The sequence below is a fragment of the Ricinus communis genome, chromosome 5, assembly GCF_019578655.1.
Source record: "Ricinus communis isolate WT05 ecotype wild-type chromosome 5, ASM1957865v1, whole genome shotgun sequence".
Classification (NCBI taxonomy): Eukaryota; Viridiplantae; Streptophyta; class Magnoliopsida; order Malpighiales; family Euphorbiaceae; genus Ricinus; species Ricinus communis.
This window is the reverse complement of record NC_063260.1, coordinates 3,231,089-3,295,249: the sequence shown is the minus strand read 5'-3', so window position 1 is coordinate 3,295,249 and position 64,161 is coordinate 3,231,089. Positions and strand designations below refer to the sequence as shown.

Below are 64,161 nucleotides of genomic sequence, written 5' to 3'. Positions count from 1 at the left end.
AAAATATAGAGTTAATTATTTATAATCTATAATATAAATAAAAGTATGAAAGATGAAAAAATTTCTCAACTAACTAACTAAGATACATATAAAATTAATTAATAATACTAATTTTATTTTAATCAAAATAACATTAATTAATGATTAATCTAATTCAATTATAATCCTATAATAATATTATAAATATTTAAAATCTTATAATAAGTTTATGAATTACCATATATATCCCTATTATGGAGTTAAAATAATTCAATACTAATTTTTATAAAAATTAAAAATAACAAACTATGAAAAGAAAAATATAATACTTTCAATTTTATTTTATTAATATCTTAATTTATGTGTTTATTATTATTATAATACTATATTAGTTTAGAATTATTTACTATTTAATATTATATTTTATGATATATTAATTTATTAAAAAATTAATATTATAATTTTTATAATAATAATATACCCGTATTGACCGGCAATACCAATTTAATAGAAAGACAAATAAAGAGTATTCATGACTATATACTTCTTATATGTTAATCTGCCTTTTTTACTTTCTTACTTTTTTTTTCTTAATTGTTTCCTTTAAATTATTGGTTTTGTATCTCTAATTTTATTTATATATATCCATTGTTTGTAAATATAATTTCTAATGTAAGAGAAAGAAAAGTTAAATATTTATATTGTAGGAAATATTTTATATCCTTATTTTGAGATAATACATTTAGAGAAGATATTTAAATTATTAAACTACATTTATTTTTAAATCGTTAAAATGTTCAAATAGGTCAAATAATTTTTTGTGAAAATTTAAAGTAATACATTATGTTCAAATTTAAGAGCAAATTTTTGGAGCAACGTTGATATTTTGTTAATTCAATTGATTTTCAGTTTTTCCTGGTTTGTATAACTATAATCTCAAGTCAAAAGTGAAAGTTAACATTCTGTTATAGAGAAAGAGAATAAAGAAAGTAGAGTGAGAAAATACTTATGAAATAATGAAATCCAGCCTACATTTATTCATTCATTTTCTAGTATATATATATAACAACTTTTATAACTAACTTGATGAGCTGGAAGCTATCTACCAATTATAATTTAGCTAGTTAAGCTAATTACTACACTAACCAACTACTTAGCCACATCATCTTTACACTCCACCTCAAGATGAACATATATATCGATTATGCTTATCTTGGATAGTAAAGCATGAAATTGCCCTGGATTAAGAGTTTTTGTGAATATGTCGGCAGGCTGCTATTGCGTCTTGATGTATTCAGATTTGATTACTCCTTCAAGATTCTTCTCTCTTATAAAATGGTAATCAAGTTCTATATATTTAGTTCTTTTGTGAAATACAGGATTATTTGTGATGTGTATAGCAGAAATATTGTCACAGAAGAACTTCATAGGTTGTGGATGTAATACTCCAAAGGCTTGTAACATAAATAGAATCCAAATGACTTCACAAGCTGTTGAAGCCATTGATATGTATGCCTTTGTAAAACTTCTTGAGATAGTACTCTATTTCTTAGCTTTCCAACTGACTAAAGAATTTCCCAACAAAAACACAAAAACCTGTCAATGACTTTTTGGTTTCAATGCAACGCATCCAATCATTGTCTGAATATGCTATTAATTGCAACTCAAAATATACTAACATGAAAATCCTTTGTTCAGGAGATCTCTTCAAATACTTCAGAACTTTAAAAGTTCCAATTAGATGAGCCTCTATAGGTTTGTCCATGAATTGTGAGAATATGCACAACATAAGATATGTCTAGCCTTGTGAGTGTTAGATACATCAGCTTTCCAACCAACTGTCTATACTGAGTTGGATCTTTGAGAAAATTAACTTCACTATATGTCAACTTGTGATTAACATCAATTGAAATATTACTAGGCTTCACCCATACATGTCCATACTCCTTTAGCAAATCTAAAACATATTTTCTCTAGCAAATGGAAATACCAGTAAATGCCTTGCTATTTCAAGACCAATAAAATACTTCAAAGAACCCAAATCCTTCAATTTGAAGCTTACACTCAAAGTGACCTTTCAAATCCTTTATTGTTGACTTACTTGAATTAGCAATTATGATGTCATCGACATAAACTACTAAAGCAACCAATCCATTATTGACCTATTTAGTAAAAAGTGAATAATCTGTCTTATATTGAATAAATCCATTCTTCAACAAGCAATCTGTAAATTTTATATTCCATTATCGAGATGCTTGCTTTAATCCATAAAGTGACTTCTAGAGCTTGCAAACAAGTTTCTTTCGAGCTGAATAAACAGAAGAATTGTGTCCAGATGCTATATTAATTTCACAGCAAGCATTTTTAACAGCGGTATTATCATTGCTAACAGATTCACCTGCAATCTCCCTCTGAATCTGATAGCCCTAAGGCAATTCCATATAAACATCCTCCTCTAAGTCACCATTTAAGAACACATTATTAATATTTAGTTGAGATAAAAACCAACATTTCGCAGCTGCAAGAGCAAGGAACAACCTGACAGTTGTGTGTTTAGCCATTGGGCTAAATGTCTCTTGATAATCAAAGCTAGCCCATTGATTATAACTCTTGGCTACTAACCTGGTCTTATATCTCTCAATACTACCATCTGAATTGAATTTAACCTTATACTTCCACTTTAATCTAATTGCATGCTTACCAACAAGCAGAGAAACAATCTTCCAAGTTTGATTCTGTTCCAAAGCATCTAATTCTTCTTTCATAGGCTCTTACCAATGACCATATTGAATAGCTTGAGAAAAAGTTTGAGGTTCAAGGGTAGCAAATATAGAAACAACAAAGGATTTATAACTGGGGTTAAGTTTATCATAGGAAATATATTTTTGAATGGGATGAGAAGTAGAACATGCAAAAATAGTGCTATAATTAGTGTGGGTGGGCAAAGAGTGATGATAATCCTTTAAATATGCATGAATATTATGAGTTCTAGTACTTTTCCTAGGAACTGAAATCATTTGAGTTTCTGTTTGAGGTGAGGGATGCAAAGTAGGATGAGAAACATCATGAGAAGATGTAGATAATTGAGCATGAGAAATGGGTGTGTCATGAAAATGCATATCTGGATAATGAGAAGGATCATTTGATACTGTGACATGAGGTACTGAAGGATCATAAAAAAGAATAGAAGAATAAAACTAAGGAAGAATAAGAGAAGGATTAGAATTTGAATGAGAAGAAGAAGTAGAGGACTAAAAGAGAAACACCTGTTCAAAGAAGTTGACATCTCTAGAAATAAGAGTTGTCTTAAAGTCAAGATCAAACAACTTGTATCCCTTAACACCAACTAGATACCCCAGAAAAATACACTGTTTAGCGCTTAAATCAAACTTTCTTTTAGATGGTTGAGTATCTGAGGCAAAGTATAAGAGCCAAACACCTTTAAATGACTATAATTTGGTATTCTACGGAACAATTTTTCATAAAGTGTTTGATTTTGAAGTAAAGGGGGTAGGAAGTCTATTAATGAGATAATAAGTTGTTAACACAGTGTCCCTCCAAAACTTAATAGGTAAGGAAGCCTGAAACAACAAGGCTCTAGCAATATTAACTAAATGTTGGTGCTTTCGCTCCAGAACACCATTCTGTTGTGGAGTATAGACACAACTAATTTAGTATAAAATACCCTTACTTGCATAGAAAGAGGGCAATTTTAATTCAAGACTATTGTCAAAATGAATGACCTTAATGCTGATATGAAACTGATTAAGAACAAAATGATAGAATTGTTAGACCAACTATGAAGCTTCAGATTTAAACTTCATTGAGAATACCAAGTAACTCTAGTAAAGTCATCAACTAAAGTAAGAAAATAGTGATTTCCATTTAGATTAACAATAGACTAGGGACCCCAAATATCCACATGTATCAAGTCAAAACTTGATGTACTTTTATTGATATGTATTGGAAAAAAAAAGATCGTTTTTGCTTAGCTCTTGGACAAACAAAGTGAGGTGTCCATGAAATAGTATCACAATTTGTAAGAACATTCTTTAACAACTGCAAACTACTAATAGAAGGATGTCATAGTCTTAAATAGCAGTATTGGCAGTAATAGTACATGTAGTTTTATTGTTGGCAGGAATAAGAGATTTAGAATGAAGAAAATTGTGGTCAATAGCTGTAGTTTAAAAATAAATTTAGAAAAAATAGTTTATAAAAAATAAAGAATTTAATTCAAATTATTTTTTTAATATCCAACAGTAATTCCAGATACACCTTCAATGAATTATTAATAATAATTTATTAAAAAAGACTCGCATGTATGACTAATAAATATAGGATATTGGAAGAAGTAGGTGTTGTTAGGAAATAATGGTAAAATAATGTATCGTAATTAAAATATAAAAAAATGATAAAAAAATAAAAATATTAAAATTTAGAAATGTTTATTGTACTAACAAAAATTATACATCTCTTAAAAAGAAAAAGATAATGAAGAGAAAGAAAAAAAATTGAAATGATTTAAGAGAATTATCGATCGTTACACCTAAATTAATAAATAAATTTTAACATTCTCTCATTTGAAGTAAAACTTATTCTCACAGGTCATTTTTAGAGATTCTTCTCATACCATTTATATAAAGATCTACACAGAATAAAGTATGGTCAAAACGTCTACTAGATTCTTTTTGGTATACTTCTTTACATAGCAACGCTTTCTTCTCTCACTATTTCTTGGATAAAATGATATTGAACTCTTACTTATTTAGTATTATAATGAAAAAGTGGATTTTTTACAATATGTAATGTATTCTAACCGTTACAAAATAAAGAAATCTTTTCTTATTTGTGCATAACTTCTTCCAATAATCTCTTAATATAGATTCATTTCTTGCAAGTTATTACTGCTGTAGATAAAATCTCTTGCTGTATGTATGTACATTTAGTCCGCATTAAATTTTCTCTTATCATTATTTTCTAAACAAAAAAAAAAATCAGAGTTAAGGGTACACAAACTCCAATTCTTATAATATAATGCAACATTTGAAGTATTTTTATGAATATCAGAATTTACTCAATAATATGTATTGACTAACTGCTTTTGGTGCTCATACAATATATGGTATTATACATATTTTAGCAAAAGTTATACTTCTTATATTTGACGCATATCATACTTAAGATATTCTATTTTTATTTTATTTATTGATAGAAGACATTATCTAGGAATATTTTAAAATTAGCTGGAAATAAAGCTGAAATTAGCTTATAATTTTCATATTAAAATGTCCCAAGATTTTATTCAAGTAGTTATTTTAGTATTATTTATGTTTCGATAAATTTATATTTTTAAATTTATATTTGCCGGTTTGAGTTTTTTTCTAAAATTTTATAGTTAATTATATTTATAATTTTTGAACTTGACTACGATGGGGCTTGTTAGCAACATCTTGACCATGTCCGATAAAAAAATAATGAATTTGATGGTCAAAGTTTTTTATTCATTTGTTATTCACGTTCTTAATAATTCCTAGTCTTATGGGTGCCCTATTCTTTAGGGTTAGTTGTTTCTTTTGAATTCCATGCATTCCATACAACGTGCCATGAAATGTGTTTTATTCTGTTTTGCTTCTGTACGTGTAAAAGGCTATAAATGCCTGATGTTCATCTTAAAAATGATTACTGATTTTTCCCTTCATTTCAAGTGTTATTTATTTTTAGTCTCTACATTTGGTATTAGAGCTTCGCAAGGGGCCTGATTGTGTGTGAAAAGTGTGTGAGTCTAAAAAATATGTCAGAAAAGTTTGTGCAACCCGCTATTCCAAAGTTCGATGGCCATTATGATTATTGGTCGATGACGATGGAAAACTTTCTGAGAAGCAAAGAGTTGTGGAGTCTCGTAGACGAAGGAATACCGACGTCGGCAATTGGAACCGCACCAACGAGTGAAGCACAGAAGAAAAGCGTGGAGGAAGCCAAGCTCAAGGATTTGAAGGTTAAGAATTTTTTGTTCCAGGCTATTGACAGGGAAATTCTGGAGACAATTCTTGACAAAGGGACGTCGAAGGCAATTTGGGTTTCAATGCGAGAGAAGTACCAAGGATCCACAAAGGTGAAGAGGGCACAACTTCAAGCTCTGAGAAGAGAGTTTGAGCTGCTTGCTATGAAAGAAGGAGAAAAGGTGGACAACTTTTTGGGAAGAACCCTCAGTGTGGTGAACAAGATGAAAACAAATGGCGAAAACATGGACCAAAGTACGGTAGTCAATAAGATACTTAGATCATTGACTTCTAAATTCAATTATATTGTATGCTCAATAGAGGAGTCAAATGATTTAAGCATCTTAACCATTTATAAACTCCATGAAAGTCTTCTTGTTCATGAACAAAGGATGTAGGGACAACAAGTGGAAGAACAGGTGTTGAAAGTTGCTCATGAGGACAGGTCAGGAAGAGGAAGAGGAGGAAGAGCCTTCTTTAGAGGGGGAAGAGGAAGAGGACGTGGAAGACAATCCTTAAACAAAGCAATTATTGAATGCTTCAAATGTCATAAGCTGGGACACTTTCAATATGAATGTCCTGAATGGGAAAAGAAGGCAAACTATGCAGAGATGGAAGAAGAAGAGGAACTCTTATTGATGTCACATATGGATCTACACCAAACCATGCAAGAGAAGGTCTGGTTCTTGGATGCAGGATGTAGCAACCACATGAAAAGAAACAAAGGTTGGTTCTCTAATTTAGAAGAAGGTCTTTGTCAAACTGTGAAATTAGGGAATGATATGACAATGGATATGGTAGCAAAAGGAAGTGTGAGAATGCAAATTAATGGTGTTACTCAAGTAATTTCATATGTTTATTTTGTTCCTGAGCTTAAGAATAATCTACTTAGCTTAAGATAGCTTCAAGAAAAGGATTGGCAATTTTGATTCAGAATGGAACATGCAAAGTATTTCACTCTAGGAAGGGTCTAATCATGCAAACTAGTATGAGTGGAAATAAAATATTTTATGTGTTAGCTACTGCAGCACCAAAGGACACCATGTGCTTACAAACTGAGCTAGAGAAAGAAAAGGAAGTTCACCTGTGGCACTGCCGGTTTGGGCACCTTAATCACAAGGGGTTCAATACATTGTCACAAAAGCACTTGGTAGCTGGCTTACCAAATCTGAAGTTCCCAAAGAAGACCTGCACCACTTACTTAATTGGAAAATAGAACAGAAGATCAATACCAAAGAAAAGCCTATGGAGAGCCTCAAAGCAACTCCAACTCGTGCATGCTGACATTTGTGGTCCTCTCAAGCCTTCCTCAAACAGCAATAAGAGGTATATCTTAAGCTTTATAGATGATTTTTCACATAAAGCTTGGGTTTATTTCTTACATGAGAAATCAGAAGCATTCCAAAACTTCAAGAATTATAAGATTAGTGTTGAAAAAGAAGTTGGTGAACACATTGCTTGCTTGAGAACAGATATAGGTGGTGAATTCACTTCACATGAATTTGAAGAATTCTGCAGAACTCAAGGCATTAGAAGGCAATTGACAGCGGCTTATACTCCTCAACAAAATAGAGTTGCTGAGAGAAAAAATAGGACGATCATGAATGTTGTGAGGGCTATATTAAACGAAAGGCAAGTTCTGAAGGTATTTTGGCCAGAAGCTGTGAAATGGTGTGTGCACGTGCAGAATCGAAGCCCAACTTCAGCAATCGAAAACATAACTCCCGAAGAAGCATGGAGCAATGTGAGGCCTACGGTGGAATATTTTCGAGTCTTCGGGTGTGTGGCTCATGTTCATATACCAGATCAAAGAAGAAACAAGCTCGATGATAAGAGTAAGATGTGTGTTTTCTTAGGTATCAATGATGAATCAAAAGCTTACAAATTATTTGATCTTGTTTCCAAGAAAATCATTGTAAGCAGAGATGTGGTGTTTGAAGAAGAGAGAAGCTGGGATTGGGGTAGAACCGATGAAGAAAGAAAAAATTGATGTGTTAGTATGTGAGCAAGAAGAAGAAGAAGCTGTGGAAGAAGAAGAAACTGAGCAAGAAGAAAATGAAGATGTTGGTGGCAGCTCAAGTGAAACCATATCACCTACAAGTGAAGAAAGTGAGGAAAGCAACACTGATCAAGAAAGTCCAGTTCAAGGAAGGGCAACAAGAGCTAGAAAACAACCAATATGGATGCAAGATTATGTGACAAGGGCTAATCTGTTTGAAGAAGAAAATATCATGATGTTAATGGCTGAAAAAGAAAATGATCCATTTTCTTTCGAAGAAGCACACAGAAGCATGAAGTGGAGAGAAGCTATAAAAGTTGAGATAAAGGCTATAGAGAAGAATAACACTTGGGAGCTAACTGAGCTACCAAAAGGAGTCAAGCCAATTGGAGTTAAATAGGTGTTTAAAACGAAGCTCAACGAAAGTGGAGAAATAGACAAGCACAAAGCAAGATTGGTGGCAAAAGGATATGAACAACGATATGGCATAGACTACACAGAAGCTTTTGCGCCAGTGGCTAGACTTGATACGGTACGTCTAATTCTTGCACTTGCAGCTCAATGTGAATGGAAAATATTTCAACTTGACGTAAAGAGTGCATTCCTTCATGGAGAGCTTGAAGAAGAAGTGTTCATTGAGCAGCCAGAAGGTTTTATCAAGAAGGGAAAAGAAGACGAGGTGTACAGATTGAAGAAGACATTGTATGGCCTTAAAGAGACACCAAGGGCTTAGTACAACAAAATTGAAGCATATTTTACCCGAGAAGGATTCGAAAAATGTTCCAGCAAGCACACCTTATTTACCAAGAAAGAAGGAGGTAACATACTTATTGTTAGTCTTTATGTAGATGATCTCATCTTTACTGGGAACAATAAGAGTATGTATTTTTTTAATTCAAAAGTTCAATGATGATAGAATTTGATATGTTTGATTTGGGAAATATGAGATACTTTCTGGGGATTGAAGTTCTACAAAATGAAGTTGGAATATTTATCTGTCAGAGAAGATATGCTCGAGAAATCCTTGAAAGATTTGGAATGGGAAACAACAACTCAGTGAAGAATCCTATTATTCCCGGAACAAGATTGTCAAAAGATGAGGCCGGAGATGAAGTAGATGCTACCATGTTCAAACAAGCAGTTGGAAGCCTCATGTACCTCACAGCCACTTGACTCGATCTGATGTATAGAGTAAGCTTGATTAGTAGGTTCATGGCAAATCCAAAGTCATCCCATTGGCTTGCAACAAAAAGAATTTTGAGGTACTAAAAGGAACCACTGAGTTTGGCATATTCTACAAAAAAGGAGGAAGAAATATAGGTCTCATATCCTATACAGATAGCAACTATGCTGGAGACTTGGACGATCAGAAGAGTACTTCGGGCTTTGTCTTCATTATGGGATCTGGAGCAACTTCATGGGCTTCGAAAAAGCAACCAGTAGTGAGCCTATCATCTACAAAAGCTGAATATATTGTTGCTGCACTTTGTGCTTGTCAATGTATTTGGCTTAGGAGAATCTTGGAGCAACTTAGAGCTGAAGAAAGAGGAAGCACAGAGATTCATTGTGACAATAACTCTACAATTCAGTTGTCCAAAAACTCTGTCTTCCATGGACGAAGCAAGCATATTGGAGTGAGATTTCATTTTCTCAGGGACTTGGTAAATGATAGAGTTGTGAAGCTGAGTTTTTTTAGTTCCGAGGAATAAATTGCAGACATAATGACAAAGCCTCTCAGATTGGAGCAATTTGTGAAGCTTCGTGGAATGCTTGGAGTAATTGATGCAGCTAAAGTTTAAGCTCAATGCAGATGCATTAGCTTAAGGGAGGGAATGATGGTTAAAGTTTTTTATTCATTTGTTATTCACGTTCTTAATAATTCCTAGTCTTATGGGTGCCCTATTCTTTAGGGTTAGTTGTTTCTTTTGAATTCCATGCATTCCATGCAACGTGCCATGAAATGTGTTTTATTTTGTTTTGCTTCTGTACGTGTAAAAGACTATAAATGCCTGATGTTCATCTTAAAAATGATTACTGATTTTTCTCTCATTTCAAGTGTTATTTATTTTTAGTCTCTACAGAATTTACTTCGACAAAAACCAGATTGATTGGTTTGATATTTTTTCTTCTTTTTAGTTTTGAATCAATTTTATTTACCTTTAATATTGAGTACAAAATCAAATTGGCTTAATCCAACTAAGGTCAGCCAGGCGCCGTCACCTATCCACAAAGCTGACAAACGCAAGAAGCGTAGCCTTCCCCAGCTACAACGCACCCATCTCATCTTATTCCACCAACCAAAATATCTCAAGCATTCTTCCATCAATAGGGGAATTTGCTTCTACTAGACTTCATTATTTTGGTCAATTTTCTGGTAATAATTTATTTATTAATCAAATATCAAATCATTTCCTCTTAATTTTATTTAATAACTGCATATAAAATTAAGTAAAAACATACATATAATTATTTATACTAATACTTATATATATATATAAATTTAAAATATTTATCGTTTGAAAGTATTCAAATCGTAATAACTAATTAAAATTGTTGTTTTTATAGAATTAAAATTATTATCTAATTATAAACTAATTTATTAGTTAATATAATATTAAAATATAATTAATATGTTATTTTTTAAAATAAAATTAACATTATTATATAATTAAAAATTATTTATTAGTAAATATAATATTAAATTAATATAATATTTTATAAAATTAAATTAAAAATTTAATTAAAAATATAATTTTAAATTAATAAATTAAAAGATTATAAATTATATATAAATTTAAATTTTTTATATTAAAAATAAATATATGTATCAAAATAAATATTTTATATATCAAAAATTAAGTATATATAATATAATTTTAAAAAATATAAATTCTAAAAATTTAGATTTATAAATAATATAGAAACTGCATAAACAAACAAGTCTGGGTAAAATTTTGGTCCATCATCATTCCAAGCCAAGTAAGCTCGTCATCACATGCGCACGCCCTGATTGATTGTTTAGCTTGACTGTCCCTAGGTGCCGGATCCACGTCAGCTTTTGGACCAAAATCTATATAAAAAACGTGTTTGATAATATAAGAGTAAATAAAGTTTAGTTTGAAAATAAATAAATAAATATACTATATTTTAATCTTAATTATATTTTAAGTTTGATATTATTTCTTCTTACATTTAGAACTAAAATAAATTTTAGACTATAACTCACAAAATTAACTCGATAAAAAATAATATGTGAATTTATTATTAATATTTTAATTAAGTTAGTTTTTAAAATTCCCTTTAAAAAGAAATATTGATCTGTGGGAAAAGCAAAATACAAAAAGTTATGTGAGGTTATTCAAAAAGAAAAAAAAAAAAAGTAATGTGAGGCCTATTTTGTATCTATTTATTTACAGTGGAAGCAGCACTTCTGTATACACACAAGTCATTTCGATTTCAATGGCAGACTCAAATCCCCAAAATGCCCCTGAATCCCGAATCGACGGCAATATTCTCGCCGCCAAATCCCTCGCCCGATACGGCGTAACCCACATGTTCGGTGTCGTCGGAATCCCCGTAACTTCGCTGGCAAACCGTGCCGTATCTCTCGGAATCCGTTTCGTGGCCTTCCACAACGAACAATCCGCTGGTTACGCAGCCTCCGCCTACGGTTACCTCACAGGCAAACCCGGATTACTTCTAACGGTATCCGGCCCGGGTTGTGTCCATGGGCTAGCGGGTTTATCTAACGCCATGGTTAATACTTGGCCGATGGTAATGATTTCTGGGTCATGTGATCAAAACGATGTTGGAAAAGGAGATTTTCAGGAACTTGATCAAATAGAAGCAGTGAAACCATTTGTGAAATTTTCTGTTAAAGTTAAAGATATTAAAGAAATACCTAATTGTGTTTTTCAGGTTCTTGATCGGGCTGTTTCAGGCCGGCCCGGTGGTTGTTATTTAGATATTCCATCTGATGTTTTGCATCAGACTGTTGATGAATCAGAAGCTGAAAGTTTGTTGAGTGATGCTTTCAAGCCGAAATCGATAGTAAATGAGTTTAACACTAAGAGTTCAGATTTTGAAAGAGCGGCCGAGTTGCTTCGAACAGCGGAAAGGCCTTTGATTGTGTTTGGTAAAGGGGCTGCTTATGCACGAGCCGAGAGTGAATTGAAGAAATTAGTGGAGTTAACAGGAATCCCTTTTTTGCCAACTCCGATGGGTAAAGGGATATTGCCTGATAATCATGAACTTGCAGCAAGTGCAGCTAGATCACTTGCTATTGGTAAATGTGATGTTGCACTTGTTGTTGGTGCTAGACTTAATTGGTTATTGCATTTTGGCCAGCCTCCTAAGTGGTCTAAGGATGTTAAGTTTATATTAGTTGATGTTTGTGAAGATGAGATTAAGTTGAGGAAACCACATTTGGGTTTAGTTGGAGATGCTAAAAAGGTGTTGGAAATTATCAACAAGGAGATTAAAGATGATCCTTTTTGTTTGGCCAAGAATCATCCTTGGGTTGAGGCCATTTCGAGCAAAGTAAAGGAGAATGTATCAAGAATGGAGAGTCAGTTGGCCAAGAATGTTGTTCCGTTTAATTTCTTGACGCCTATGAGGATCATTAGAGACGCTATTTTAGGAGTGGGGAGTCCTGCTCCTATAGTTGTTTCTGAGGGGGCTAATACTATGGATGTTGGAAGAGCTGTTTTGGTACAGACTGAGCCTAGGACTAGGTTGGATGCTGGAACTTGGGGAACCATGGGGGTTGGGTTGGGTTACTGTATTGCTGCTGCTGTAGCTGAACCTAATCGTCTTGTAGTTGCAGTTGAAGGTGACTCTGGATTTGGGTTCAGTGCCATGGAAGTTGAGGTATGATCTCTTGTTCACTATCATTATTCTGATAATCTGCTTTGGCATTTCTTGATGCTTGCCATTCCCCTTTGCTGTTCCCTTGTGCAATTTGTGCTTATATGTTGGTGAACCTTCACATCTCTGAGGAAGTTTCAATTTCAACTGACCCTCCGTAGTGTTATAGGAGGTTTATTTCATGCTTTTGGGCAATGGTATTCGCCAAGGAATTGAAAATTGATAAAATTATTGCTTCTCCTTGCACTGTTAGGAGGTACCAAGGCTAACTTTATTTTGAAAGTTTCAGTCATTGTTGATTAGAAAGTCTGTTTAGGCCATTCTGAAATTTTCTTTGTCAGTATGGGGGGCTATAAGCGTTGTTCAGTGATTCAATTGAATTCATCTTTAATATTTAATCAGGTAAAACTCCTGTGTTATTCAACTTGGATTTAACTGAGTTAGTTCATCCTTATCCCATTGCCTTCTAATAAGTTCAACTTAAAGGCTTAAATAGTCTTGCTACTGGGAGAATCTGATGTATATGTATTTTGCAATTGTGTCCCCTAAAATAGGGTATGGCCCTCTTAAAATCAAAAGTTTTTGTCAAAAGTAAAAAGGATACAGTTTTTTGATTTATGATTGGTCATGGCACCTATTGTAATTGAGAAAGATTTGGTTATATGGGAAATAATGCTTAAAAAGCATGGGCTCCTAAGTAATTTGGCGTAGTGTATATGCACAAATTGTCTTTTGTGATTTTTACTGCATCAACTTCAGCTTTATTTAATATTAAGCGTATTATATTTTTGGTTGTCTTGGAACTTCGCCAAGCTGAGTGTAGCATCAAAATGAGTTATTTTGCATATGCGCAGTGCATAGAAGATGTGCTTCATTAGATTATTTGGAGCGAGCAACAGTAATGGATCATTTTATTTTGAGTTTTTTACCATGTTGATAGCCTCTGGCTTTGATATAAAATAATTTTCTTCTGATCATTATCGCCTATTCATTACCATGTGGCTTTTGCATACTTAAGCCGTTGCAGATGTTGTTTGTGCGTTACTATGATTTACATGCAGTTTAAGAAGAGAGTTGATCTGAGCTATTTTCTCAAAATTTGACCTTTATGATTAGAGGCCATTTTGAGAATGTTATGCTGGACTATATTGGCATTTATCCTTCAGGATTTTTTTGGATGCAATAGTTCTTTAATTTTATTTTTCTATAAAAGTTTTGGTTTTCTTTTAAAAAAGCATCTTGGTTTTTCTTTTCCCCTAGGTCAAGAATGTTCTCCAACCCACGTAACCTTTTGTATTCATTTTGACATCTGTCTGAATAAATTTTAAGCAAAACTCATTATTAAGCTCTTGAACTCTTCAATTTTATTTTATTGAGTCCTTGATTTTTTATTTTGTTTTCATCTGCCTTTATACTTTTATTTTTGCTTGGACTAAAGACTTCTTCTACATCTTTCATGAGATTATTAAGCCCTTATATTTTTATTTTTGCTTTCATTAAGGACTATTGGATACTTGAGCAAAGCAAAAATAAAAGTATAAGGGCTTAATAAAACCAATTACAAATTAAGGGGCTCAATAAAATAAATAATTGAAAAGTTCAAGGGCTTAAACATGGATTTTGTATATTTAAAAGTGACTTTTAATCTATCTTCCAAAGCTATGCTGCTTGAAAATATTAGTCTTTATCCATCATGCACAATGTCTTCAGTAATGCTCTGCATTTTTGTGATTTTTTTTCTTTGGTTGTCTGGACTTCCTGTCAAGTCTTCTTTTTAATCTTAAGCAATGATTCAGCTACATCAATTAAGTGTGCACATATTTGCGACAGTGCAGAAAAGTATGATCCTATCATGTGCTACTGTTGCAATGTTATTTAAAGCATGATTTTGTTTTCTAGTTACTGCATGGCAAAGGTTAAACTTAGATCAGTGATTTCTCAATGGACTTCTTATCGGAAGATGACTCCTCTGTTTTGATGATTTTGATCACTATGGCATCTAATGGAAACCTTTAGATATGTAGATATTTGATGATAAGTAAATCGATAGACTAATTTGTAAGAAATTTTGATTTTCTTCTTCTCTCCCTTGGTTTCTTTTGCCCCTTCTATGGCACTCTTGAAGAAGGTTTTCTTGAAGCTACGAGTTAATGAGAAGTCTGGTAAAGTGGCTAGAAAATGCAGAGTTTTTGTTTTTCTTTCTTATCCATGAACTAGGACTCTTCAATAGTCTTTTTCTAGTTTCTAGTTCTTCATTGTACTCTTTCTGAACTTATTTTACTTGATTACTTTGATGATGAACTTTACCATTTGGCTTTCGTAGTTTTTCAGTATCCCTCTTTGTTTTGTTTACCTAGCCATAGTATCCCTCTTTGTTTTGTTTACCTAGCCATCTGATTATTGGACTATGTCATGAGATGTTTTCTAACGAAACTCTGATTTTTCTTTTAGACATTGGTTAGGTACAAGTTGCCTGTGGTTGTGATAGTTTTTAACAATGGTGGCGTATACGGTGGTGATCGGAGGAGCCCTGAAGAAATAGCAGGGCCTTTTAAAGATGATCCAGCGCCCACTTCTTTTGTCCCTGGGGCTGCTTATCACATTCTAATCAAAGCATTTGGTGGCAAAGGCTATCTAGTTGCAACACCTGATGAACTGAAGTCTGCCCTTTCAGAATCCTTTTCTGCACGAGAGCCAACTGTAATAAATGTTACCATTGATCCTTACGCCGGTGCAGAAAGCGGTAGGCTACAACACAAAAACTAAAATGATGCTTCATGTATGGGCACTGCATTAATGATCATATGTGAAATGAACCAGCATGTGGTGTTGTTTATACTATATCGGTTTGCTGTAGCTGAGCTGAGCTGGTCTTCTCTTACCTGGTGCAATAGTGTGAGAATTCAGAAGGTAGTGATTGCTTGTTCAAAACTCAAGCATGCATACGTTGCCTGAAGATATGGGCATATTCTACCGGGTATTGCGGATAGAAAAGTTTTATTTTTGTCTTAATCAATAATAAGATGACCTTGAGCCACACCGCTCCACGCCACATTCCCAGAGTAGAAGTTGTGCAAGTAGGGGTATAAGTTCCGGTGGACACCATAAAAGGTGCAAGTTTGTAAATGTTATGGGCAATTATTATTTGTTAATGCCTAATGGATAGTGATTTAAGTGCTGGTTTCCTGTATAAATATAAATTGCAGCTTCTCATTGCATTTTCTGTTGAATAGAATTGGCAAATTGCATATAAGGCAAAATGAAAACTTTTCACGATTATCTTGTTCGAATGCAACAGTTATGCATTGATTTTGTTTACCAAAAGGCATATGGAGGCTGTGCTGGGTGTAAAATAATAATAAATTGATTCTTTAGTTATCAATCCAGGCTGTTTGAGAAGATGTGCATGTATGTATAAAGAGTTTATCAAATTTAAATAAAATTTAAAAACTGATTAGATTACAATATAAATAAATTAAAATAAAATAAATTAAAATTATATGATAAAAATAAAATTAAATATAAAGTCAAATCACTATTTTATATTATTATTTTTAAACAATACTGGACAAATTATCCAGTAATAATCAGACTAATCTTGATTAATTCATCTGAAATCCAGGCGAGTTTATGACATAACGTACGTTCCATACATATTTATGAATTATTAATCCTACAGTAGGAAAAGATACTCCCAAATCAATATTCTGTGTTCCTACTGACAGAATATCAATAAACTATTTAAGGCTTACAAAGAAACATTTGTTTTTTCCTTTTTTTTTTTAAAAGAAGAAACATTTGGTTCAGCAGATACATTATTTAAATCTATGAGCTGGCGTTATCCAGTGATATGGTTCTGAAAATAATAATAATAATAATAATAATAATTGACATCTATTTCTTTTTTAACTAGTTATATAAAATATAGTTTTTAAAAAAAGAAATAATTGATGTCTAATTTGTTTTTAATTAGTTATATAAGATATGGTTTTAAATTAACAACTATTTGGCTCCCTATAAATAGCTGCTAGTACCCATCCTAGTTTGTAAAAACACAGACTGACTCATTACATAAAAAGAAAGTTAGCTATATCTTCATCATCAATATTTCTCTGTGTATATCTATATATATATACATATATGAATGGTGCAGTTGATGGAAAGTGGGGCAGAAGCAGGGAGTGAAGAGAAAAAATGGGCAATAACATGGGGTGGGTTTATGGAAGAGCTAAAAAAAGAAAGCTATATAGCAGCACCAATGGTGGTGGTATCAGTGTTACAGTATCTGCTGCAAGTTGTATCTGTGATGATGGTTGGCCATCTTGGAGAGCTTGCCCTTTCCAGTGTTGCCATTGCCACTTCTCTTACTAATGCTGTTGGATTTAGCCTTCTTGTGAGTAATTTATACTCTTCCTTCTCTTCCTTTTCTTTCAACATTTTATAAATGTTTCTTCTTTTTAGCTGGAGAGATCCTTTCTCTTTTGGACATCCTTTCATTTTTTAGTTCTTTATTTCTTTAGTTACATGGTAAAGAGACGTTAGCATCTATTTTTCTTTTTTCCTATGTAGCTTGTACGTAAAATAGTAAGCATTTTTTTTTTTTAATTTAACTAAACTTTTTTGAATTCAAATAATGAATATATATTAAAACTTTAAAATATTATTTTGCCACCCATAAAAGATTTATCCGACACACTTTCAATTAATTCTAAATATTTTGTTTGAATCTTTTAATAAATTTTAAAAATTAAATAAAAAGATTTGTGAAATATAATTTTGATGAATTTAAACCGATACATTGTTACATATAGCTTGATGATAAAAACAAATAAAGTCTTTAAATTTAATCAATATAATCCAAATACTTGCGTTGGAAGTGTCATTGCAGGTTGTTTCTTTTTTATTTGTTTTGTAAATAAAACGGCTGTGACTAAACTGTCTTGGTAATATGGCGAGCAAATGAATTATTGAGGGACTCTTTTTTGGGTCAATGAATATGATGATGGGTTGACAATGGTTCCTTATGTATTAAATAGGTCGAAGCCATGTACCCATTAATATCTCAGTTAAGGATTGGGTATGGGTACTCTTTCTAACCCATCAAACCCGAATAAGTATTGCATGTCTATTTTTTTTTTTTATCTTTCAAGTCCTTTCAGTTTCAATTTATTAAATTCTCGATGATTAAAAAATAATTTTTGTATATATATGAAATGTTTTACCATTGGTTAAGCTCATATGGTTTTTTCACAGAATTATTTCTTGTTAATTGAACACTGAGTTTGTAGAAATATATTGTACCAAACAGTCAGGGATGGCAGGTGGAGTAGAAACTCTATGTGGTCAAGCTTATGGAGCTCAGCAATATCACAAGCTTGGAACTTATACTTTCAGTGCTATCATTTCGCTTGTAATGGTTTGTCCTCCAATATGCCTGCTCTGGATTTTCATGGACAGATTACTTCCTCTCATAGGCCAGGATTCTGAAATCTCCAATCAAGCTTGCAAATACTCAATATGGCTAATCCCTGCACTATTTGGAAGTGCAATCCTTAAGCCTGTAACCCGTTTTCTCCAGACACAAAGTGTCATTTTTCCAATGCTTTTGAGCTCACTTTTCATTCTATTTTTCCATACACTTGCATGTTGGACCTTTGTGTATAAGCTAGAATTAGGATACAAGGGTCCGGCCTTAGCCTTCAGTTTATCAGTTTGGTTGAACGTGATACTACTTGGCTTTTATATAAAGTACTCTTCAGCCTGCAACAAAACTCGATCGCCATTGTCGAAACATGCATTTTATGGTGTTGGAGAATTTTTTCGCCTCGGAGTCCCTTCTGCTGTAATGGTTTGGTAAATTTTTCGTCTCTCTCTCTCTCTCTCTCTTTATATTTATTTAAGTTATTGGGATTTATGAGAATTCATACCCATAACCTTGTAGTTCACGAGACGATTCTAGTACCAAAAGTTGATTCCTTAAATTCTCAACAACTTATAACATGATATATACTTGTTTCTCAATATGTTTTATCTCAATTAGAAGCTTATTCCAGTATGAATGCAGCCTTAAATGGTGGTCGATGGAGTTGCTAACTTTGCTTTCTGGGCTATTACCAAATCCAAAATTGGAGACGTCTGTGCTATCTATATGGTATGCTTAAGTGTACAAGCATTTCCACAACTCTGCATTAACAAATTGGAGAATTCTAGTTTCTTACAGTTTTTGTACGATTTATCAGCCTTACAATTTCTACATTGCATTTCACCATACCATACGGATTTGGAGCTGCTGCAAGGTAATTAATGCCTCAGAACCTGAAATTATTACTAAAAGAATACCCACCGCGTATTAATTAAAATTATTTCTGCAGCACAAGAGTTTCAAATGAGCTGGGCGCTGGGAATCCTCAATCAGCTCGATTAGCTGTTATGGTGGCAATTTGTCTTGCTGGAGCGGAGGCAGCAATTGTAAGTGCGACTGTCTTCTTTTCCCGGCATGTCTTAGGATATGCTTATAGCAATAACAAGCAGGTCGTGAATTATGTGGCAATCATGGCTCCTCTCATTTGTCTCTCATTTATTCTGGACAGTTTACAAGCAGTGCTTTCTGGTTAGTTCAACTCATAATAACTAGTTTGTTTTAGTACTGCGAGTAGAAAATATCACATATTATACTAAAGAACTCAGTACCCTTTCAGTTTAAAGTTAGAAATAAAAATGGGAATTAAAATGAATAAAAATTGAAATAATTATTTTTTATATATTGTAAGTTTGGTATAGAATGAGAATTAAATTTGACCCAGGCCTGATTTTTATAAATGGGCTGAATTCTTACAAAATCTTCTTTTAATTGGTAAGGTGTTGCTAGAGGATGTGGATGGCAGAAAATAGGAGCCTACATAAATCTTGGTGCGTTTTACCTAGTTGGACTTCCAGTAGGTGCTGTGCTTGGTTTTGTATCTCATTTAAAAGGAAAAGGCCTTTGGATTGGAATAATAGCAGGATCTATTGTTCAATCAACTCTACTTTCTCTTATTACAGGCTCCACAAATTGGAAAAAACAGGTACCAAACTATCTTTTCTCTTTTCATATCACGCTTCAATAAATTGCATTTGCAACTTCCGGATATGTGTATGTTTTAACTGCAGGTAACTAAGGCAAGGGAAAGGATATTCTAAAGATCTATACAGAATGAGGAAAATTGAGTCAAAATATTTAATTTGTATTATAGACTTGTACACTTAAGATGAAATATTTCTGACATTATGTTAATGGGTAGCTAATTTAGTGAATAGTGGCCACCAATAGTTCAAATCTTGAATTTATTTATTTATTTCTTGTGTGAGAAAAATATAAATTATTTCTTAAAAGAAATTATTTAGCTAGCATCTGTTATTAAGGATTTACTCAATGAAATGAAATGTTTACTGTTTAAGAAGTTGAAAATAAAACAAATGCTGCAAACTACAATTTTAGAAGATGTTTTCAGGAAGTGAGGTTAAACTTGTAAACATTTTCAGCAGGAATACTGATTCCAGTGAAAACACATGAAGTTTTCATCTGCAATATTTTACTGGTCTTGGGTTTCACAGATTTTAATTGATTTGACCTATTAAGAGAGTCCAACTCATTTACCAATTTTGACTTTCTCTGCTTTCTGCCTAAAAAAATGGTAACTTGCTATAACATAAAATTAGCGTCTTCCATAGTTTGTAGTTAGATCTTATATATATATAAAATACTAATTTTGTGATATTGTTTAGTTAAAATTCATAAAATTTATAGAATTTATTTGTAAATCTAAAATTTATATATTTTAAATTGAGTGAAAGTTAATTTAGTATTTTATATAATTAAATTTGTGTAAAATTAGTTATAACTAAACTAAATCTAACAAAATAAATAAAATTTCTAAATAAATTCCACATTAAAATACCAATACATTCTATAAACACCAAAATATCTCTTTCAATTTTATCATTTTAATTTTATTTTTTTATTTCTTTATTTTAAATAAAATTAATTTTTTTATGGATTTCAATCAAACGTAGTATTAAAGAGAAAAAAGACTAGATATTATTTTCCTCTTCATATTTGGATAGAGAAAAAAAATAAAAAGAGAGAAAGAAAAGAAAACTATAATATTATTATTTACTATTTTACTCTTTATTTTATAAAAACAAATAACACTTTATTATATTCAATCAATTAAAGATTAATATGTCAATTTTTTTTATAAATTATTTAAATAAAGAAATTTTAAGTCTTTTAGGAATAATTACTATTTACACCATGTGTTTTTTAATATTATACTAGCTACTCCCTAACATTTAAGAATTATAGTTTTTATCCTTCTAGTTGTGATTTTATACCAAAAACTCATTCTGTTAGAATTTTTGTTAGGAAATCATTAATTAGATTTTATTTTATACTATTTGTCTCCTGATTTTTTTGTGTAATATACAAATTGACCTTTATATTTTACTTATTGCATTAAAATTCCTTTATGTTTTGAAAGCCATTGCAATTTTTAAAGATCTAAGTTGATAAAAGTATAATTTAATCCTCAAACTTCTTATCAAAGTTATAATTCGATTATAAGAAAATTAATAATTTAAAGTTAAATTATATTAATTTTTAATATTTTGATAAATATAAGCACTTTTAATAAATATTTAAATTTAATAGAATTTAATTATATTAGAAATTAAAATAATTAAAGAATGTTAATTAATTTTTTTATACATTATACTAACATTGATTTTTATATAAAAATTAGATATAAGAGACAATTTATATATTACACCAAATATTAAGTTATTAGAGAACTTGAAGTCCATGTCCATTTCTCTAGTTGAAGATAAGAAAAAAAAGAGGGCCTATTTCAAATATGTGAAGTGAAGAGATGCACCGAAGGCTTTTTCTCTAGTTATATCAGTAGATTTCATCATTATCCTGAACCCCTAGTTTAATGATTTCACCTAACAAGCATATTGTATTATTAATCAAGAAAAAAAAAAAAAAGCATATTTTATTTAATAATCTAATTAAAACTTGAAAGCAACAATAAAACATGACTAATTAATGTGCTGGAAAAAAAATTACACCATTACGTTTAGGCTTAGCAAAAACTATTAGTGCAATGAGTTTCCTAGTCTTGATAGCAGAAGTATCAGTCTCAGACTGATCAACTGGACTTCCAGAAGAAAGGAGACCAACAAAACAAGGAGGGTGTTCAACGTAGAAATGAAATTATGTCAATGAAATATTAAGGCTATAAATTCTTTTTGAACTTCTGACCACACAAATTTAGTTAAACAAGAACTTAAGTAAAAGTACTGAACTGGAGCATAGCTGCAGAGTTAAGAGGAAAGTGAAATGCACATGCATGGAAATTCATGTCGAATGTGTATGGAATATGGGTCCTTTGGAAAAGAAAGTTTTCTTTGTTCAATTCTTACGACGAGAGGGGCAGATGCAAAGCAAATCGATCAAACATCGGTTTCGACTGTAATAAATATCTTTCTATTTTCTTTATTTAACATTTTCAATTTATTTGTCAACCAAAAGCAATCAGGAAAAACAATTATCAATTGCTTTTAGTATGTCTGAAACTGAATCTAACGATGTTGTCCCTTTGGGGTCTGTCGTAGAAGGTTATGAAAAGCATGATCATGGCTGAGTCTGTCAATAAGGAAGATGGGTTGAACAAAAATAAAAAGGTAAGAACTAATAAATATCTATACATTTTTTAAGTGTTGGAAACATATCTTTAGCAGCTAATGACTAACCCCTTTGTATGACGGGTTATATGAAAGAGAATGGCTGACGATATCGAATAAGGTGGTAGCAATGGCAATGATGACTCTGAATGCAGGCAGACAAATTGAATCAAAGGGTTAACTTTCGAATAAAAAAAGAAAATTTTCTAAGGATTTCTTATAGTAAATTAATTAATAATTATTCTCCTGAAAAATAACAAATTCAACTTTTTATATAATATGGCAACAGGTGAAAGTATGGCTGAATCCAACATTAAATCATGTGTTCCTTTTTTGCCTAAAACAGAGAAGTATTTGATCAACATAGATATTGAAGGAGATGATAATGGCAGCGGCAATATTAGGATTGAATTTATGACTAAATAGTAGTTAAAAACAATATGGTATTGCAAAGTTTAAATTCAGAAAACTAACTCTTGTTCCTTTCTTGAAAACACAGGCTACTCCCCTGGAACTGATTGAAAGGATCTTCTTGATAGTGAATTTCACGATAGAGCTCTCAACAACAGTTTTTTATCAGCTATCCCCAGTCCATATGCCCAAATATGCATAATCAGTATGCTAATATCTTTCACGGTCCTCCTAATTTCTATCCTTATTCTTGTTCACAAGGGTATTAAGGAAAAGGCTAAATGGATGAGAAGGGGCAACAATATACATTGGTTTTACTATCCATCTCCAAATCGCAAACCATTTGGGGCATTTCCAGATATTATTGGAGTAGTTTGTGGTTTCTTTAGTGTTTCTACAACAATAGCATATGGTTTTTTGTCCCGACATGTTAATAATCCTATCAAAATATCTGCTTGGCCAGTAATCTATGCTAGTGGTCTATTATGTTATGGACTTAGAGGATCTTAGTGCAGGGCAAAGCCATGGACTGGGAGTATAATAACAGGGGATGATCAATTCGAAATTGGAAGGAATCCTGAGCCGATTGATCATAGAGGAAACAGACGCAAGGGAGCAGCACTTAAGCACTTGAAAATGCTGAGAAGGCTCGAGGGATTAGATATGCCAAAGAACCTCGGAAAGTTTAATCTGTTGGAAATGTTGAGTGGCAGTGAAGAAGTGAGCTTTGGTCAGTTGGAATGTCTCAAGACAGTTGGTGAGCCACTTGAAAATCAGGTTTAGTGTCTTAAGTTGAAAGCTAATATTAAATATGCTTCTGTCTATTCACTTTTGATCTTGACATTTTGGTCCTATTCTAATACTAGGTCGAGCTGTAAATTATTAGTTAGTTTAATTTATACCCTTCTCTCTCTCTCTATATATATATATAGAGTGATTCTAATGAACCTACTGCATCATCACATATATCCTAATTAAACTTATTTTATATAAACATCTCTGTTCCAAAAATGGATTCAATTAAATTCAATCCAAACAACATAATAGTGTCATCAATTACTTGAACTCTGCATTTATATGGTATATATTCATATTCAAGAGGACTAAGTTGAAGTTATTTCTAAAGGATTTTTAAATAGAATGGTAGATGTCTATCACTGTGTACTCGCAAGTGTATGAATCGTTCCTATAGTAAGAATAAATTCACCGTAAGATCGATCTCACAAGAAACTATAGAACATGTATTATAAAAACTATCACACAAATACATTTTGAATATAAATCTAAACACTCTAAATCAATATTTTGGAGAAATGGAATATAAAATAAATATATAATAATTGTAATATATTAAAACTATATGATAAAACTAGTATCTAGTTTAGCCATTTACTAAGTAATCTTTTTGTTTACTTTAAGCCTAGATCTAATGAATAAGACGATGATGCGTCTTTTCCTTTAACCACTCAGACTAATGAATGCAACTAAAATCTTTTTATACCTACGTAGATTGAAGTAAAGATGGTGTCTCTGATATATTCAACCTAAAAGTTTTTGTATAATTATTATCATTAAATTGATATGATAGTCAATTAATAACAATAATCAAAACTCATAAAAATATGAAATTAAAGAAATCATTCATCAAATAAATAAATATCAAGATTCATACATAGCAAAAAGATTAAACTAAATACTTATGAAACTAGGCTGACATATTTAATCTAATGGTCATTAAAATTAAATAGAAGGATTAAGAATCATTCAAGTAGAAAAATGATTAATCATCACTTTCCATTTTTGAAAAAGCTCCTTAAATCTTAAAAGAACAATGAAAAACTAAATTAAAATGTTTGTGGAAGATGGACTGTAGAGAATTGCAGAGAACAAAATAATGGACAGTTAAATGTCCCTGTTGTGTAACTAATCTCCCCTGCTTGTAGAGATTCCTTTCGCAGAGTCCTCTACCAAGTAAAAAACTTATAAGAGTTATTTTCTACAACTCTTAACTATCTTAACTTAAATAAATAATTAATAATAATTGATAATTATATATAATAATTAATTAATTTCTTTTTAGGCCTTCATATATTTAGCAAGCCTGTAAAATTAATAGTCCACACGCTTTTGTTCTAGATCTTGGCAGCAACAACTCTATTTAAACCAATTTGTGAATATTTGGCTCATATTTTCTCTTTTTGGCTATTAACACATAAAATTAGAGAAAAAAACTAAAATAAGATAATAAGTACATGTTCACATATTATCTAAATAAAACATATCAATAAAATACTAAAATATCTTAAATATATATACATAATATGAACCTATAAATAGCATTATTCATTATTCGTTATAATTATGACATATAATATGTTTATATACTATATTCTATTTATAATAGTCCATAAATAATAATTATTCATTAACAATAATTAAAAATCAACTAAAATTTATATACTGTATCATAATATATACCATATGTATAATTAGAAATGATTTATTGGTAGAAAAAATCCAAGCTATATAACATTTTGATAACTATATTTAAGTTCTTAATTTTAATAAGTTTATTTAAAGTCACAAACATTTTGACAATTTCCGATCGCCACTTGCCATTTTATTTAAGGGTCTATCTTTTTCATAAAAATTTGAATTCTCGAGAATTTAAGGTTTTAAAACTCATAATTTTTAAGTTTTATAATTTCTAAGAATGTAAAATCTATTATTCTTAATAGATGGATTCTAAAATTCTGTTTTTCATATTTGAAATTCCATAGTTCTTTTCATATCAGGAATTATATAAAAAATTTATAATATACTATATGTCTTACATATTTTAATTTTATGAAACTTACTCATATGATTTTAGTTATTAATTATTAAAATTTATTTCTTTAAAAGATATTAAATATTCAAATTAAAAATCATAATTAAAGTAAAAATTAATATTTAATATAGAAAAGTAAGAAAATATTTTAAATTAATATTTAAAAAGTCTAACATTTAAAAACTTTGAGGAGTTATCTTTTTAATATATCTAACTTATTTTTTTTTAAATTAAATTATTATGAATCTAAACTTCCATCTCGAATTATTTAAAAAGTGATGAGATTTTATTATTTTTTTTACAGATTTTAATTCTATCATTATTCTCTGGTTAAAAGAACAAACCCTAAAAGAAATAAGATTATAAAGAAAAAAAATAAAAAAGAGAATATTTGGTGGCTACTTTTATTACAAAAAGAATGGTCAGACAACATTGCGGTTCATTTCTACCAACGCCCTCCATAAGCAATTGTTCCTTACTTACGTTGGATTGACACATTTCAGGATGTCTGTCTTCATTTCTTTTTTGGACCATTTTTAAATATTTTTCTTTTCCTTATTTTTTTGTTGCCTAGTATTTGTTTAGGCTTTTTTTTTTTTTTCAAAATATATATAAACAAGATGTTCCTGTAGACTTGAATCCAAATTTAGAAATACCAGTCTTTAATTTAAATACAGTTTTCACAAGCTTTCTCTATTCCAAAATATGTATCCTGTAAGATTTTTATATAAGAATTACTTAAAGAATCTAATGAAAAGCTTCAATTATAATAAAAGGGAACTTGATATAACTAAAATAGTCATTCATAAACATATTCAAAATCACTATTAAATTTAAATTATTTTATTTCTTATATTTTTTCTCTCCTACTATATTAATTATTTCACTTATAAAACTAAAACTAAAAAAACAGTAATTAATACTTTATTAGTTCTTAAAACCACACATAATATGGAATAGAAATCAATAATATTTAATTATAATTAAATAATAATAATATTTAATTTATATTATTATATGCACATATATATATATATATATATATAAATAATATTTATATGAATTATGAATGATTGTTTCACTTAGTTGACCATTTATAATTGATTTAATTTGATACTCACCACTATAAAACTTTTACTCTTTTAAGTAAAAAAGAAAATAGGCAATTCTCTTTGATGGAATAATTTCATTCTAATTCTAGAATTTATATTTTTTGAACCAAAAAACTAATAATAGGAATCACTCATTTTTATTTTTGTTTTCATTCTATTAAAAAAACACGAAAATTAAAAGTTAATTAGGTGCAATAGTGAGTCATACCCAAAAATTTGATTAGCAGATATAGAGTATATAGTGCAAGAAACCATGGTTTACTTTTTATTACATATATAAGAAGTAAAATTCTTTTCATACTATACGTGTAAACCTTTACTCTATGAAAACATAATTGATCATTTATTTATGAGCCACGTTCTGAACGAGAAGAAAGCCAAACGTATGCTCCTCCTTTTTAGTGCAAATAAATAAATGGCAAAGAGAGGAAACATGCATAGCTAACAACAAGAGAGTAAAGATGGAAGAGACAGTGCCTAACATTGAAGAGAAGGCATGGCCTGCGCAAGAGCTAAGGAAGTTAAGCTTCATGGCCGCACCAATGGTGGTCGTTTCAGTATCACAGTACCTGTTGCCGACCGTTTCACTGATGATGGCAGGCCACCTTGGTAGCTTACCCCTTTCTGGTGTGTCAGTTGCTTCTTCCTTCACCAATGCTACTGGCTTCGCTCTCCTTGTAAAGCTTTTTCTCCTCTTCTTTTACAATGGAAAAGAAATAGAACAATAATAATAAACTGCAACCAGCGATAACTTTTGAATATCATTGGTTTTGGGTTTCTTTTATTTTTATTTTGATATGCGATTAACAGTATATTTTACATGCCAAGCAGATAGGATTATCTGGAGCTCTAGAAACTCTGTGTGGGCAGGCTTATGGAGCAGGCCAATACAAAAAGTTTGGAAGCTATCTCTACTGTGCAATAATATCTCTACTTCCAATTTGTCTTCCTGCATCTATTCTGTGGATATTCATGGACAGAATATTGATATCAATAGGTTTAGACCCTAAAATTTCAATGGAAGCTTGCAGATACTCAATTGGACTTATACCAGCTTTATTCGGCTTTGCAATTCTTCAATCTTTGGTTCGCTACTTCCAAACTCAAAGTTTGATTCTTCCAATGCTCATAAGCTCTTGTGCAACTCTTTCAGCCCATATTCCACTCTGTTGGGCTTTAGTTTTTAAGTGGGAATTTGGAGCTATTGGAGGAGCGATGTCCATTGGTCTGTCTTATTGGTTAAATGTTATCTTTCTTGCTTGTTACATGAGATGGTCTTCTTCTTGTGAGAAAACAAGAGTCCTCTGCTGGAAAGATGTTTTCTCAAGCATTAGCGAGTTTTGGCGCTTCGCCCTCCCGTCTGCTGTAATGGTTTGGTAATTTTTCTAAACTGATTTGGTAAGAACAATTTGATCATTTTGATCTTCTGTTACTTTATCTTGATAGATGTTTTATTTTCCTGCCGATAATTGTAGTCTTGAATGGTGGACATTTGAGCTACTTACATTGCTAGCTGGATTCCTACCAAATTCGAAGCTTGAAACATCAGTTCTTTCTATCTGGTATTCCTTTTTGTCTGTTCTTTTTTCTGCTGGATTGAATATGATCAAGAATTTAAGCATGAATTCTTCTTCTCATTTTATTCGGTCTTTATAATCAGCATTACGACTACAACAGTAAACTACTATGTACAATATGGTCTTGGCGCTGCTGCGAGGTTTAACTCGTATCTTTTCTCCTTGGAGACTCCGGGTAACCTCTGTATTACACCACTTATTTGACTGCCTCCCTCCTTTGGCACAGCACTCGAGTCTCTAACGAGCTAGGATCAGGAAATCCACAGAAAGCTCGATCTGTCGTTCGTGTAATACTTGCTGTTTCAATTACAGAGGCAGTTATAGTAAGCACAGCACTCTTCTGCTGCCGCAGGATTTTTGGATATGCGTACAGCAACGACAAGGAAGTTGTGAACTATGTTACTGAAATAGCTCCCTTGCTTTGTCTTTCGGTTATAATGGATAGCTTACAAGCAGTACTTTCTGGTAATTGTCTTAAATTCTCAAAACCTGTAAGCCGCAGACCGCCTGACAGAGTTATATTTCCATTATTCATTTTTACTGGCAGGGATTGCCAGAGGATGTGGGTGGCAACGCACAGGGGCAGTTATCAACTTCAGCGCGTATAATTTTGTTGGAGTTCCAGTGTCTGTTGTGTTATGCTTTGTTGTACATCTTAAAGGCAAAGGGCTTTGGATTGGAGTACTTACAGGGTCTGTTGTGCAAGTAGCATTGCTCGCCCTCATGACTGCTTCAACAGATTGGCAGAAACAGGTTTCCCTGTGCTTCTGAATTTAGCTTATTGAGAAAAATGAAGATCTTCAAGCACACTACATGTAATTCTTTCTGTGGTTCTGTTTATAAAATTTGCAGGCAACCATGGCAAAGGAGAGAATGTTTAAGAGACAATTGGAGCAGACAATGGATGGAATTGAACTTTGAAGAACGAAAAAGGAAAAAGCAGAGAGGAAAGTCCAAACGGAATGTTTAATCAAAATGTTATTTTACTTGACGTGGTTATACTAATCAACCTAACAATTGTGTACCAATTTATATTTCATATCTATTAGCATATTACAGGGTTTAAAGACCAATTTTGCCCCTTGAACTTGTCAGCAAAGGCCAATTCACTTCAAAATTAACTTTTTTGGCCTATTTACCCCCTTGATCTTTCCAATTTGGCCAATTAAACCCAAAACTTTGGCATTTAAAGGGGCAAATTGGCCTTTAAACCTACAATAAAGTGATACAAAAGTCCTGGGTTAAGGCTAAAAAAGAACTTGAGGTGTTTAAGAATGTCTAATTCGTATGTTAAAAAATTATTTTCTGAGTCTCTCTCTTTTAAACCTTTTACATAGTCTGTCCATGTTTGTTTAATATCTACGAGGAAAGCTGATGGGTGAGTAGGCTTCCCTTTTCGATACACAAAATGTGATCTGGGACACGATGGGAGTTTGCATTATTTCCTTCACCACCCAAAATAAGAAAAGCATTTAAATCTTGTCAATGGCGGAATGAAACGTAGTTGCATTGATATTAAAAGGACTTTTAAATCTAAAATAATTATTTACAAATAAATTAGGAATGACTAAATTTTAGTTTTACTAATATTTGATATATTGGTTCAATTTGGTCGGCAATTAATTGGTTGGGTTAGTTACTACTGGACTCTAACTTTGGAAATTGACCTTTTTAAAGACACATTAAAATTACAAGTTACAATTTCTAATTAAAATAACAAGATCTTATTGACTTCACAATCTTCTTTGTTGATTTTTATTAGATATTCTTTTACTTTTTGTTACTTCTTCTATTCCGACTCGCAAATCTTATAATAATGGTTTTCTTTCCCCTTTTGCATGTTGACGTTCATGGTGCTTAGAACTGTATTTGGGTTTTGAGTATCTGCCTAACCCGCTTAAAACGTTTTGGACATAGACACATTTTTTATTTTAGGTCCGTCTAAATCCGGACCCAAAAAAGCTCGATTAATTTTTGAGTGATTTTAGAAATGTCAATTAATTCAATTTGACCCAAAATTATAAAATAAAATTTTTATATTTTTTATAATAGATTGGATTTGATTAAAAATTTAAAGCCGTATAATTTGAGCGAATTTGAATATAAATTTAAAAAATTTAAGCCTCATGAAGGCAGCCCAAATTTTTTTGAAGAGATCTACCAGTTCTCACAGTCCAATTTGGTTTCGAGTTCATAATGTGAACCAGCTGAGAATCAAACCGATTTATACTGATATCGGAACTGTTGGCTGGTTTTCCGGTTTCAAACTAAACTGCAACATTGCTCAATGGGTTCGGTTCATGTTCAGTTTCATCTTTGGAGGTAGAAATCAGAATTGTGTTTGCCACATTGAAATGTAAAAATGAAAATTTTGTTAATTGTAATTATAAAAAAATAATACAATTTATTTACCAATTCTGAAAAACTCAATCACATATACTCATCTAAATTATATATTTTATGTGAGACTTCAAATTCAATTCAATTTTTCTTTTTCTTTGAAGAAAATATAAATGATGAATTTATTGATATATAATTTTGATTTTTACAATTGATTGAGTTGGTATATATATGTGCATGTCCAACGGTAGCCTATTCTACTTGGTTGCCTTGGTATTTCTGTCCAACGTCCCTTTCTTTTTCTGGGAAAGGTTGGAGCAGCCTTTCCCTGCCATAGGGATGGTTGCTCCCTTTCTCAGGGCCTGTGATGACCTGCCCTGCACAGGCTTTTCTGCCTGTGCAGTGTCTGAGGCCATGCTGCTTTACTTCCTCTTTCAACACTCCCCCTCAAGTTGGGTTCATAGAGGTTGATCGAACCCATCTTGCTTAAAATTGAGTGATGCGTTTATTTGTCAAGTGCCTTTGTAAGGATGTCAGCTAGTTGGTCCTGGCTCTTGATATACGGAGTTTCAATTTCTCCCTTTTGAACCTTTTCCCTGATGAAGTGGCAATCCACTTCAATATGTTTAGTTCGTTCATGAAACATAGGGTTTGATGCAATGTGACGGGCGGCTTGGTTATCACAATGCATTGTCATAGGGCCATTAATTTCTACCTTCATATCTCTGAGGACTTGCTTGATCCAAATGAGTTCGCTAGCTGTTGATGCCATTGCACGGTACTCAGCTTCTGCGCTGGATCTAGCAACAATGTTTTTCTTCTTGCTTTTCCATGTTACTAAGTTTCCTCCCACAAAAATACAAAAACCAGTGGTTGATTTTCTATCACAGCTTCCAGCCCAATCTGCATCAGAGAATCCAACTATAGAATTAGAATTGTTATTTTTCATCCAGATTCCCTGTCCTGGGGTACCCTTTAGGTATTTGAGAATCCTATCTATAGCTTCTAGGTGACAGGTGCGTGGGGCATGCATAAACTGGCTCACCATACTTACTGCGAATGATATGTCAGGTCTAGTGATAGTGAGATATATTAACTTTCCTACCAAACGTTGGTAATGTCCTATGTTGGCTAGAGGTTTTCCATCTTCAATATTGAGTTTGACTTTGGTTTCCATAGGAGTGTAGGCAGGTTTAGCCCCTAATTTTTCGGTTTCTTTTAATAGATCGAGGATGTATTTTCTTTGATATAGGAATAAACCTTTAGTAGATTTTGCCATTTCTATGCCTAGGAAATATGAAAGCTGCCCGAGGTCCTTAATATCAAACTCTTTCTTTAGACTTTGTTTGACATCCTTAATACCTTGATCATCATTTTCTGTTATTATGATATCGTCAACATAGACAAGAATAATGACAGTGTGTGTGAGATTGTGTTTAACAAACATGGAAGAGTCAGAATCGCATTTAGTAAAATCAATTTTTAATAAAAAGAGGCTTAGTTTGGCGTACCATGCTCTCGGAGATTGTTTAAGCCCATAGATGGCCTTTTTTAGCTTACATACCATGGGGGCATCTGTGGCTGATTTGTGACCAAGGGGGAGAGTCATATAAAATTTTTCTTCTAGATTTCCTTGTAAAAAAGCATTCTTCACGTCCATTTGGAATAGACTCCATCCTTGATTAGTTGCAACTGAGAGAAGGATTCTGACCGTATTCATCTTGGCGACTGGAGCAAATGTCTCTTAGTAATCAACTCCGTAAGTCTGAGTGAAGCCTCTGGCGACGAGTCTGGCCTTGTATCTCTCAATGGTCCCATCACTATTATACTTTATTTTGTATATCCATTTGCATCCAACTGGTTTCTTATTTGTAGGAAGAGGAACAATATCCCAAGTGTCATTCTTTTCTAGCACTTGAAGTTCATCTTTCATGGCCTTACACCATTTGGGATTGGTGTTGGCTTCATAAAAGTTGGTTGGCTCAGGATGGGATGAGATCTGGCTTAAGTAGCTATGGTATTGACTTGATATGTTATCATAGGAAATAGAACTTTGGATAGGATACGATACCGAATGAGATACATAATCTCTTAATTTTAGGGTGACGAGTTTGACGAGTGGACCTTCTCAAGGCGATTGCTTCCTCTTGAGGTTGAGGTTGGCTGTCACTGATTTGAGATTGACTTTCAGAGGTTGTATCTCCAATTGTATTGTCTCCCCCTGAAGGAATCGACCTTGAGACAGTAGACAGCTCCCCCTGTATAAAATCCTGAGTAGGGCTGCTAAGAGAAAAATCAGAGTTAGGCGGAAATACTAGTGAGCAAGGCCCCTGAGGATTATCATGAGTTTGGGTGGTGTAATAAGGAATTGTCTCAAGAAATAAGATATCACGAGAGATGTATGTTTTATGAGTATAGGGATCATAACATTTATATCCCTTTTTAGTGGAGGAATATCCTAAAAACAGGGTCTTGACAGAACTTTTATCGAGTTTGTGTTGGCGGTTTATGTGAACATAACAAACACAGCCAAAGACTCGGAGGTGACTTAAATCAATTTTCCTACCTTTGAGAACCTCTAGGGGACTCAAATGTTTTAAAATTGCAGTGGGAAGTCTATTGATTAGGTAGGCAGCAGTTAAAAGGGCATCGGACCAAAAAATCGATGAAACATTATTTTGAAAAAGGAGAGTCCGAACGACATTGAGAAGGTATCTATTTTTTCATTCAGAAATACCATTTTGTTCAGGGGTGTTGATACAAGTGGTTTGATGAAAAATCCCTTTTTGTTTAAAGAATGTAGAAAAGTTTTGGTTTATGTATTCTGTGCCATTGTCGGAGCGAAAAATTTTCAAAGTAGCATTATATTGGTTTGTATGAAATTATAGAATTCTTGGAAGCGAGAAAAAACTTCATTTTTTCCTTTTAGTAAATACATCCAGGTAGTACGAGTGTAATCGTCAATGAAAGTGACAAAATATTTAAAGTGATTATAGGAAGTAACAGGGGCAGGTCCCCAAACATCTGAGTGAATTAAATCGAATGCTTTTTCAGATACACTGGAGGATAAAGAGAAAGGCAATCGAGTGTGTTTAGAAAATTTACACACCTCGCAATTGCTGAAACTTAAATTGTAATGAAATACTTTATTTAAAACATTGTCGGATGGATGCCTTAACCGCTGATGCATTAACATGCCTTGGTTAGGGTTTGATGACAAAAAATATTTCTTGGGAGGAGCATGAAAGTAGTAGAGACCATTTTTTAGTCTTCCCTCACCAATCGTCTTCCCGGAGATTCGATCCTGAAAAGTGACTGAGGTGGGTGAGAAGATAACATTGCAGTTTAAATCACAAGTAATTTTACCCACGGATAATAGATTGGATTTAAATGCAGGCAAATATAAAATATTTTCAATATGTGAGTTAAATAAATTTGAAGTGCCATATCCCTGAATTTTGACTTTTCTCCATCGGGCAAATACATGGTGAGAAGGAGAAACCAAATTGAGCTTGGTTAGGTTTTTTGGATCCCAGGTCATGTGATCCGTTGCCCCTCAGTCAATAATCCAGAAATTTTGACAAGGTTTTGAAAAATTTTGTAAGGAATTTAAAGCAGTGAGAACCGAACCTGACCCGTCGGGTTGAGTTGACCCAAACCCGTTAGGTTGGAGGACCAAGGCCTGCAATTGGGCCAGCATTTCGGCCATTTGGGCCTGATGCTTCTGCTGGGCTTGAAGTGCCTGGTGGGCCTGCTGGACTGGTTGGGCTTGGAAGGCCTGTTGAGCCTGCTGGGCCTGGTGGCTTGGGCCGGATTCGGAGGAGTCGGGTCGGGTCCAAGGTTGGCCCGGTCGGGTTGGTGTAACCCTAGGGAGTCGGGTCGGGGCGTCATATAACAATCTACATATGACGCCCAGCCCCCGAATTCCCTTTTCTCTCTAGGGTTCCCTTCGGGCCTTCTTCTTCCTCCTCTTCTCACCCCTTCGCCGCTCCCCCTTTCCCAACCTCGGGTTGGCTTGAGCTCGGGGTGAAGGTGCCAGCAACGAGAGTGACTGTGACCCTGCTTCTTGCAGTGGTCGCACCGCTCGCTCGTGCTTACCTCTCCCCCTGTTCTGTTTCTTTCGGTGAGATCGGGGCGACGCGATGCGAAGGCTTGGTTTTCCGCGAGTTCAGTAGAGGCCGAGGGATTCATAAGGTTCCTTCGCGTCTTCTCGCACTGGACTGTTGCCATAACAGTGTCGATGCTCGGTAGTTCCGGGGACAGGAGGATTTGAGATCTCAAGCTCTCGTAGCTTGAGTCCAATCCTCCCAGGTAAGTGAATACTAGATCATTGTTGGCTCGTTTTTGAATTTCTGTCGTGTTTGTTGAAGGAGGTAGGTAAGTCTGAAGTTCTTCCCACCTTGTCAATATTTCTGTGGCATATTGCGATCCTGATTTTGTTCCTTGTGTGATTCTGGCCAATTCCTGTTTGAGATTAAAAATGTGAGCAAAATTTTGTTGATGGCCATATAGGCCTTTTACCTTGTCCCATAATGCTTTTGACGATTCCAGCAAGATGCAGAGCCTGGAAATTTGGGGCTCCATAGTGCTGGTAAGCAGCGACATGACCAGGTGGTCTGTCGTCTGCCATTCTTCAATTTTTTCTGCTTCTTCTTCTGTCAAGGTTTCTGGTCTAGTAGGTTTGGGTTTGGGTTTAGTCCCAGTGATGAATCCCAATTTCCTTCTGCCACTAAGCCCTATGTAGACAGCTTTTGACCACTCGAAGTAATTTTGATTACCTCTGAGGATTATATTGGTCAATCTGTTATCAGTTTGAGACATGATGAATTTCCAAAAAGGAATTCTGAGAATTTGGTTTTTGTTTGCTTGATTGATACTTCACAGGTTTGAATCCTGCTCTGATACCATGAAGAAAATATAAATGATGAATTTATTGATATATAATTCTAATTTTTACAATTGATTGAGTTGGTATATATATGTGCATGTCCAACGGTAGCCTATTCTACTTGGTTGCCTTGGTATTTCTGTCCAACGTCCCTTTCTTTTTCTGGGAAAGGTTGGAGCGGCCTTTCCCTGCCGCAGGGATGGTTGCTCCCTTTCTCAGAGCCTGTGATGACCTGCCCTGCATAGGCTTTTCTGCCTGTGCAGTGTCTGAGGCCATGCTGCTTTACTTCCTCTTTCAATATTCCTTTTATACAAATAAATTTTCTAGATCTTTGCAGTTGTGGGGTTTTAAATGAGTTAGGAGCAGGAAATCCAAAGGCAGTAATTAGGGTAGTGCTCATCATTTTAGTGACAGAGGCAGTTATTCTGTAAGACTAACTCTGCATTTGATTATGCGATACATGTTCATGTCTCTATCAAATGAACCTATGAATATAATAGAAAGCTAGTAGAACTTTGCCTGTAGAAATTGCCAAGGCAAGGGAGTGGATATATGAAGGGATATCATCAGCTGATAATGAATTGCCTGGAACTATATTAATCAAGGTTTAGCCGAAACAAAAAACAGAATTGAGTAAATCAGGCTTATTTCTGTATGAAATTGAAGGACTGATCATTAATAACCTTATAGCCATCAAGTTCAAAGCACACATGCGTTTTGTGGATTAAAATCCTTAAAATGGTTCAGTGGACAAAAAAAAAAAAAGGAAAACAAAGAAACTTGTATACTAATAATATAGTGGGCATATAATCTTACCAAAGAATGTATAGGTGTTGTTTTTGAGCTAACGCATGTCCCAAGTATGAGAACTGATTGTAAAATCATACTGCAAAGTACAGTAATTGTCTAAAACAGATCACTCAAATCAAATAAACACAAGTACAACATATAAAGTAGTTTCGACAGACATAGCACTTTGTAAATATTAAGCACACAGCCGAAACATTATTTGCATATATATAACTCTCTTTTATCCATTTTTCTCTTCTTTCCCTCAAGCGATCACCTGCGCACGCTTCCTTCCTTTCTTCCTGTCGTCCTTCCTTTCCTTCTGTGCATGCTAGAGGGTACTGCTGTACTAGCAGTGAGGAGGTGGAGGATGGTGATGATGCCAAGGCGGAGGTGGCCAATGAGGATCGAAACAAGGTGGTGGAGGAAGACAAGGAGGAGGAGGTGGAGGATGATGCAGATGTGCAAAAGGTGGAGGATGGTGGTAATGATGATGGTGAAATGGTGGAGGTGGAGGTGGAGGATGGTGGTGATGGTGAAATGGAGGAGGGAGTGGTGGCGGTGGACAGTGGCAGTGTAATGGTGGACAGTGACAATGTGGTGGTGGGGGAAGGGGTGGTGCACAAGGCTCTGGTGGTGGGGGTGGAGACATTTTTAGTTTGCTGAAACTTAGTTACGAGGAGTATTAGATGGAAGAAGATAATGGAAATGGCATAACTATTTATAGACAGGAAAGAGTGCATAGGACAAAGCAGTTTGCAGATTTGGTTTAGACTTTTAGATGGAATTAGACTGGTAGATGAATGACAATGTGCATGCTAATTTTCTTAACCATGAAGTATCCAAATTCAGCGTATAGATCTTGATGTTTACTTGCTTCTAATAAATGCATGAAAACTTTTATATAAGATTAATATATGTCTCTAATATCAATATTAAAGTTTAAAATATTTCTAATAAATGTCAATTTTTTATTAATTGTGATGTACACGAATTCGATTCAGACCCAAAGGTAGCTTCCTTCTTTGTCAAGCGCCTCTTTGATTGACGAAAGATTTCTCGATTCCTGGGATATATGCCCAACGATTAGGAACTTCCACCCCCATCCCAAACTTGGAGAACGGAGTTTTCACTCCCTTTTGGTTGTGGGCGCAAGGCAGCGCTCACTTCCATTTGACAATTGTATATTCAATTAAAATTTTTAAAAATTTTAATGGAGTTCAAAAATTATGGTGTATTTAATAATAACTTTAAAAAAATTTATATAAGTCAATATAGACATTTAAAATTTGTTAAAAAGTCTATAAAAATTATAGATATTTAATTACAATTTTATTTAAGTCTTTAAAAGTAAACTAATATTTAAAAAGCCATTGACTTTTATAAACATGAATTTTTATATACTTTTAATGACTTTTTATGTATTGTTATAAATAAAATTTTTAAAAATTTCTTTCAATTTTTTTTAATTTTTATAGATTTCTTTTTTGAGAGCTCATCTCTCTTCTTTTCAAATTCTCCTACATTACCATTTCTATTTTTCTATACTATATTCTCTGTCTTAAAAAAACATAAGAGATTGGATGAAACTCAGAAGCTAAAAATTATTTACTAATAATATTTTTTTATATTCACACATATAAAAAAATTAAACTAAATTTTTAATTTAACTTTAAAAGGGCCCTTATAAGAAATATGAATTTTAATGAAGTATTTAGTACATTGTTTTGAGCAAACAACCCCACTAAATATATACTCTTAGATTTTATTAGAAAGACTATTTGGATAACTTTTTCTATTGATAAATGTAATTGTCGGTATAGGTATTTATTAAATAATTAGTAAGTGTAACTATTATTAGTTTAAATATTTATTAAGTAAGTAATAAATAAAATAAACAAATATGATATAAATTCGATAGTTTAATTGGAGATAAATTATAATATGATAATTTATTTTTAAAAAATTATTCTCTTAATAAAAAAATAGTGTTCATATTCTGAGGTAAAAAATTTTAAAATGACATGAATTTACTACAATAATAAAATAAAGTCTGTTACTTGAATATGTAGTAGCATATAACATTATGTAGAATCATGTTTAAAGTAAACATAAGAAAAAAAAAAGACGAAAAAAATAATAAAAGTAAAATGATTAAATTTATTTTTAAATAATTAAATAATGGTTTGTGAAAATCAATAAAAGTTTATCAATGTCTATAAAAATATTTTTAAATAAAATCTGTAAAAGTCATTTATAAAATCATGAACTCTGTAAAAGTCATTAAAAATTCAAATTTTTTTAAAAGTGATTCATTTAAAAAAATCTATAAAATCTTTAAAAGTCTCAATTAAATATACCTTTCTAATTCTAGATAAGAATTACTTTAGTAAAATTTTTATCTATACTAGGTGTATATACTATAATAAATAAGAAAATAAAACATATATATTAGGTGTATATACTATAATAAATAAGAAAATAAAACATATAATATGCAATGTATACTTCACATATCCTTTAATCTAAAGATATGTGGCCATATTGATATTTCTTTATTTATATTCTTATTAATATTTGATAATTTGATTAATGAAAGTTTAAATTATATAAAATAATTATGTAGTAATTAAGATTTTGAAATTTTTATGATTTTTATGATGAATTCATCATAAAAATTTCAAAATCTTAATTACTCTATAATTATTTTTATATAATTAAATTCTGATTAATCAAGATATATATCCATTCGTATTTTACTATTAAATAATTAATATATATTTTATTATTTAAAATTAATAAATATATAATAATTATTTACGAGTTTAGTGTATATGTGGCAACATACTAAACTAAAAAAGAAATTAAAAAGAAAAATTATTCATTTTCTGCGCCAAAAAAAAAAAGCCTTAGTGTAAAAGTAAGGTGGGACATTTTCTTTATCAATTAAGATTTAATCCTCTTAGGGAGTATTTTACAATTTCATTTTTGAATGTATCAAATTGATGTTGGAAAGTGAAATTTTAAAATCATTCAGAAAAGGAATAGTCAGATTTCAATATCCTAAAAAAAAAAAAAAAAAAAAAAAATCAATAGGGTATTAAAATCAATAGAAGACACAAAATGAAATTACATTAAAACTTTGAAAATAAACACCTCCAAATTAAAAAATTGGTTTGGTTTGCCCATTTTGATATTTAGAGAAGAGATTTAGAACTTTGAAATATCAATATATTAGAACCTTGTCCCATTTTTACAATCAATTTTGAAGTTTAAGAGGTGTACAAGTGTCGTAAGGCAACCGTATTCATGCTAACTGTTTTTGGGAAATATTATAACATTCATGTAATAACTCGAGTTTATATCACATGAAAATTGTCCATTTTGACCTTTCAAGTAACGTGATATTGATTTGTGAACTTTTTCATCCATCTTAAAATTTCTTTTATTTAATTTTGGGGTTCTCCTAACTCTCTACTCAAACTACTAAGAAGCATTTCTTTCATATACGGATCATTACAAATAGTTATAAAATAGAACTCTTTCTAATAGATATATGCTTAGAGTATAAGCTAGAAAAAACTAGTAGGCATGCGACAATATAATCCATAAGAGCGGTCTAAGGACGAAAAGTGAATATCGGGACAAAAGCAAAACACCTAGATAAAAAGCTATTTTTAGCGAGCTTTTAAAATGGTAGTATATAAAATATGAAAATACAGAATGAATCGAATTTCACATTAAAATAAAACAGAAATACTTGATAGCACATACATAATCACATGAGGCATTTTTAATTGTCAAATCTACTAAAAGAACAAAAATTATAAAACTATTAGATCATATATCGGATAATATATGTATGAATCATTACAATCGAATTATTATTCTATATTTTAACAAGGAGTTAACACATAATCACGTTTCTTTTCTTATTTCAAGTATTTAACATAAGTACTTTATAGCGGACGTATGATACTTCAAGAGTTTTGCACAAAAGTACTTCAAAAATTGTAGCTATATCGAATTAACTAGGTTTGTCTATATATTCTGCGAATACTATAATCTTTTATTATATAAATACTTTTTTAATTTAAAATATCAAGAATGTGTTTTTTAATTAAAAGATAAAATGTTATATATATATATGTATATGTGTATATATATATATATAATTTTATATCTTATAACAATCTAATAAATAGGTAATTTACAGAATCATATCAATTTTGATGTTTTAATTTTTTTCTTCCTCAAAAAATATTTTAAATTTTCCAAATGTTATTAATTAATATAGATAACATTTACAAGTTAATAATAAAAACATAACTAATATGTTATATTTTTTATGATAAGATTAGTATTTAATTAGAAAAATAATATATTTATCTATTTATTGATTATATTATCTAAATGGATATTAAGAATTTAATACATATGCTAGGAATTATTTATATATGAATGGGGGTGATTTGGTGACAACAAAATTATTGCATGTAGATAAAATAATAAAAATATAAGTAATATAAATATTATTTTTTTTAAGGAACAATATAAATATTATTAAACTATGTTAAAAGTAAAAAGTACTAAGAGTTTTAATCTTAAATTATAAATTAATTTTATTTTTGCTTCCATTCGGGAATAGAATCAACAAATATTAAAAAAACAGCTAAAATGATTTTTGTCTATCATTAAACCTTTGAAACATCACCTCATCGACCATGGCTTTTAATTAAATTCACAAAATATATCTTCACTTTTAAAATTTATTAATTTGATCTATTATCTTTGAATTATTTCTCAATTATACCCTAATTCAATTAGGCGTATGCCAAACATAACGTAAAATTTATATATGGCATTGTTCATTGGATTATTAATCCTACATCACAAGTCTGTGAACTCATCTTTTACAGCTTCCTTTTAAAAGAGAAAATAAGGCAAATGATCGAAACACAACGTTTCTATCACACCCAAAAACTCCAGTCCCTACATACACACCGCTCATCTTCCTCACCCATCACCTTTTCTGGTTGCGTAGCACCTCCAATTGCAGTGTCGCCTTTGTTATTCAAGTCACTCTCTTTATCTCCTTTTTTTTTTTTTTTTTTAATTTCTTTGCCTTTTTATTATATATATAAATGTGTATTTTATTATTTTTTTATTTTACATATACAAATATTTATTAGAAAAATAATAAAATTTATTATCAATATAAATGAGCATGCGGCTAGGTGGGAATGGTGTAAGAAACATTACTTGCCAATGTTGAGAAGTATGTATATGTTTGTTGCATATCTCTTTCTCAGCACAATAGAAACTGATTTCATGCATTTGAACCGCTGTTATTGCTCACCATACTTTGAATGATAAATTGTATATCCACCAGTCTAAACTACTTTTCTAATTAAGTTTCTAAAACATTGTTTCTACACCCTTCCCTAATTCCTTTATAAAGATTACCAAGCCAATTTGCTTTTTCATCTTGGAAGTGTCTACAATTTGATTGTTCATACATTTCCAGAGAATGACACATCACAAGCATCACAAGCACGAGGATCCTCCGCCTCCACCATGTCCTCCACCTCCATTGGACCCTTGTGCACCACCATGTCCAGACTCCCCACCTCCTCCCATAGTTATTGTTGAACCTCCACCGCCACTGCCACTCGATCCTTGTGTTCCACCTCCTCCAGTGATTGTTTATCCTCCACCACCACCACCACTCGATCATTGTGCTCCACCTCCACCAATAATTGTTCATCCACCACCGCCTCCTCCTCCACATCACCATCATCATCATGATTATTATTATCACCACCATCATCACCATCACCATTGACATGAGCGAACACACTTATGTGAATAAAATGGCATGTATCATTTTGTTCGCACCACTTATATGCTACTATGTTGTGCTGCTTTTACTATGGTTGGCAATGTGAGAAAATCCATGCATATATGCACTGTTGTGGAGTTAATTAAGTATATCATCTAAATGTACTGGTTGTATTAAATAATCTTTCCTTGTGTTGGTTACTATATAATAGATATGTATTCATATTTTAAAGTGAATTAAGTCTTGTTGATTGTTGCTTCATAATTTCCAATAATAAAGGAAGATGTCCTTCTTCATCCTTATACTAATGCAATGAATTATGTTCCAGCTCAAAAAAGAAAAGAAAATAAACGATATTAATATCAAGATAGTTCAATATTAATCTTTCCTTTTTCGAATATTTGCAATTTTGACCAAACTTTCTTTAATTCTTTTCAATTCTATTCTAATAATATGAAAAATCAGATATGATTTTATCCCATATTGTGAAATTGAGTAATTATCATATGTCTCTATTTATATTGTGAGTAATTCATAATTAGATTCTATCGCAACTTCGAATATGGAATTCAAAGGGATCCAATAGAAAATGATAATCTGAATCATAAAATTATAATTAAATATACGATCAATTAAGGGTAGAATTGACAAAAGTGAAAAAAATTTGACAAAAACTAAAAAATGAAATACTTATAAAACAAGAATTTAAAAAAAAGAAAAAAGAAAATATGACGGGTATATGTATGCTCCATAGTGTAATTGACTATATATAAATATGGATCTAATTTAATATGAAAGGACCAATAAGCTAATTCTATATAGCCGATAATTTATCCATTCAAATATATATTTGTATACCTTATTTCTTATTCTACTAGAAGATAAAAACCCAAAATTATGAAAGGCTTTATAGTTACTAAATAATGGAAGGGGACACTTGAGACCTAGCTCAAATCGTAAGAGCGTTTATTGTTGGGAGTGTGTTTTATGTTCGAGTCATCTTTTCTGCATTAGGTAAGTATTCACCTATATGACGTGTATAAGAAGTTGACTAATGCCTCTTATGTAGTCCAAGGCTTATTGGCTTCTTTTCTTAAGATATCTCCTCTTTAGTATAAAAAAAAAATACAAGTGGAAAGTAAAGAAAATTATATGAAAGAAAAATAAAAAAGACACAAAAGAAGAGGTGAAAATAAATTTTATTTGTATGATTCGGATGTTATATTAGAAAATAAGTGTTTTTCTTTTAAAAAAAATAGTGTTATATTCTAGAAGGTAGCCTTGATTTTATGCACCTAATAAGGTCAAAGATACAAGGTAAAACCATCTCATCTACCTTCAATTTTCAATATTTTTTTTAAATATATTCTGACTTTCTAAATTTATCATTTCAGTTATCATCTTTGCATCTTGTTTCATATCTACTTACCTCCATGAGATATGCGTCAATGATGTGGCTTGTTGGCATGGATTAAAATTTGATTGGAGCCAACCAAGCCAAACTAAACGGGTCGTTTAGAAGTCTTTTATTTTAGTAAAAAAGAAAAAAATTAAAACGATCTTGATTCATGCTTCTTCCATTTTTTCTTATTTTTCTTGGCCTTCATCTTCATAACTATTTGATGATTTCTCATTTAGTTCACAATTCAATGGCTTTTAGTGTAAACTTTCTTCTTCACTGACCCTTATTTTTCTTTATTCCCTCTCCTCTATGCAGGACTTCCTCCACAATATCTTTACCGCAGTAGAATATAACCACCAAGTTCAGGATGAATTGGTGTGATTCCTCTACGTCTAGGACACCAGAATATCGAATCATGAATGAAGAAAGATATGAGAGAAAAGCATAAATTCCTCTATCTTACACTCACGATTACATTCCTTCTACACCCACTTCACCTTTACGTTCATTTCCGCTACAACCACAACCACTATCAGAATCTTTTATCAGATTTGTGAGTTAGAGTATACGATTTGTGAGTTACAATCACCTCTAAGTCTCAATCTTGAAATAAAATTCAATTCTTTGATTCACAAATATGTTATTATGTTGTTGTATCATTGTATTTTTTTCAATTTGGCTAATGGATTCACAGAATCTAGGTTTATGAGGTTATATATATTTTACTCCACTTTTTTTTTTTTTTGTAATAATGGTAATTTAGATAGAGCTACTAAAGTGATGCAATGTCTGAGAGAGATTAGTTTCACTAAATAAAACTCAAATAATAGTAAATTAAATATTCTCATATAATAATATATAGACTTGCCTTCACTTTAAAAAGAATTAATGCTTCTTTTCTATACATATATATATATATATTCAGGTCTGCAAAAAACACACTTAAATAAAAGATAAATATATTTTCATACGCTTTAATTTTCACAATTTATTTTATTAAACCATTGAACTTCAATCATGTTGCATTGGGTCTATGTACATTTTATCGGTTGTGTTGCATCAATAACATTGTTTGTTCTTTTATTTTAACTTCCATATAGACTTGAGTATTTATATAGAAAAATTCTTATACAGATTTGCTCTATGTCTCCATTTATGTAAAATAAAAGAAATGAGAGGAGAATTCAGAAAAAAACTTTTCTTATATTAAAAAAACTTTAGTATAAAATATTTATACTACAACACATTTCATACTGCCACCGCAATATAATTATTTTACGCTCATTTCATTACACACACCTCATTTAATGGTACACTCCTTGCACTCTTTCTTTTCTTATTTTGGGTACATGCCCATATTAAGGAGCCATACTATCAATTTTTAAGTTAGGTTTTCTCTTTGTGTACATTCCTATCATCAACCTCTCTCTTCATTTCTCGCATTCTTGAACAGCTAACTGATAATAGAGATTCTGACAGAAAATCTTTGCGGTCCTACATGATCAATTGAAGAAGAGATGTGTTTCCTGTAGTTTCAATATTGTCAAATATTCACATTTTGTATATTCTGTAATTGGATTTACAAAAGAATTAGCTTATAAAACACATACCAATCTTTCTTTTTGTTCTTGTTATTATTTTATAGCTCTTAATTCATGAAAGCTCAATACACTGTAGCTGCAGAATAAAAAACAATTATTCATTTGCAGTCGACAAATACGAGGGAGCAAATATTCTTGCAGAATTAGGCATCATGTGTGTTATCTAGCTATATATTTTTATCCTATGACATAAACAATATAATTAAAATTAAAGGAGGAAAAAGAAAAAGTAAGTCCGGAAGGCCCTTAGCATCGGACTATAGTATCCTTCCCATATGCATGCTCTTGTTCCACTTGTTGCCATAACTTATGATAACAAATATGAAAAATAACCTAAGCCACTTTAATAAAATAATAAAAAGAAATTTCATACTAAAAAACAAAAGATAGAAAAATATTCCTGATAATTCAAGCCAATAACAGGATATCCAAGGAATAAATAGGTCACTTGTGTTATTGATTACAGGCCTAAAGAGAAAATTTAAGAATCAAATAAAAATTCATTGACTCAGAAAGTTCCCAGTAGCATATATACTGATGTGTCTAAATTAGTACTCACAATCGCAAGTGCACGAACCATTTCTATAGTAATAGTAAGTTCATCAGGAAGTCGATCTCTCAAGGAACTATGATGCCACTTTTTATAAAGACTAATTATCAACATAAAATAATAAAAGTAAATCTAAATACTCTAAACCAGTATTTTTGAGAAAATAATATTTCATAAAATAAATTAAATAAACTATAAAGTAAATAAGCAATGATGTGATGTATGAAAACTATATGCTAAATACAATATTTAGCTTAGCCATTTACTTAGTAATTTCCTTATCTTACTTAAAGCTTAAATCTAATGAATGAGATGGTGATGTGTCTTTTCCTTTAATTACTTAAGCTAATGATGCAACTAACTTTTACCATCATAGATTGAAGCAAAGATGACGTCTCTAATACATTCAACCTAAAAAATTTCGTAATAATTATTATCATTAAATTAATATAATAGTTAACTAATAATAATAATTGATACTAATAAAGATATGAAGGTAAAAAAATCACTCATTAAATAAATAAATAATAAAGTTCATACATAAGTAAAAATTCTAAACTAAATAATTATAAAAACTAGTCTAATATATTTAACCCAATGATTATGGTATTAAATAGAAAGACATAAAACAATAAAGTAAAAACTTCCTCTAGATCAAGAATCTCTTCAAGTAGGAAGATGATTGGTCTTCACTCTCCACTTCCTGAAAAGCTCCTTAAATCTTAAAAAGAGTAATGAAAACTAAACTAAAGTGTTTATGGAAGAACCGTAGAGAAAATAACGGTGGACAGATGTATAGAGCAGATAGAAGAGAAATCTAAGTAAGAAGATTTATAGAGATATATATATATATATATATATATATATATATATATATATATATATAGAGAGAGATAATAGTCCTCCTCTAAGTAAGTCTCTCTAGATATAAGTATACCAATATAAGTCTATCTGATAGATAAGAATATATGTATCTTTATCTCCACCAAGTACTATCCCATGAATAATTCTTAAAATAAATTCTAATAATTATATAAAATGACTAAAATGTCTCTTGGGCCTTGTAATTTTTGATCAGGCCTTGCAAATAGCAGTCTATGCGTCTTAATCTTGGGTCTTCTATTAAACTTCTTTTTTAGTATTTAGCTCCATATTTTCTTTTTTTGGCTAATATTATCTGAAAATAGACAATTAGATTTAAGTAAAATAAAAATACATATATGAAAATCATATTATTAAAATTTTAAAATATTATAAATATCTATATATAATTTGGACCTATGATAAAAATTACATATTGTCATCTACTAGCTACGAGAATACTAATCAACCTTTTTGCTTTTCGTGGTTCAAGAGGAAAGGCATTTCTCCAGCTTTGGCTTTCTTGTATTTTTCTTTTCCTACGCAATTCTTCTACGATCTGTTAGTCACAAGATTCAAGGAATATTTGTAATGACTTGGGGAAAAAAAGAGAGAAGAAAAAACAAAATGAAAAAGACAGAGAATAGAGAATTCTAGATATGTAAAAATGAAGAATTACCAATTTCAGAAAATCAATCAACTGGTTCGGTGTACACATGTGGTGGCAATCTGGAATGCGATGCTTAGAATCCAATGCCTAAGCCCTTAGTTTTTGTTGACTTGCTATCATAAAATAGAACCCAGTAATATACCAATAAATGAGATTAATTCGGATTAATAATTTAATAGTACTTGAGAGATCTCTAAAACCTGTATAATTTCATTCAACTAGATTCTATCCAAAAATTTAGACTATTAGTAAATATAAAAATTTGTAAGTCTCTTAGATAACCCTCTACTCGATTGATCTTCAAAAACTGTGTAATTGTTTGAAATTTTTTTGTCAATAAAATGGGATTGATCAATGATCGAACTCTAAACTTTTTAGTAATAGATTTCTTTTATATAATATAAAAAAACTTAAGTTATTAGTGGAAGATCACAAATAATTTTATATATTTGACAAAACAAATATATATATATGGAAATTCAAGGACGATAATTGAGCTAAAAGAGATCTATGGTGAAAAGAATTTTGATGTAAATCAGATTTTCGTATTTTGTGGATTGGGTATGTAATATTAGTGAATGAAATGAGAAGATGTTTGACTCGTCCAAGAAAAGAGAGAGAGAGAGAGAGGACTAGGGTCTTGAGATAATTGTATTAGTGACTTAAGTTTAATTTGGCAGTTGCAGTCAGGAAGCCCCAGCCCCAGCCTCTAGGTTAATTAACTATGCATAAATTTGATAATCTGCAAACAAAAATCCCATGACAATGAAAACATGAAACTGGAACATTATGTATTTGGAGAAGGCTAAAATATAAAGCTGGCCGCCTAAAACTGACTGCTCCAGTGGGTAGAAGTTGCAGTGAAATGTTAGAATATATATATACATATATTTGTATACAGAAATGTAGATATGAAGCAGAGAAAATGAATTGAGGGGCTGAAGGTGATGATGACAGAAGACTAGAGAGCACAAAGGAGTGAGATGCAGAGTCCCATCATGCATTTCATCGTCAGTGCTCTCTATCTTCTGTCAACAACATCGATCACTCGCCTCCTCACATAATAACAACTCATCAAAACATTCACATGCATGCAAATATTTGTATCTCCATGGAACAACCGAGAGAGAGATGTCCCTTAATAGCTTTATAATCTCCACATTAATGGAGAAAACGAAAAATCGGCCGTGAGAGAGAAAAAAGAAAAAAGAGGGATGAGAGGTTGTTATTGTTGTAGGTTTGTTGTTATGAAATTGTGTCTTCAAGACCTCTATTTATAGGGAGGAAGAAAGAAAAAAACATATCATTTTCCCCATACGACACACACTAGTGTGAGATTCGTAAATGAAATATTAAAATTTTTTTATCTAATTTAATAATATATTTTAACTTAGACACTAACCGATATATTTTTATTAATTTTAAATAATAAATATTGACACATATTTAATATTAAAGTGTAAAATACATACATATATATATACAAATATATTATTTTTATAATTAATGTGAAGAAAAGATCAATTTTATAAGTCCCTTATTTGTGAGTTCTATATTTCTTCAGGCTATTATGTCACATTACTAAAGATACAATAGTAACGCCCCACGCTAATAATTTCAATTAAAACAATTTCTATAATATGTTCAGTTTTGTTTGTGATTGTCAATTCATTGTATTCTTTTCTTATGATTAATAAAATCGTTGGAAAAGGTTGCATAATACTGGTGCTATAGGAACGTCAGCCTAGCATATATAGTACTTACTGACATTTTCCTCCTTCAACTTTATAAAATGAAACTTTTCATGGTATTGAATTTAAATTTTCAAGAAGGTGCCATTATCCAATAATTTACTTGCAAAGTTATAGCAACAAATAGTTTATCACATATACTATTATTAGAATAGCTAAAAAGCTGTTCATTAAGTTACATAGCCTGTATATCCTAAACCCTTGTAAGTTATAAAGAAAATGATTAGTGTAATGAGTAATTATATAAATTATATCGTAATAACTTATTAAATATTCATAAAATAAACTAAAGTGATAGCATAATGAGTCATTATATCTATAATTACAAATTGAAGAACACCCTTTAACATAATCGCGATTGGAGGTTAAGGTTTCGAGTTCGAGATCCCCTTTCTTCAAAATATGCTGATCTCCTTTAGCCCATAAGTAAATTGTTTTTATGTACAACGAAATTGTCATCAGTAGCTATAAGTCTTTGTCCCGGAATAGAAGTAATTTAGTTGGAATATCTTAACCCACCTTATCAGCAAACACAGTTTCTCTTTTTCTGTGTGCCACTTTTAGTTTGTTTGAAAACCAAAATATTGTATATGCCATTTTAAAATAAAAATATTACATTTTTTTTTGTTCGTGTATTCAGAAGAACTCAAAGTTTCAAGGGAATTCTAAATTTCTATACTTAAAAGTCTAATTATAAATGAAATAATATATTCAGTATTTTCAGTACAAAGAAAATATATGTTGGTTGTTAATGAAATTGAGGATTTCTTTCAGATGGATCATTTAATTTTATTTTATGACTATAGAACCAAATACAAAGAAAAGAGAGCCTAGCAGTTTTACCCATAGATATCATATGATTAAGGGTCGATGTTACCTTACTGCCATTTAACTATCTGGAGAAGAATAATTAAATTTTATTCTTCATTATTTTCTTAATATCAGCCTGTTTAGACTAATCAAATTACTAATTTCTGGTGGAACCTATTTAAAAATGACACCCAATAACATAAAAATATGCTATTCTTCATTTTATCTTAATATCATTCTCTATTATTTTTTTGTAAAAGTAAAAATTAAAAATACAAATCTTAAACTAAATTTAAAAATTAGATTTGGGGTATGTCTCCACGTACACATCAAACCGATAAATAATTAACACATATTTATTAATTTGAAATTATTTTTATTTGAAAATATGTAACTTTTTATATAAAAAAGTAAAAAAATATTATAATTTATTTTCTAAAATTTAATTGTAATTTAAAAAGCATGAAAATCTGTTTATTATTCTTATTTTAAGAAAATAGAACAAGTAAATATAATTTTTTTTTAATTTGGAAAAAGATTTAATTAGTTTTTCTTCTGAGAGTGAACAAAATGAATTAATGAACTATTTTTTTGTATTATTTAAGCAAATTTGAAAACCTGTTGCTGAGTCGGTGCAAACGATTGGCATCTAGGAAAAGCCACTTCATGCGTGGAGAGAGAGTGGCGTCAGGGATTAGGAATATATCATGCATGCAAGTTGCCAAGAAGCATGGAATGGAAGAGGCGAGGACCCTTATCGCTATAACTTTATCCTATTTCCTTTAATTATTATTATCATCATTGGCCACATGGGGCGGTGAGATACTATCTTCCACCTGTCCTTGCCCCATAGCTTCCTTTTTCTTTCTTTTTCTTCTTATAAAGTTGGAATATTGAAGAAAAATATACACACACACTAATCAATTCAAACAAATGAAGCTCCAATCCATTGAACATGGTGGCGGTGAATGTGAACTTAAGTTAAAAGGGAAGATATGTATAGCCAGCCAGCACTTATGCTTTTAGCCCCACATTTTTCATAGATTAAATTTCACATATTTATTTAAAAATAAAATAAAATTTACAACTATATACTTACATACACATATTATTTATTATGATACATACATCTGGCATAAATATTTGATTTCTAATTGCTTTTAAAATTGACTTCTGCCTCGTCAGGCCGGAACAATGTGGTCTTAGGTGAATCTTTTTATTTGATTTTCTGCGTGCTTGATCAAACATTGTATATAATGGTACCATATTCTAGCTAGTTTGTCTATAAATGGAAGGAGCATCCATCAATCATCAACAACAGGGAAGAATGGTCACAGGAAAAAATGCCAAATTCGATTCCATTCCATTCCATCCCATCAAATGGGATGGTCTACAGGGGGGAGAAGAGAGAAAGGGACAATAAAGATAAGTGGCTATTATGAGCAAGTATATGTATTATGTCACACTGTCTCTCAATTTGCCCACACTAGAGCAGCCTATCCTAGATTTTACCCCTTTCGGAACCTTTCTTTTTGTGGCACTTGATTGTGCTTTTCCTATTTGGGTGCGTCCTGCAAAAGAATGCCCCACCTCTACCATCTCATTTCTTAATCAAACTCCCCCATTTTTCCCATTAAGAGCAAGAAAAAAACTTTTTGCATTTGCTATTGTTCGATAAATTTTGACTTTTCATTTAAATAGAGAAGTCGATATGATAAAAAATGACTTTTTGCATTTTAAATTTGTACATTTATATATTTAAATTCGAGAGATAAATTGATGGTTTCATGCTCTAAATTTTTGTATTTCACTTCTTTTTTATGATAGGTAGTATAGAGTGTTATAAAAATTCCAATTGATATATAATAACAGTGTAATAGAATGAAAATTTATTAAAAGCAGTTTAAAATTTTAAATTCAAAACACACGATATATCATAATTCTTTTATTAATCTAACTAATTAATGCATATAAAAGATAAAATAAAACTCCTTTTAATGTTTATATTTAATCTCTTATCAATAAATTATTTGATGTAACCCTTTAACTAAAATATGATTAATTTCTTAGACAAATTACTAACATAGACAGTGTGCTACAGATTTATTTAATTTATTTAGTGCTTTGTTCCTTAGAATTTTGCTGCTATTCTATATTGCTATTTCTTTTTGTTTTTTCTTTCTCCTTGAAAGGAGCTGTTTTTCTGAATGCTATTTTCATTTTTCAGTTTTTGTTTTTATCGAGAGTTTAATATCTTTCTCTACTTTTTATAAGATTAATTTCTTATAAAATAAAATTAAATATTTATATAAAATCTACAATGTTCCATCCAAAAGAAATTTCATTTCAATAACAACTAACATATAATAACTATATTTCCGGGAAAAAAATTTATCTAATTCCACAACAATTGCTAATCACGATAACGAGCTTTGGAGATTATACTGTAAAAAATATTGAACATATATGTCATTTGTAATTAAATTTTTAAGTATTGAAATTTAGAATTATCTTGGCAATTTGAGTTGTTCTGAATACACAAACCAAAAATACAATATTGTAGGTTAAAATGGCATACAATTTTTTGGTTTTCAAACAAACTAAAAGTGGCACACAGAAAAGAGAAACTATGCTTGCTGATGAGGTGGGTTAAGATATTCTTAACTAAATTACTTCTCTTCCGGACAAAGATTTATAGTTGCCGGTGAACATCTCGTTGTAACTTATGGGCTAAAGCAGATTTAAAAAGAAATTAAAAAAATGTAACTTTTTAATTATCTCTAAAACATTATATAAATTAAAATTTTAATATAATTTTATTATAAAATATAAAATTTAATGAATGGGTGAATATAATACGAGGCTGTTACGAGAGTCTGAAAGATAAATAGTCTATATGTGTATAGAATATTCTAGAGTAATATAGTGTATACAAAAAGTGTCTACACCATTCAATAGTATTCTAGAGAATTCTGCACTATTTTAATACTCTCGGCGGCAAATGTAATCTACTCGAAGAATTTTAATAACAATTTGGGTAGCTCCATTTCTAACTCTTTGGTAAAATATTATTAAAATGAACCCATAAAGAAAGAGGTCCTTAGAACTCAAATAATTGTCAAAATTAATATATGTGAATATTGTGAGACTGTGGAGGTGCAAATAACTTCATTATAATTAACAAGGTATAAGTTATTTTGTCCTAATTGAGGAAGTGGTCTCTTTTACTATATACTTCCCAGGGAACAGAAACATGTAGTGGATGATGGTTTGATCTCATATTCTTATCAAGCAAGAAGTGGGAATTCTCTAAGTTTACAAACAAGTGAGATCTGAAGCACTTGGAGAAGGATGAGAAAAGGAAAAATCTAGTTAGATATCGATCTGTTTGTGTGCTTGAAATTTGAGATAAAGAATGGAGAATTTTTCATAGATCAGTTTAGAAGCATCACATATATTGATTAGGTTACTTTATTCCAGCCTTTTTTTTTGGCCATACAAAACATGACCATATCCTCTCCTTTCTCCTTTTCCTTTTGACTTTCTCTTTTGATGCATGCTATGCCAGCACTGATTAAGATATAGGTGTTTTAGTGGAGGGGCCTTCACTCCATTGAATAATCCTACCTCATCCTCCATTAATGATTCACCACCATTGATATTGCAAAAAGGTTAGTGTTATAAATAATTAAATAATAATATATAATAAGACTAGTGTTTATATTTACTACTATATGTGTACCTCACAATGAAAAATAATATATCCGTATGAATGCTTATATATTTATATTGAATATATATATTTAATTATTTAAAATTAATAATATATACCGATGATTTATATAATTAGCCGTAAGATTGAATATAATTTTTTTAATAATATATGGATATGCATGGATAATTTATCACATCAAACTCACATGCAATATGCTCCCCATATCGCAATTCAAATTTCAATTCTTCAACTAAACTAAAGTCTCTAATTTTCTAATTGTTAGGCTGTTTTTCTTCCCTTTTTCCTTTTAGAAATTTGGAAACTGAAATGCAATTAATCAGGACAAATATCATAGGAGTTTACATTACAGGTATTTAGAATCGCTGGAGAGTGGCACCAAAACGAACCAATAACAAGGGAAGGTTTACTTTTCTAATAGCCTTTGCTATCCAATCTTTGTAACCTTGTTGGCATATCTTTCTACAAAGTGTAAAATTGGAACCCTTCAAAGGCAACAGAGAGCTTCTCCAAAATGTCTTGCACAGCAACAAGAAAACCTCCTAAACGTGTGCTGATAATGTTGTTAGAACAGCATATAACAAGCTACCTATTAGGAGCTTAATTCTGCAATTACAATGGAGTACAATCTGGTTGCAAGAAGGAAAGCCCTTCAGCTCTTAACTGCTAGAGAGCTGAGCAGCCATGAAGGACAGAACGCCAAAGCTTTCTGCACATAATCTCTAGACCTGCCAAGTTGCATGCCCCTGCTGTTAAGGGCGTAAAATATTCAACTTGATGCAACCAGCAACAGGGGGATACCAAGTTCAGGGAGGACTCTAGAATACCAAGTTCACCTCTGCAAGCTCCGTGAGGCTCTAGCAGCTGCAGACATAGGATCAATGGTTTGACCTTTAAAAATAGAATCATTTGGAGACTTCCAAGTATACCAGTAAATGAAGCCTGCTGCACTAAGCATAGTAGAATACGATCCCAGTTTATCATTTAAAATTGGATTTTATGGCCAAAATTCTTTGGCTAAAAAAAAAAAGTATAAAGATATATTAAATATAAAAACATTCAGCAATTTGAAAGAAAATTATCGTTTTCACAGTGAAAAGAATAGTTACTCTTATTATATAATATATGACCCATTGGCCTTTAAAAGAAAAGAAAGAAAGGAAAGAACATAAAATACACTCTTGAACTCATTCAAATAGCTCAATTAGTCAATATACGTATACATCTACCCAAAATCATGCCTTGGATTTTATTAATCTCACAAAAGATAGTGCTACTAAATTTGAGCCTGAATTATATCATATATCTATAACTAAAACCTAAGCAGTTTATTTTTACATAAAACAAAATCACTTTAATTAAAAACATTGAGTTCTTCAAATTGGGGTCACTCCAATACCAGCAGATCTCATGAAAAATTGTTGGTAGAAGCTATTTTCACACAACAGACAGTGTAATTTCTCAAAGGATGTGTTTGGTTGCATATATAAAATATGACCTGTAATGAGCTGAAACAATAATAAATAAAATACACATTTAATAGATTATTATAAGCATATATTGTAGTTATTAGTTTAAGAAATTATAATATAAAAATTAATAACTTAATATAATAATATAATACTTCTTTAAAAAAAATAATCATTATATGTGTATTATCTTTTACCGTACCAAAGCTTATTTATTTTTATATAGTTCATAAGCATAACAAGCAGTTTTTATTCTGACTATTTATTATTTATTATTTGTTTTTAATATCAATTTTCAGCTTTAAATTTATATATTTATTTTATTTTATACTATCAAGGTTTAATAATCATTTAATTAAGAAAATATAATTTTAATAAATTTGAAATATAAAAGAGCTTTTTATTTTAGTTTCAATAACAGTAAATTAATCATAATTAAATAAGAATATAAAAATTTAGATTCTCAAAGAATAAATTTTGAAAAAAGAAATTTAAAGAATAGATAAAATTGAAACTTATTATTATTATTAATATAAAATAATAAATGATAAATAAATATTAAAAGATTTAAATGAGACAAGTATGGGCCTTCTTGTTGAAAATCCCACAGTTGCTGCAAGTTCCAGGCCAAGGGTAAATCTTCTGAGGTATCATCAATTCACAGGTTTCCTACATGTCTTGGAATCAAAACTACTTTATTTCTAGAATTTTAGTTCTGATATATATATATTACTCATTTAGTTGTGCAGCAGTTGTGATTATTTTAAAATTAAATTTTATTTATTTTATAATATTTGTATATTATATTAGTTATTTTTTAAAATTTAAAAATTATATTTCTTATTTTATTATAATTTGAAAACCGTTAGTTATGTTTAATTTTATATTATTTATTTGATGATTTTTGTGTAATATATAAATTGTCTCATATATTTTATTTATTGTATTAAAATCTAATTGTATTATAAAAGTTAATACAATTAAAAAACTAAACTGATAAAAAATATAATTTGATCCTCAAACTTTTCATTAAAATTTAAATTCAAGTATAATTAAATTAGTAATAAGAATAATATTTATTTTATTTTAATAGTTCTAAGTTAAATTTTATAAATTTTTAATATATAATAAATATAGATACTTTTAAAATATATAAATTTATTAAAATTTAATTATGCTGAAAATTAGAGTAATTAAATAACATTAAGAAGTTATTTTTTACAGATACTGAAATTGATTTTTATATACAAATTTAAAAAAAAGTTTTGTTATAATAAATAAATTATAAAAAATAGTTTATATATTATATTAAATATTATTAAAAAATAGTATAAAATTAAATTTAGTTAATATTTATTTAAAGGGCGGAAAGTTCTTCTCCTCTAAACTTATAAAAGAAAAAAAAAATTTAAATATTAAAAAGTCTAGAAAATACAAACAGCAAGCAGTAATTGCTTTAATAAGCAAAATCCAAAACAAATGTGGACTTTTGTTGCTTCTGGAGGGCCTATTAAACCTTAACCTCTAAGCCCAAATATTTTATTATAGTCATTGGCATTGCTGTGGATAACAATAGAAAGAACAAAAGCAGATGCGTTACAAAAACCAGAGCAAAAACTAGCCGTTGAAGAAGATACTGATAAAAAGAAATGCAGTCCTCGTCTCTAATGCTACGTCGTTTCCGGTGCTTTAACTCAGCATCAGTAGCAGCAGTTCCCTGTGCTTCTTCTACTTCTAAGAAGAAGCCTCTCGTTTTCTTAGGTTCTCCTCAGGTATTACCTTTTAACTACATAGTTTTAGCATAATTTGTTTCTTGTAATAGACATATAATAATTTGTTAGTGATATAGGTATCAACAACTGTGCTAGACGCGCTTTTTAATGCATCTTCATCTCCCAATTCCATCTTTGAGGTACTTCTTACTAACTTCTTCAAATTCCAATTCCTTTTTTTTTTCTATATATAATTTGAGTACTTAGGGTTTCATTTCCTATTTTAAATGCCGTTAAATTGGTATTTGCATAGACAGAGAAGCCAAAGGTCTCTAATTTATTATTAGAGAGTCATCTGTTGTTGGTTACTTCTAGTAGAAATTGGTAGAAAATTAATAGGATTCAGAGGTTGCATTTGAATGTAAATTCGTTGCTATTTGGTTCAAGTTTATAAAAATGATGCCTGGCTTTACCCATCTTAACAATGTAGTAATCTATTATAATGATTGTTCTGATTATTATAATTATTGTTATCTATTTTGGAGGGGATGGATAAAGAATTTCGCTATGTTATAGGTTGCAGCAATAGTTACTCAACCACCTGCAAGAAAAGGTAGGGGAAGAAAACTAATGCCTTCTCCGGCTGCTCAGTATGCACTTGATAGAGGCTTTCCTCCTGACCTCATATTTACACCTGAACGAGCCGGAGAGGTAATTACTAATGGATTTTGTTGAATAAAATAACTCGGCCCTCTATGGATGGGAATTAATTTATTTTATTTTGGTTGCAATACAGGATTCGTTTTTGTGCAGTCTAAAAGAGTTGCAGCCTGAACTTTGCATTACAGCAGCATACGGGAACATTTTACCTACCAAGTTTCTCAATATTCCATCGATGGGTAAGTCAAATCTACTTCTGCTAACCCATTAAGAATTATGCTTCTCTAATCATAGGGGGGAATAGAATCTTATGTCTTGTAGGATTGTATGTATATAGGCTTAATTATAAGGAAAGGCTTAATCATAGGGATTCTTAATTATTGTACCTTCCTAATTTAATCTACTCAACTTGTAAATATATGTATTTAATACCTACGAATATAATTATCAAGAAGTTACTTTTCTCTCTTGGTTTACAAGTACTTAAATTTGGTTTGGTTTTGAACAAACCAAATGTAGCCTAAAACAGGTGGTCCTATGGCCACTAAATATATTAATTTCCTTGAAATGATGGGCTATAGGACATCACATGTCATACGAAATGGTTGGAGAAGGTGTCTGCTTTTATAATGTGGAAGTGTTGTCCTATTCTTTAGAAACCAATGTGAATGTGTATGAGACAGATAGAATGCACCTCTTTGGAATCTCACTTTTGTATCTTGTACATTAATAAAAAATAAACATACTTAACAAAAGTAAAAATATTTCCTACATAGTTTTGACTCATTAGATTTTATGCCAAATAGTAGATCTTTTCGGACTTTAAGGAAATTATAATCCAAAAATTATATCTTGGGGCAAGCTATTTAAAGATTGAACTAACTAAAGATGGATGAATGAAAATAATTCATTTAGCTAATCATGTACTTTTGAAATCAAATTGTGATTGATTGATTTATGTTGGAACTAAGGTTGAATGGTTGATTTAAGGTTATAAAGTTGTCTGGTGCAGTAGTAAAAGATTTATGCTAACCATAACAGTGATTATTCTAGTCTTTAAATTGCTAGGAACTTTTTGTTAGGGCCATGTCAATTGAGTGTTTTCTTATTAACTTGATATGATGGTAATTAATTTAATGAGCACATGACAGATGCATTTTGGTAAATACAATAGAATAAAATTGACTATGCACTTGTGTGCACCACTTTTAGATGATATGCCATAATTGGTTTATTGAAGATTTCTTTCACATGGATTTTGGTTTCTTTACCATTTTCAGCAGTTCATGCTTTGATTTGATTTTATTGGCTTTCCAATTTGATGTTTTCCTCTGCCATTATCACTGAATAAAAGTGATGATTGGTATGTTTTGCTCAAGTCCAAGATGTAATCTGACAAAAGGGAATCATTGAGCTTAAGTCTTTTCAATCCCCTTGTAATCCTCATTGTCAGTAAAGCATGGCTTAGTGTAGTTATCAGCTTCAAGCTTTTGCAACGAATGACTGGCTCAATCCTACTAATGATTAATGCTAAAGGCACTCCACTTTCTAAATCACTCTTGTGCAGTTGTGCCTCTGTCATCTGTCAAAACATAAAAATAGATTGGTAATAAAGTCTTATTTTGATAGTGAACTCAATTTTTTATATATCTAATTTTATTTTTATTTCAAGTTTCTCAAGTCCAAGTGTGATTTTTTCAGGTATAGTAAATATACATCCAAGTTTGTTGCCACTTTATCGTGGTGCTGCTCCTGTTCAAAGAGCACTGCAGGTTCCTCGTTTTCTTAGGTTGTCCATGATAGCTATATGAAGTGATTTTACAGTCTTTTGTTGTGCAATTACATTTGTAAGTTTCTGCGTCAGGATGGTGTTAAAGAAACTGGCGTATCCTTAGCCTTCACTGTCCGTGCTCTAGATGCTGGACCTGTCATCGCCCATGAAAGACTGGATGTTGACGATCAAATTAAGGTAAAAATGATGCATGTCAATTGTGGCTGACATTTTGGGTTATGTTATTCAAAAATACTTGAGCCAGTATGAATTGAAATTATTGATAGATTGGAGCATTTAGCTGAAAAATGCCATTGAGGCTGATATCTATTTAGACTGATGGATTCTTTAATTGCTGCCAAGGTATGCCTGAGAAAGGTTTTTTGGCTATAGTCCTAATCTGAGCATTTTTGCTTGTTAGCTTAATACCTTTTTATTGTGCAAGGCAGAGGTTCTGCCAAAAAATTTATCTCTTTCTAGTAGGTTTTTTTTTTCTCTATATCACTTTCACATGTACTCACACAGAGCAGCATTGTCATTGACTTTAGTCTTAACTCGTTAAGTAGCTTATCATGGTGATTTGGTCAGTGTTTTACATGCAATTATTGGCTTAATAAGCAGTCATTCCTTTCAAACATCTATGACTTCATTTGTACTGATTATACTTGCAGGCTCCTGATTTGCTTGCATTGCTCTTTTCTGAAGGTATGCCTGTTCTCTAAATTTAACCATGTTTTATTCAATTATATCAGCTACTCTTGTATTCATTTGCTTGATAGATCTTTAGCTTTCTGTCAGTCATGTAAGTTGTCCTATTATTGTTTTGTTTATGATGTAATTGCATAATATTCTTTGGTCAAACAATTCTATTAATGAATTATATACTCATAATTTAACAGGATCCAGGCTTCTGATTCATGAGCTTCCCTCTATATTTGATGGATCAGCCAGGGAAAAAGCTCTATTACAAGATGATTCTAAAGCTACTTTGGCTCCTAAGGTAATCTCTCTCTCTCTCTCTCCCTGCCTGTGCCTTGGAGATGGAACTTGCAATAAATTCCTCTTATTACGAGGAACAACTCATGCTGCAAAAGATAAGGTATGAAATATCAAGCCTTGTTCTTTAGCCTGCTTTAAAGAGCAGTGAAAGGCTTGTTTTACAGAAAATGGTATAGGCATTCCAATCCTGATCTCAACTCCTGAATACACATTCTTCAATGCCTTAGCCTCTTAGAGATTCATTCTTCCATGAATTCCCTTCAATGATCAGTTGCAATTCTGATATTCATAAATATCTTACAAAGCATATGCTGATGAACCAACATCTTGTAAAATATGCATTATTCTCTGCCTTAGCTTTTCGGGAATTTGAATACTCTTCCATGTTCTGTTTTTATTTTGATTTCTAGTACAGATATTGTGTTTCATATGGGACTCTCATGTGTAATCTTCTTATGATTTGAGATGAAATGCTGACATATAGTTAGTTGGTTTTCTGAACCATGCTAGTATGGTCCAAAATACCTAAGAAGATATGCTTTGTTCCCTCTTTCTTTCTTTCCCTGATTGGATAGGTAATGGTTTGTTAAAAGGATCAATGCTTGCTTTGAAAACTTGTATTTGATGTGCTGAGGTTAAAATTATTGTTAGATCCTTGCTTTCCTATAAGCGCTTGATTTTCTTGGCCATCCTGAGCAAGGGTAAGATGCTGCAATGAGTTGATTATTGTACTCCTAATGAGATGCTATATTGTGTTGTGAGATTTTTCTTTTGGTTTTAACTTACACAATTTAATTGAACCATTTAGTTGTAAGAACAAAGGTAAACTTAATAGATGTAATGCCAAGTCTGTATGTGAATCATCTAGTTAGCTGCTGCTGCAACAGAATTTGGTGTATAAACAAAATTCTTCTTAAGATCTTTACTAGCACATATGAGGGGCCAAAAATACAATAATTTTGTTATCAAAATTTAATGAATAAAAGATCACTCGAGTTTCTGTGTTTTATGTAGATTACTCCTGAGGAGTCATGGCTGTCCTTCGATGAAGAAGCTTCCGTCCTACATAATAAGGTAACTTCTGGCCATTTCCTTCTAAAGTGATAATACAATGACTACATGCAACCCTTCTAGGTTCGTGCATTTGCAGGGTGGCCAGGAACACGAGCTAAAGTAGCACTTGTGGATGGCAAAGATGGTAACGAAGATATCATAGAACTGAAGGTCATCACTACAAGAGTTTGCCACCATGGCATCCCCCAAGGCAATGAAGTGGATGACATCACTTTTCTCAAGGGTTCTTTGGTGTTTCCTTGTGGAAAATCCACTGCACTTGAGGTTGGTATACTAGTCTTTAAAATTGACAAAAAAATGCAGTCTGCAATGCGAGTTAAACACGTCTCTGTTCTCGGACGAAAAGAAAATGAACAGTTGAAGCAGCTAAAAGTAACTTATATTTGGTGATCACAATTTATTTGCTGGTTTTGATGCTTTCCTAAACCAATCAGGTATTGGAAGTTCAGCTTCCTGGCAAGAAAGCAGTAAGTGCAGCTGCCTTTTGGAATGGTTTGCGAGGCCAAAAGCTGAAGAAATTATAGCAGAAGAGATGTCTAGACGGCTACATAATTAACAGGTAGGCATTTATTGATTCTTTTCTAGTGCCAAAAATTGTTCTTAACATCTTTATTCTTATTTATATATACTTTTATCATGTTATGATGAACTTAAATTTTCAGCAGTTGGTGCTTAACAGCAAAATATCCTAAAACAACATACATATTGCCACTGACAAATTCTTCTAAACTTGCACCGCTTCCTGTCATTGCAAACTAATCTTCGTAAAATAATTATTCCTTTGAATGATCCGAGGAAGCTGTTTTCTTCTGATTCATTCCTGCTTCCACTTAATTACTTTTGTAATGAGAATTAAATGCTTGGCATGGATGATTACCAAATTGTAAAAGAAAATAAAGAAATGAATTGGGATTATTAACTGAATAACAGAACTAATTATTAATAAAAAAATTATCTTTCACCTATATGAAGCCGGAATTTCTAGTTTGCCATATGACAGTGAATCCATTTTCCGGCCTTGAACTTAAAATTTAATATTTTTAAAGATATTTTTAAAATAAATACTATTAAAATATCAAAATAATTACTATTTAGTCTAGTTTTTCCGTTAGATATTTAGTCTAGTTTCTCATTTAATGTTTTTAGAAATTTTGATTATTCAATTTTTATCAGTAAAACCAAACCACTATAACTGTTGCACCCTTAGAAATTTGTGTTGGGGAAAAAAAAATTCATTGTATGTGGCCAGCTTGTGTAGGACTATCTCCATGTTCCTTCTATATACCTTATTCTTTAAAAAAAAAAATCATTTTATAAAATAAAAGTTTAGTAAATTTATTATTTTTTTCATCGACTCTTTTAAAGAGTCAAATTTTAGTTTTTATTTTAAATTTAATAAATACTCTACTTTATTATAAAAATGATACTTTTAAAATGAAGTATATTATTAGAAATACTCTAAAAGTATAATTAAGCCACGTTCAAAAGAGAATTTGATTTTAAAATATGAAAGTCATGAGTTTAAGATTTTATTTCTGCACTGGTGAATTTTTATTATTACAGTGAATATAAAATAATATTATATTCTATTCTATCGTGGAGCTCACGGCATATGTTCGTGCCCTCCAATAGTAAAATAAAATAAAAAAAAAAAAAAAAAGACTAATCCATCAATTTCTGAAACTAAGCTATCTCAAAATCAAGGTAACAAAATGAACAGACTAGCCAGGAGCATCAGACCCATTAATTGAAGAGAAGAACTGATAACAATAACATAAGAAGTAAAGAAAAGAAAACAAAGTAAAATGAAAGATTAAGGATGTATACTTAAAACACCTGAGAGAGAAGTAGATGCATGAGGGTTGGTTTGGCAGAGAGAAAAGAAGGGAAAAGGGAGAAACTTCTGGAAATCATCGGAATGGGCGGAATTGGGAAAAAAATTGTAAATCAAGTGAAAATTTCTTTCCCAAACCGCCCATTCCTACAATTTCCAGTAGCTCGTAATCTCCCTCTCCCCATCACATATATATATTTGTATATTCTCTTGTTAAAATTTCTGTGAACTTAAAGATGATGCACTCAGCAAGCTTTGCTTAAGCCATATTTATATATCAATGGATTCATCCTGTTCTCTACCTAACCCTACGTCCAATGTCATCTTTTTCCTTTCTTTCTTTTCCTTTTCTTTTTCTTTTTTTTTTTTCCTTTTCTTTCAGCTTATTTGCCTGCATGCTCCTGCACTGTTGGGTTTTGCTTGCTGGGCCACAAATTCTATCATTTTGCGTGCTTCATCCATGTTTTGTCCTTTTTCTTTAGTATGATTCAGTAATTTCTAGAAAGACTCTGATGTGATGGATTACAGTTGGTTGAGTATATTTGAGTATATATATATATATATATAATATAATTTTTTTTATTAATATCTTTCTATAAAATTAACACTACATCATTAATTATTATAACTATTAACAGTGTATATATATAGTATTATTATACTAAATCATATCATAAAATTATTATAATACTCACCTAACATATTAGCGTTATTAACTTATGATTATATAGTGCTAATATGATATTAATTATATTTATTAAATAATTTTGATTAAATTTCTGTCTCTTAACTAATTAATATATATTATTTATGTAATAGAATTTAAATTTTAACATTAAATTTTTAATTTTAATTAATAGTCACTTTTATTATTAAGATCTTATATTAATAAATATATGTATTGTG

At 31.2% G+C, this 64,161-nt stretch overlaps 5 protein-coding genes and 1 long non-coding RNA gene across 8 annotated transcripts; 5 read left to right on the top strand and 1 right to left on the bottom strand.

Moving 5' to 3' along the window:
- Positions 1 to 11,322: 11,322 nt before the first annotated feature.
- LOC8265016 (2-hydroxyacyl-CoA lyase) lies at positions 11,323 to 16,064 on the top strand. The gene is made up of 2 exons (XM_002528014.4): positions 11,323 to 12,849; positions 15,298 to 16,064. Exons 1-2 carry the CDS (start codon positions 11,440 to 11,442, stop codon positions 15,610 to 15,612), a joined length of 1,725 nt encoding a protein of 574 aa, XP_002528060.2. The 5' UTR covers positions 11,323 to 11,439; the 3' UTR covers positions 15,613 to 16,064.
- Positions 16,065 to 16,898: 834 nt separating this feature from the next.
- Positions 16,899 to 20,228, top strand: LOC8265017 (protein DETOXIFICATION 2). The gene is made up of 7 exons (XM_002528015.4): positions 16,899 to 17,239; positions 18,155 to 18,699; positions 18,911 to 18,997; positions 19,086 to 19,142; positions 19,218 to 19,456; positions 19,705 to 19,910; positions 19,996 to 20,228. Exons 1-7 carry the CDS (start codon positions 16,991 to 16,993, stop codon positions 20,023 to 20,025), a joined length of 1,413 nt encoding a protein of 470 aa, XP_002528061.1. The 5' UTR covers positions 16,899 to 16,990; the 3' UTR covers positions 20,026 to 20,228.
- Positions 20,229 to 27,285: 7,057 nt separating this feature from the next.
- Positions 27,286 to 29,586, top strand: LOC8265020 (protein DETOXIFICATION 9). Its single transcript, XM_002528018.4, has 7 exons — positions 27,286 to 27,599; positions 27,754 to 28,298; positions 28,398 to 28,484; positions 28,583 to 28,639; positions 28,726 to 28,964; positions 29,047 to 29,252; positions 29,352 to 29,586. Exons 1-7 carry the CDS (start codon positions 27,384 to 27,386, stop codon positions 29,418 to 29,420), a joined length of 1,419 nt encoding a protein of 472 aa, XP_002528064.1. The 5' UTR covers positions 27,286 to 27,383; the 3' UTR covers positions 29,421 to 29,586.
- A 12,460-nt stretch (positions 29,587 to 42,046) lies between these two features.
- LOC125370146 (leucine-rich repeat extensin-like protein 6) lies at positions 42,047 to 43,833 on the top strand. The gene is made up of 2 exons (XM_048374714.1): positions 42,047 to 42,277; positions 43,753 to 43,833. The coding sequence occupies exons 1-2, from the start codon at positions 42,047 to 42,049 to the stop codon at positions 43,831 to 43,833; spliced, it is 312 nt and encodes a 103-aa protein (XP_048230671.1).
- Positions 43,834 to 44,943: 1,110 nt separating this feature from the next.
- On the bottom strand, positions 44,944 to 48,694 carry LOC125369990. 2 transcript variants are annotated; one of them, XR_007215701.1, is made up of 4 exons: positions 47,452 to 48,694; positions 47,243 to 47,331; positions 45,371 to 45,437; positions 44,944 to 45,286 (listed from the first exon to the last, which is right to left on the bottom strand). It is a non-coding gene; the product is annotated as an uncharacterized LOC125369990 (long non-coding RNA). The 2 variants fall into 2 exon arrangements; XR_007215700.1 differs by lacking the exons at positions 44,944 to 45,286; positions 45,371 to 45,437 and having other exon boundaries at positions 47,108 to 47,331.
- An 8,054-nt stretch (positions 48,695 to 56,748) lies between these two features.
- Positions 56,749 to 62,169, top strand: LOC8265023 (methionyl-tRNA formyltransferase). Of its 2 annotated transcripts, XM_002528021.3 has the most exons (11): positions 56,754 to 56,977; positions 57,055 to 57,117; positions 57,494 to 57,628; positions 57,714 to 57,816; positions 59,279 to 59,349; positions 59,442 to 59,546; positions 60,020 to 60,053; positions 60,248 to 60,348; positions 61,362 to 61,421; positions 61,482 to 61,685; positions 61,856 to 62,169. In XM_002528021.3, the coding sequence occupies exons 1-11, from the start codon at positions 56,855 to 56,857 to the stop codon at positions 61,943 to 61,945; spliced, it is 1,089 nt and encodes a 362-aa protein (XP_002528067.1). In that variant the 5' UTR covers positions 56,754 to 56,854; the 3' UTR covers positions 61,946 to 62,169. The 2 variants fall into 2 exon arrangements, with proteins under 2 accessions (XP_048230588.1, XP_002528067.1); XM_048374631.1 differs by lacking the exon at positions 61,856 to 62,169 and having other exon boundaries at positions 56,749 to 56,977; positions 61,498 to 61,670.
- The last annotated feature ends 1,992 nt before the right edge of the window (positions 62,170 to 64,161 follow it).

Bases quoted from the DNA above. Each gene is read 5' to 3' on its own strand.
- LOC8265016 (XM_002528014.4), top strand. From the start codon at position 11,440: ATGGCAGACTCAAATCCCCAAAATGCCCCTGAATCCCGAATCGACGGC. The intron at 12,850-15,297 runs GTATGATCTCTT...TTTTTCTTTTAG, and splicing joins TCAGTGCCATGGAAGTTGAG to ACATTGGTTAGGTACAAGTT.
- LOC8265017 (XM_002528015.4), top strand. From the start codon at position 16,991: ATGGTGCAGTTGATGGAAAGTGGGGCAGAAGCAGGGAGTGAAGAGAAA. The intron at 17,240-18,154 runs GTGAGTAATTTA...TGTACCAAACAG, and splicing joins CTGTTGGATTTAGCCTTCTT to TCAGGGATGGCAGGTGGAGT. The intron at 18,998-19,085 runs GTATGCTTAAGT...ACGATTTATCAG, and splicing joins ACGTCTGTGCTATCTATATG to CCTTACAATTTCTACATTGC.
- LOC8265020 (XM_002528018.4), top strand. From the start codon at position 27,384: ATGGAAGAGACAGTGCCTAACATTGAAGAGAAGGCATGGCCTGCGCAA. The intron at 27,600-27,753 runs GTAAAGCTTTTT...CATGCCAAGCAG, and splicing joins CTACTGGCTTCGCTCTCCTT to ATAGGATTATCTGGAGCTCT. The intron at 28,640-28,725 runs GTTTAACTCGTA...CCTTTGGCACAG, and splicing joins GGTCTTGGCGCTGCTGCGAG to CACTCGAGTCTCTAACGAGC.
- LOC125370146 (XM_048374714.1), top strand. From the start codon at position 42,047: ATGACACATCACAAGCATCACAAGCACGAGGATCCTCCGCCTCCACCA. The intron at 42,278-43,752 runs GTTCATCCACCA...TTATCATTTCAG, and splicing joins CTCCACCTCCACCAATAATT to TTATCATCTTTGCATCTTGT.
- LOC8265023 (XM_002528021.3), top strand. From the start codon at position 56,855: ATGCAGTCCTCGTCTCTAATGCTACGTCGTTTCCGGTGCTTTAACTCA. The intron at 57,817-59,278 runs GTAAGTCAAATC...TGATTTTTTCAG, and splicing joins TCTCAATATTCCATCGATGG to GTATAGTAAATATACATCCA. The intron at 61,686-61,855 runs GTTGGTATACTA...TAAACCAATCAG, and splicing joins GAAAATCCACTGCACTTGAG to GTATTGGAAGTTCAGCTTCC.